The 64,653-nt window shown below is 32.4% G+C and overlaps 2 protein-coding genes and 1 long non-coding RNA gene across 3 annotated transcripts; all 3 read left to right on the top strand.

Annotated features, from left to right (window-relative positions):
• The first annotated feature begins 3,964 nt into the window (after window positions 1-3,964).
• Window positions 3,965-17,447, top strand: LOC134267493 (prion-like-(Q/N-rich) domain-bearing protein 25). The gene is made up of 9 exons (XM_062749691.1): window positions 3,965-4,682; window positions 6,172-6,250; window positions 7,327-7,415; window positions 10,451-10,660; window positions 11,584-11,715; window positions 11,995-12,132; window positions 12,585-12,716; window positions 15,904-15,963; window positions 17,413-17,447. The coding sequence occupies exons 1-9, from the start codon at window positions 4,664-4,666 to the stop codon at window positions 17,445-17,447; spliced, it is 894 nt and encodes a 297-aa protein (XP_062605675.1). The 5' UTR covers window positions 3,965-4,663.
• Window positions 17,448-20,707: 3,260 nt separating this feature from the next.
• Window positions 20,708-21,717, top strand: LOC134267509 (uncharacterized). The gene is made up of 3 exons (XR_009992170.1): window positions 20,708-20,830; window positions 21,046-21,136; window positions 21,432-21,717. It is a non-coding gene; the product is annotated as an uncharacterized LOC134267509 (long non-coding RNA).
• Window positions 21,718-38,487: 16,770 nt separating this feature from the next.
• LOC134267508 (uncharacterized) lies at window positions 38,488-59,549 on the top strand. The gene is made up of 8 exons (XM_062749707.1): window positions 38,488-38,606; window positions 40,168-40,231; window positions 40,718-40,815; window positions 54,620-54,823; window positions 57,169-57,303; window positions 58,671-58,806; window positions 59,158-59,209; window positions 59,308-59,549. Exons 1-8 carry the CDS (start codon window positions 38,588-38,590, stop codon window positions 59,473-59,475), a joined length of 876 nt encoding a protein of 291 aa, XP_062605691.1. The 5' UTR covers window positions 38,488-38,587; the 3' UTR covers window positions 59,476-59,549.
• The last annotated feature ends 5,104 nt before the right edge of the window (window positions 59,550-64,653 follow it).

Genomic DNA, 64,653 nt, shown 5'->3' with positions numbered 1-64,653 from the left:
GAAAATTAATGTCAGCAGCGAATTTTGGTGAAATAAATTTTACTTCCGACTCTATTGCAGTTGATTGAAAGTCAAGGGGAGAGACGTTCTCATCGAAGGGAAACTTGAACATATTCGGAGAACACGACAAAACAAATTGCCGCGAAACGAAACAATAAGCATTCCCTTTATTGTCGTAAGTTACTTCGTCCTCATCTGTGGCACATCGAACGTTAAGTAATTCACCCCCTTGATTCACAAGTCTTACATCTGGAGTCCAAACTTCACTTGCCTTCAAGTTGATTTTCGAAATTCCAAATTTCTCCTTATTCCAAACTTTGAGTTCGTCTTTCCACAGAATTCCAAAAGACCCTACTATATAAAGGAGTCCATGTATATCGTCAAAGCTGACAAGCCGGTGTAGAAGCAAATGTACCACAACTTCAACTGGATTTGTCTGGTTCTGAACCGGACGGATGGTCGGTAAATTCCTGTTTTCATCTAGCAGGTACTTAGTAAGAATAGTGACATTTTCAAATGATTGACAAAAACATCTTGAGAAAAGCAAAATTGTTCCAAAGATAAGTATTACTTGTATTTTGACAAACATGACAGTATTTCTCCAAGACTGCAAAACTGATTTGAATTTTATTGCGCAATTTCATGAAATAAGAATAAACATTATAGAGATAACGAACCGTATTCTATTTCAAAAGTCCATAAAACAATACAAAATAGGAGCAAAGCAAACACGGACCTCCACAACATTAGGAACATTGCAAAATCAATATCAATAAGATAATTGACATGAACTATTTGCTCTTGCATTAGCGGCCTATTTCTTTTGTTAATAGAGTATTGCAATTAAACAACTGATGAATTTGTAGTGACATAGTGGATATTTACCTCTTTTTTCAAATAGCAGTGGTTAATATGTATTAACAGAATACTTGTAGGGATGATGGATTATTGTTTTAAGTGTAAACAGAGAATGCATTCAGTTATGAAAAAGAGGATTGAGTAAGAGAGAATACATCACTCCTTGTAATTACAACGATCACAAAGGACAATTATTTGTCTTGCCTTGTGCTCCTTGTCTTTATCGGAAAATAAGGGGAAAATATATGAAGTTTTAGTAAATTCGTAAAACACTCAATTAACAAAGAATATTTCCCGAAAACTTTTTAAACTTTTGCAGCTTCATTAAATACATGTACGTTCACATGATACTGAAGAAGTGCTGTCTTATCCATACAATATAGAAAGTAAAAAGTGGAATCTAAATAGGTCTGTAGCACTTTTCACAAAAAAACCCCCAAAAAATACTGTTATATAGAATTAAAAACTAAACTTATATTTTGAACTTGATTGATAAGAATGTGTTTTTTTTTTCTGAAAAAGAAAATGAATTTTGCCCCTTAGACCTAATGGTGCTGGAAACTTTTGGTAGAAGGAATTAAGAAGAAAAGAAATAGTAAATGTAATATACGTTGATATAAAGTACGTCACAGCCTGTCTCAGTCAGAACGAAAAATGAATATAACAATCAGCATTATTCAAGCTTAATAAATAAATCCATTTATACAATACTTGTCAGGAGCAGAGCACACACACCTCTTTAATCATTAGAGGCAAATTTAAAAAAAAATTAAAGATAAAAAAATCATATAATATTATAGTGCAATAAATGGTGATAACATCCATTGCAAAAACAATGCGTTAAATTTTCTAACAGAATTATTAACTCCGTGTTTTGGTAAAGACAAAAAAAAATAACATTCTGATTCTTCTGCAGATGATTGACATGTAATTATTAACGATCTTTTCAAAACCGAACAATGTTTGGAGAACAAGGCGTCTAGCTATAGAATAAATACAATAAACATTTCCATGATCGTCGTATCTTGCTTCATCCTCAGTGATGTTACATCGAACGCTGAGAAGATTTCTATCTTGCTTCACAAGCTTTTTATCAGGCGGCTAGTTCTAGGTCGATTTTTGATATCACAAAGTACGTATTTGTCCACTTCTTTCTTTACAATATTGAAATAATCTAAAATACGAAGATGATGTTTGTCAACAAAACGATGAAGCCAAATGCAATTTAGCGTTTATTGAATTTGTCTTGGGGTTTTGTATTTAAGACGATAGGATTGTACATGAAGGTAACAAATCTCACAATATAATGCCATTCTGAAACGATGGTAAAAAGCATTTCGTTGAAGAATAGCTATAACTAAATCCATACTAAACATGGTCTGCTAAATATATATTAGGTATAATGCAATCAAAACTTAGGATCTGTGCTACAAAGGAACAGTTATAGGTTAACCCAAATTGAACGTCACTGCTACCAAGAAATAGTTTAACTAAAACTAAGCATTCCTGCTATTCTATAACTTTTCATCATAAAAATTTAGAATTTTTGATGTCAATGTACAGAACAATACTCAATGATCCAACAAATGAAACATAATAAAATGTTTCCTGGTGCATCAATGGTGAATATCTAAGATAAAAAAATTACTCTGAGCAAACATTTCAAAATTGCCATTTTCGTATTGCTTTGTCTGCGTGCATGATATGCATAAATAAATTACAAAACTTTCAAAATTACTACCAACTTCAAAGTATTAATTTTAAGGGAAAGCTTAGCAAATCAATAACGGGGAGTAATTTTGGAATCATCTCCATAACATTGCATCATCCGTTGTACTTCAAGTACATAGGAGTAGACTTATTTAGAAAATGTCCTGTCTGTAAAGGTTGTCACTTGATAAATACTTATATCTTGTAATCAATTAACTTATACTATACATGTACTATAGTATATGGTTTTGATTTTCTCTTAAATATGATTAAAACAAAAGGATTTGAAGAACAAAATAGAATGACCAATAATAGAAACATAGGCCACATTCCTCACATGGGCACTTTACCTAGGAAAAAAACAGCAATCAGGGAAGTAAGAAGTCCATATCCTTCATTGAAAGTTTTTAATTATAATAAAACATACATGTAAATGTAAACCCCATCACCCCTGGTTATGATATGAACAAACATGAATCTATATTATCTGAGGATATTTATTTTAATATTTATATCAATATAAATATGACTAATTATTACAGCATTGCTGTGTTTATGATGAAGGTTATGAATATTTTTTCCTTTGCATTCCAACGTAAATCTGTGCTCGTCCATTTTGGCCCCACACTACCCCCGGAGTCATGATTTTGTATCTACAATGTACATTGCACGAGGATATTCCCCATATTTTTTTATCTTTCTTGGTTTAATGGCTCTTCAAAAAAGATTTTTTAAAGTTGTCAATAAGTGTTCATTAAATCTCAATTATCTCCATGGAAGAGGGCACTGTCTTTCATCTCCAGAAACTTAAATTCGCTTTACCCTAGAATTTGGTTGGAATTGGTCCGGTGGTTCTTTATTACCAGAAGAAGTTGAAATTGTTCAAATTTTTCCTGGCAGACTACAAACAAAATTTGATCAGAAAAGTTCACTTGAGCTGTCAACAGCATACATGTTACAATTTTACAAAAACTCTTTTTTATCTATATAAAGGGCTGTCTTCATAGAAACCATTTTAAAGTATTCAGTTTATGATCCGGACATGTACACACAGGTACATATATATCCCTATAAAAATATTAATCAAATAACCGTTTTATTATCCTTTACAAGATAGATTAACAGTCAGAAGAAGGAAGTAAGTATTTGAAGATCTAGATTAAAAATCATGAGGTTACACATGTACAAATTTATATAAATGCTTTTTTTAAATAAAAACAAAAACTAGCTATAGGCAATATTGACTTGAAAGGTGTAGATCAGTCTTAAAGCAAATGTTCTTTAAAGTTAATGTTTGACTAAATGAAGTGAATAAGGATGTAGTGTACTAGTCAATCTCAATATTGAAGTCACCTGCATTGTGTCAATGTTTGTATATATATATAACACAATTTCATTTTACTTGTTGCACTTTCATATTTCTTTTGAGAGCATTCCTCGTTAATTATGTATGAAAGATCCTTTCATCATTTATTTTTCTGAAAAAAGGATTATAAATAAACACAAGTCTAATTTAGTCTCGTATATTTTTTCAAGCGTGCATTGTTTTCATGCATTTTTTTTCGTTACATGCATGTTGTTTGTGTATACAACGCCTCAACTTCCTTATTTTAAAAATCATTCATACTGTAATGAAATTTGATTTAATTTTTCCTACTTCTACTTGATAGTTTTAGTGTGTTGATTTCTTGCTAACAGCTTTATGTTAAGTTCGCCATTTATAGAAATCAAGTCCTTAATTTGATTTAACAATTTTTTTATACTATGACATGAGATGTTTATTTCTCTTCACATCAGTTACTGATATTTTTTGCAATGTAATATCCTGATGCATCATATTTTAAGTTGATGATACACCTGTACCCTATAATGTAAATAGTTGTTCGTACAAATATATTTTTGACTTCGGATAAACATTTACAACATTTTTGACTCAGGTGGGATTTAATTCACTTTGTTTGTATTTAAATCGGCGAACTGCGTCAGAAAGAAACGGGTCAGAAAAAGTTATTATCTGAAAATCTCCATTATATTATACCGGTAGTCACTTTAAGGAAAGACTCTGAAAAGTTAATATAAATGTTTTACGAGAACAATGACTGGAAGATTGCGAGGTAAGATGAATATCTTGTTCTTTTTATTCTCTCTCTCTCTCTCTTTCTCTCTGTGTGAGTGTGTGTGGGAGAGAGAGAGAGAGGGAGGGTCCTAATGCACGAAATACAAATGAAGTTTGTTATATCAAATAAACAAGAGGACTATTGCCCTCATCGCTCAACTGAGCTCACTGGCAGAAAAAAACACATATCATTTCAGTATTGAAAAGTTTAAATTAAGGGTCGAGAGCTTAAATTCGAAACTACTTAAGGATGCTTCCATATCAATAACAATAAAGGCTAAGCTTTTCTTGAGAAGAATATTCATAAAGATTTTTTCCCCTGAATATTCTTCTATGTTCTTTGTTCGATACAACTACCTTGTCATCAAATACAATTTATCATTGAGTCAAATGCTGACTGACGTTTTTCATACTATTTGTCCGTCTATTATTTACACCCTGTAATGACGACGGACTTTTTCCATTATTTCTCGATCATGACGATCGAGGAACACACGGCGGATCTGACCTGCCAGACGGGGATGCTAATTCGTCCTTTTCACCCGATCCCGCCTCTAATGTTTTGTACGGCCGTGTTTTCTCTGCGCCTATTTTGTATTATTTTATGGACTTTTGAGCTTGAATACTATTCGTTATCTTAATATGTTTCATTGTTTAATTAGATTGTATAGGGTGTTTATGCATTGTATTGGTTTGTCATGGTTTCAGTTAATTAGGCAACTAATGAATAGAACATATACTTGGATCTCGCGACAGACGTTTTATAACTCAGAAATAAAGCTGGTCTTTAGTTTCATGAGCACTACCTTATCGCAGATTCAGGACATTATCACTTCAAAGGTTGATGTACTTTAAGAAAAATCAACCTTGACCATAATAATAACTTTTCTTAAAATAATAAACAATAAGAAAACAAATCTTAAATGTTAATTTATGATGATATCGAACATGCAGACGTGACAAACAGAATATGATTGAAAAAAATATTATTTCATTAGATTGGGGTCAAAAGCCTTGGACCAGAATTATACATTTGTAAATTAGTGTTTTATATAGTTTTGGCTTTGAACTGTTTAGGTCGTATGAGAGTAACTTGCAATTAATGTTGAAAGTTATTTTTTTTTAGGAAAACCTCCAAACTCAATTACAAATAGTTTTATTTTACTTTTTATAAAATTTAGAGGAAATGTTTTATGTTTTGGCTACTTTTTGGTTATACCGAAATGACTTCTGATGAATTGTCCTAATTTTCGATCGAGAATCCATATGTTTTATACACTTTACTGAAACAGTCCAATCCAGCTCAATAAAATATGCTTTTGTTGTCGACCGATGTCATAAAAATGCCTGGAATATTAATATATCTTTCATTTCTTCAAAAGCTATTAAATGTATTTGATCAATATCATTCAAGCAAGTTTACGTCTGTTTAGATTTTGATTATACATATACTAAATTTTGTTCTTCATGTTTATGTTAACATTCAGGTTTTCGTGCGTTTTTACATGCAGTTATACTTCTCCTGTCAATGCATGAAGTACATGTATCTTTAATGAAATTTACAAGGTAAGATTCTGATTGATTAAACCTCATAGAAACCAAATTTGGATTGAAGAACTTAATAGTTGCAGTTTCATAATTTTAAGTTGGTCTTTTTATATGTCAGACATTATACATTTATTCAAAAGGAAGATTCATAAATCCATCGTTTTCTTTTTTTAATGTCAGCATATCCAATATAAGTTTTATACTAAATGTCTCTGTCAAATCAGCATATCTATAAGCTCTTCACCGAACTTCGATAAAGGAATAAAATTTAAAAAGCATTGTCTTCTAATGAAAGAAGTAATTTGATGTTCCATTTAATTACCGGCATTTCAACGTGTTTAAAATATGTTTGCAAAATGACCAAGAAGGGAAGAAACCATTGTTTATCATTTGAATGACAGAAAGCAAAAAAAAAAAAAAAAATCCTCGGAATATAAAAAAATGAGCAGAGTTGGTGAACCTTGAACTTTAAGGATATCTGAGGAAACTAACAGTAAATGACAAGAGAAATAACTTAAGTTTAGCATACCTTATCATCTCAATAAGGATTTGAGTGGGTTTTTTTTCCTAAATGTTAACATGTGGCAATTTTTTTTCTCGATCTATTAGAACATGTCTGCATTAATGAAAAAAATACAAACTAAAACAGAGAGGTTCGTGTACCATGAAAATAAAAATGAAATTCAGCTTTATGTCACCAGTATCCCTGCCATATAATATCTACCTAGAACAACGAACGAAATGGTATTATATTCATAATTTTTATTATATTTGAGCATCTCCTGTTTCGAAAAGAAGACTGAAATTAAAACTGTATATACCTTATAGCAAAGGAACTTTGAAATATCGTTAACTTGCCGGTAGATTTGCAACATTTGATCAATCTTAAAAATATTTTTGTGTAATTTGAGCAAAATTGGTTTATATGTCTTTTTCACAAGATAAAGTGTTTGCTCGAATCTTTTTCTTTAAAGTTTTACTTTAAAATTAATTATCTTTCCCGCCCTCAAACTATGAAGAATGGTTATTTCAATTGTAAACCTATTTTATTTGTTCATTGTATTACCAGTTATTTCATTAATTTTCTTGAGTAGATCAATTTGCCTGGAAGAAGTAAAAGGTTTTATAGAGAATGGAAATTCGTGTAACTTTCAGCTTAGATACGTTTTACGATGGCTAGAAGGTACGTAGTCAATGATTATATAATTCAATTCAAGAAATTACTATTTTAACTTAGTTAGGTAAACACATTTATTCATTTTTAAATTCAAAGATTGATCTCTTTCTTTAGATCCCAATCTTATTCTAAATTGCCTTAATGAGCTGAAAGTCAAGTGAGGTTTTTTGATCACGTTTTGTCTGTAGCCCGTCTGTCCCTGCGTCTAGCTGTCTATAGCTGCCAGTCTGTCTTTTAAACTTTTAACATTTTTGACTTCTTCTAGAGAACAACTGGGACAGTTTCAACCACACTTGCCACAAACGCAATTCAAGTTTCTTTCAAATGAAGTGCCTACTCTTTTTCAAGGGGGGGGGGGGGTAATTAAGATATAGTAAATATTTAGAGGCGTGATTCCTCTTAAGGTCAAGATCTAGTAAATGAAAGGTGCTTACAGATTTATCAAATGTGAGAAATAAATTCCTTTATTGATACTTTACAACTTTAGCTTGGTCAAATAAGGTGTTTCGGGGCATAATTTGTAGGTAAACGAAATTAAAAACTGTATATTAAACTGTCATTCTTTTTTTAATGAAAAATTAAAAACAGTCATGCATATGGGATTTTTTTTCATATTCGACAGAGGAAATGTATCGAAATTGCGTACAGTCTTTCGGAAAACAGTAATTAGTATCTTCGTGGCCTCTTCTTTAAATCAATATCAAATTTAATATAGGTATCCGGTTTACTTTCCATATGATTTCAAATTCAATGTCATGAAAATACCTTTTTTCTGCACAATTGTGCTAAAGCCGTAAAGTACGGGAAAAAGAAAGTTGAAATTGATTATGACGTCATAATGGATCTAGCACCAAAAAATTAATCTAAAGTTATTTACTAGATCTTGAGCTTAAGAACCACTGGGTCGAGTCAGGTAAAATTAAACTAATGTCGAAGCATCCTCTGGTAGTGTAGATTCAAGTTTTTTTTTTCAAATCATGACCCTGGGATGGTTTGGGATCACAGCGAATAATCAACCTTTTACATGGGAATATATATAGGAAAAATCCTTAAAAAATCTCTTTCTCAAGAGCAACAAAGCTTTGATTAGTCATATTTATATGGAATCATCCTCAAGTAGTGTGGATTCAGGTATGTTGAAATCATGACCCCCTGGGGTATATAATTGTATGTATAGGGTGGAGCCTCAATGGACGATCAAATTGTTACATAGGAACATATACACCGTAAGAAACATGTTTTAAAATATTCTCCTCAAGAACAACAAAGCCATAATTAATTATATTTATATGGAATCATCCTCAGGTAGTGAAGATTCAAGTTTTTTTTAAATTATGACCCTAGGGTGAAGTGTTGGGCCACAATGGCCAATCAATGTTTCATATAGGAACATATATGAAAAATCTTTTAAAGTTCTCTTTTAAAGAGCAACAAAGCCGTGACTGGTCACATTTAAATGGAAAATTCCCCTGGTTGTGTAGATTAAAGATTAAGAATTGCTAATATAATGACCCCTAGGGGTAGGGTAGGGCCACAATGGTCGATCAACGTTTTATATATATATATGAAAAATCTTTTTTCTGCAAAACAACGAAAGTATCATTGGTCATATTGATATGGAATTATCTCCAGGTAGTGATGATTCAAGTTTGTTTTAATCCTAATCCCGTGTGTAAGATAGGGCCACAATGGACGGTTAAAGTTTTGCATTGGTATATATAGATTTTTATAAAAAAAAATTCTCATCAACAACAAAGCCATGACCGGTCATATTTCAATTGAAGCATCCTTAAGTAGTATAGATTCAAGTTTGTTAAAATCATACCCCAAAGGGATCAAAATGAAAGCCCAGACATATAGGGAAAAAGCCACGGTAAGTCATAAAATATTTAAACATTCTTAGTAAGTGTAGATAGGTATTTCAAATCATAATCCCGCTCCATTTTTGAAGTAGGTTGGGACCACTAAAGGATTTCACGACTGGATTAATATTTGCTTTTTACCCAGCCACAGTCCCCATTTGAGTGATGCAGCCAATGGAAAACTTTTTAATTATTTTGAAACACACTCATTTTGGACATATTTTTCTTGATTTTGGGCTTATGTTATCTTTTTAGATCTGACTTAAAAAAATGCTAAGAATGATTGAAAACTTGATATTCCAAAATGGGGTATACATGTGCAAAAGGCTGATCTTTAAAATTTATATAGTCAACCTAATAAAATATGTGTTTTGTTAGCCTTTAAATATAATGGTTAATAGTTTCGTAAAAAAAATTGCATAAAGATAATTTATAGTTTGAGAATTATAAAGAAATAATTGTCTTATTTTTCGATTTTATGATGTGATCAATCGATTGACTTGCTTGATAATTTGCAGAAACGCCGAAGGCGTTTATGCATAAAATTATCACGCAAGCCAATCAATTGATCATCGCCATGAAATTGAAAATCTGACAGTTATTCCTTACGTTATATTTACATGCTTTTTATTCCTCTAATCCAAGTGCTACAAGTCCTGCTTCTGTCTAGCTATTTGGCCCTCCCTGCACGTGATTTTTTTTTACCGCGCTTATTGATGAACCAATACATTGATAGGGAAATACTGTACATTAACTATTTGTAATTTTATCTCAGACAAAGACATTGGAAATGCTAATATTTAGCAATAAAGATATTTTGAGATTTGTATTAATTTGATAGACGTGGACAGATTCAATATTAATTGTTACTGTTTTCAGTATAAATTCTAAATTATATATTCTCTCAAATTATTTTTTATTTTTAAGAGTTTAAAATGAAGTTGATGTAATTAAGTGCATTGCTTAATGAAATGTGAAATCAGATTTCTTAATGTTAAATTTTGGCTTTTCAATTTGAGAGATAAGAACTTTGAAACTTTTTTTTTAGGAAAAATAACCTGCAAAGATATATCGTTATGATTGTTTTATTTAATTTTTAAGCTATATAAGTTTTATTTTTATTTTAACAGAAAATTTTGATATTACAGGTATACTTAATGCGTCCCTCTATCGTTTCAGAAAAGGCAGGTCCATCAACGTGTGAATCGCAGATCTATTGTAGTGCTTACTTTTGGTATAAGTCGGATGAAATTGATGATTATTATTGGTTAAAAACTGCACGAATCCTAATTTTTAACGCATTAAATGGAGATACCATAACCAGGACAGGAGATATTGACTGTAGTTCATCTAATAAAATAAAGAGGATTCTTCATATTGATGTGAACGGTATTTTTTTGCTTTTGTTCATGAATTTTAATACACTAGTGTTAACCAGCTTTTACACACGTGACTTTGGAAACATTTTTATATACTCAAACCAAGATATATATTGTGTCGCAGCAATTGAAAGATAAAAATAAACGTTTATAGGCTACAAAAGTCGCGAATATTTGTAATACGTGATTAAAAGGAGACTTAAAGTACCTTAATAAAAACCTTGGAATTAACATTATTTACAAGCATTCTGTTAGCTTTTGCACTCAGTCCAGCAATACTTTTCTCCTACTATCAATAATAATCCGATCCAATAAAATAAAAAAAAAATGATAGAATCAAAACTCACAGAAGCGAAACAAAATAAAGACTTGATATATAACTCATTATGGTATTTAACTTAAATCAATATACAACCAAAAATCAAAATCAACTCATTATATCTAACACCCCCCCCCCCCCGAAAAAAAATGAATATAAAAAACTAGGTCTTGCCTGAGAGAGACTGGAGGAAAACTTCACTAGTGCCATCGGTAGGGGACTGATAAATAGCTAATTATCAGTTGCTACAGCAACATGGGCATCTTAGCTTCCACTCTTGAGTGAGGATATGTCCGTCCGATCAAGATGTTCGTTTATCTGTTACCATATGGTTTTTCACATAGCATGGACACTGCCAATATTATATCTATGTTATTGACGAGAACCCATCTCTTATTAACAACTCCTCCTATACCACTGAATATAATTTAATGATACTTTCTCACTTTCTTTACTACATAACGTTATATCATTGTGAACCTCCTTTTTTTTTTATTTTTGATCTGATTCTTTAAGAGCACAATATGGATTACGCCATTATTATATGGGAGGCGGGGGTATCATTTAGAGAGCTTATAGTGCTCACGGGTGGTCTTATATTTTTCATTAATTAGGTGCTTGCACAGAAAACAGTTGGTGTGGTGAGAATGAAGAGTGTTTAATGGACAGTTATGGAGCTTTCGGCAGGATTGGTACTTGCATCTGCGTAAATGACACCGTTCGAATAAGTGGGATATGTAGGAAAGGTAAACTCACTACATGTAGTAAACAGTAAGAGAGGTTTTTTCTCTATCTTTTCTTTGTATATTATTTTCAGCTTTTCAAAAAAAAAAAAAAGATATTTTAATTTAAATATTTACAAAACTTAAAAAAAATGGAATATATTTTAACATTTATCATTCTAAGATTTCAAAGATCTGCCTTAAAATTCACACTGGTATTGTACTGCTTTTAGTATTCTAAAAAGAGTATTATATGTAATATCATTTATATTCCTACTTCACTATCTAAAGCTTTTACTACAGTTGATGTCAGTATGGGTGAACCGTGTACATCTGATATTCAGTGCAGCAAAGCAGGACATAACAGAGTATGTGACAGAGACACTTCTACGTGTTTATGTGTCAGAGGATTTACAGAGGTTAATGGACACTGCATTCGAAGTAAGAGAAGAAAATTATAAAGCATAAACTATTTGAATATTGTATTTCATCATATTGACTGTACATTATCTTCTTCTTCTCTTCATGGAGTGAACTCCTCAAAAGTTGAGTGTTAATACTCCGATATTAATGTATGTTGATACTGAAATGACTCGAAAGTTGAAACGTAATGTACAATTTAATACCGTATAGCGGGTTTTCTTGGCGGGTGTAAAATTTGGCGCTTTACATAATAAAAGGGTATGCCAATAATTTTGAAGTAATTTATTTTTGCGGACACAGAGTTTCAGCTATTTGCAAATGAACACCAAGAAGATAACTGGCTACAATAAAAACGCCAAAATAAGCTAAAATTAGCAACCCGCTAAAATAACCCGTTATACGGTATCATTACTATTGCTTAACTGTAATATCAGAAAAAGAAGCATAATTTGTATGATTCATTTTAATAGCTGATTTAGAAGTCAATCAAACCTGTTGGTATGATGAACAGTGTAATGGAACTGCAAACTCAAGTGTTTGTAGAAAGAACATGTGTGTCTGTATGGACGAACATTATTTTGCGAATGGATCATGCCAACCATGTGAGTGAAAATTGTATTCTCATATTCTGAGGCTAGAAAAACACTAAATCGCATTAAAGGAATGTTTTTAAGATTTGTGTGAGTTATTGGTGTATGGATCACACAGACTTGTCACGTAGGCATATTTCATGAAGCGCGCTAGCGCTTTGTTTAAAATATGCCTACGTGCAAGTCTGTGGGATGCACACACCAATAATTCACACTAAACTAAAAAACATTCCTTATATTTACATATTACATGTTTGGGAGCAACTAAAATATTCTTAATATTTGAATTTCTCGCTGCCCAAATCGTTGCATTTTACTAACTTCGCTGCAGACTCATTGTGACGTAACGTTAACACACGTTTCTTCGTGTATATTTCTACGCGTGAGTATGCACGAAAATTGTTTTCAATTCAGTTTCACAGTTGGCTTAGTAGAAAAACATAGTGAAAGTAAATATTAGCACATGAATGTTAATTCTTTGTTTCAACGTTTTCTTTTACATACTATAGACGTACTTTTTTCCATGGGGTCATAATTTCGCGGAATCTCAATTTCTGTTTGATCCGCAGGTAGAAAATTACGGGGATAGATTGTCACTATATGGCTTATACATTTATATTTAGTACGCTTGGACAAATTTCCGCGGGAAATTTGTGACCGCAATCATAGCGTAAATTAATACCACGCGGAAAAAAGTACTTCTACAGTATCTAGCCCATAGTCTGTGGCATCTCAATTAGAATCTTTAATATTCATGACATTCCGACGACAGTTGAAGGATCGTGGTTCTATATTTTCAGGACCTTCTAAAATAATTTATCTAAGCCTTCATTTTTAACTATATTTTATCACCTGAAAATAACGTGTCTAAGAGGACTATAGCTATTGGGAGAAGAAAAACATAAACACGATGGAGGATTATGTTTCAGATACTCGGTATCAAGGCCATGTTAAATTTTACATTCTGTACTTGAAAAGTTTGGAAGCAATTGTCGATGTTTGTTTGTAGGAAATACAAGGGGTAGCCTTTAAACCCCAGTCACATTTCAAAAAACGACCAACGGCCGACGGGGTTTGACGCAAAAATGGGAGTCTTCGGGTGACAGTCGTCAGTTCATCGGCCGTTGTCTTGGCCGATTTAAACTATTTTTTTGTCGGCCGACCAATTTTGTGTCCATCGGTCCAAGTTATAATTTTTCATGCGTCGGTGGCCGATTTCTTCAAGTGTAGTTAAGTATAAGTCACATTATCCAACGATGGGGTATACGATGAGAAACCGATGCGTTTTTTGATGAAAATGGCGTGGTGTCCGGCCGGGCACCACTAGTGATCGGACTATGACTGAGTCTTTTTCTGCGAATCGGTGGGGTCATCGGTAGGGGATAATTCGTGGTTAAAATTCAGCGATGTCTCCAACGATGCCTCACATCGCTCCTCATCGGCAACCCATCATTAACACATCTTTCAAGGATCGGCCGATGTATGGCCGAGCATCGTCCAATATCCGTTGAATCTGAGGTCATCGGGGGGTTGAGTGGTGTTCTACAGATAACAACCGATCATCGGTCGATGTTCGACCAAACATTGGCCCGTAGTCGACCGATGTACGAACGATGTTCACCAATGTATGAGCGATGTAATATACATCGGCCGATTATCCTGGAACATCGTTTTATGCTTAGCAATGCATCGCTGAACCTTTATGAGTCCGGCCGGCAACCACGCCATTTTTCTCAAAAAACGCATTGGTTGCCCATCGTATGCACATCGCTGGATAATGTGACTGATACTTTAAGGACTACTGGGCCGATGTGGACCGATGTTTGGGCATCGTTAACACCACGGATTACTACCGATTACCACCGGTTTACGGCTACCGGCCGGGAAATGTGACCTAGGCATAAGTAGGTCGTCCGTCGTTGGACAATAAGGGTGTTGAAAATTACAGCCGACGGTTAAAATCAGAGCTCGATGAAAGGGCGACAATTGGCCGACTTGTGAATTAACCTAGTAAGGATACATAACACAAACAAAATTTTGATTCATGGATTGATTTAAATTTTTTAAACGGAGATAATTTAAATAATTAATCCGAAAGATATAAAGAAATCTTAAGTATTCTTTGCTGCTTAGATATGCACCATTTGTCGCTTTTATGCAATTCAATACAAATTTTACACACATTTTTAACATCGAGTCACAATTTTATAAGATTCTGCCACTTTGCCTTGCGAACTTGACTCACTTCACCTATCTGAATATAGATCTATGAAAAAATATTGCTGATTTCGAGAGAAAAAGATTTTTTGTGTTATTTTTTCCAAGTCATCGGTGTCCCTAGGTAATAATTAATGTGACTGCGCCGTGTCGCCCGATACTAAGTTGGCCGATCCTATTCTTTCAGCCGACAAGACCAGAAACATTTAGTAGCCAGACCATCGGCTTAAATGTGACCTAGGCATTAGCTTTAACTTGAAATATTATATGAAAACAAGACTGGGCCTTTGGTATTTAAGAATATTACTTATATTAAATGCGTCAAAAAGTATACGTGTTTTTAGTTACTATATGATGATTGTATGAAACGTTTCCAGAAACTTGATCTTACCGACATATTTGGGGGTAAATTCCAAATTTTATAGTGATGTACATGTTTATCACATTGAACCTTAAATAACATCCACCCTTACAAAGATTTATTACAAAAAAATTACAATATGTATTTACAAACACTTTCCTTACAATAACCTTAAAGTTAAACATATGTTTTCTTCATATTGAGGTATTGCACTTTTAAGAACGCTCTTGTAAATTAGATATTTTTTTTAATTTGAAGCACTTCAGCAATTTCTTATACGCATTTTCCTTTCGTTTATTTGTCTCAGTGTTATTTAATTATTTTTTTGATTTAATATATCAAACAAAATGTCCTCTGTTTACCGTCATTGCAATTTTGTATGTCGTCCTAGACATATTTAAGCAGTAAAATGACTATAGATAAATAGAAAAAAAGGTACATAATGAGGAGAGAGAGAGAGAGAGAGAGAGAGAGAGAGAGAGAGAGAGAGAGAGAGAGAGAGAGAGAGAGCGTAATGAAGGGTAAGAGAAAATGAAAAAAAAATATGTGAAGGCAAAAATAAAAAACCCAATCGTTTATCCAGTTGTACTCTTTTATAGACTAAAACTCTATAATTTGTAGATAAAAATGAATTGCCAGCTGGTGATAAGGAAACATCAAAGAATCCACTTCCATTGCAAGGTATTTTATTTTTGAATTTTGTAGATATAATTGTGCAAAAAACGCTTCTTTACGTAATTGAAACGGATATGGTTTTGTGAAAAGGTTATTTCATGTATTATATATAAAGCAAAACTTTTAATAATCAGATTAAAAAGGATATAGATGAAGCAGGGATGTTGATTATATTTTCTGCATAGGACAAAAACAACTTACCCAGGTAGCACAAAACGTTTTCATAACATTATATTCAGGTTGTAAGGATGTTATTCCAAAACGTTTTTGACATAACGTTTGAAAAATGTTTTTATAACGTTTTATCTAGGTTATAATGACGTTTTTAGAAAACGTTTCTCAAAAACGTTTTTAAAATGTTTTTCATAACGTTTAATACTGGTTGGGAGGAAGTTTTTAGAAAACATTTTTGCATAACATTTTTATAATGATAATAAGAATCATTTTTTATTGCTGAAAAAGCATTATACAAATGTTTTCACATTCCATTGACATGATTGATTGGGAAAAAATATTCTAAAAATTCATACTATGATATTTCTAAGAATATACACAGAGCGCTGTGTAGGTTGACTCAAATTTTAAGAATATTTATTTTTAAATTGAATGAAATTTATTATAAATTTTAATTACAAATGATACCTAACATTGTCTTAAAATGTTTGGAAAACATTGTTAAAACGTTATAGAAACAATAAACAAACATCTCTATATTTCAATTCGTAAAAAAAAAAATACATATATGGTATTTCCTTTTTTTCTTTTGTTTGTTATTAATTTCTTGGTGATATCTTTTAAAGCCTAATATGGAAAAATAAATTTCAACCATTTTTTATTTAATTTAGTTCTTCTTTTTAATTGTTTTAAATACCACATTGATTTCCTAAAAATAAACATTGTGAACAAATGTATAAAAAGCCGTTTTAAGGTATTTTTTCTAAGATGTGATGTAGTTCAAAGAACTGCTGTGCATTTATTCGCTTATGTTGTTTCCTCCTGGGTAATGCGTTTATCAAGTTAATTGATTGACACAGCGGGATACCGTGGTCAGTGCTGATGAAACCGCTCCTTGCTGCAAATTATTTCCACGTGATCTATATAGGTCAACTTATCAAGATTTTGAAAATCCGGGCAGCATTCTTGAAAGACAAAGAACAGGATTTAGGGAATATTTTACATCATCGTAAGGTATGTTGAATTTAAAGTAGTATTCATTGTGTATAGATGTATAAAGAAAAATTATCATCATGATTATAGTTGCATGTGTTTGTACAAGCCTAAATCATTCCTTGTAAATGATTCTATACATCCTGGATATTTGAGGGCGGTTAATGGTTGTTTTTGAAGTAAACTGATCATGGAAGTTTATCAGGATTGTGCATTTACATATGTATTGTAACTTGTATCTAGTGTGAGTTTTCTTTATTAATGTATACTTTAGTATAATCACCCCAGGCTTAGAGAGAGATTGTCAACTTGAAAGCTTCTAAACATGATATGTAGGATGAGTTTGTATGTGTGTGGGGTGGGGGGGGGGGGGGGGGGCTTAACGATGGAGTTGGTTAGATACTTCTTCGGATATGTAAACTAATTTCTATTTATGTACAGTGTCATGTATATATTTTTCAATTTACAATTCTTTACATGAATATATTTTTTCATTTACAGCAGCTGTTTGCAAATACCAAATATTATTTGGTACCTTTTTAAAGAGTACATGTTATAAGAGGGATTGGGCATAATGAGGTTTTGCTACACACCATCCTTGAAGGATTTACACGAGTATTAATACTTTAAGGTATGTTTGAAGTTTCCTGACAATGATGTATTATTACGGAGATAGATTTATTTAGTATATATTTTATAGAACATACACATTTCCTTGTATTTATCTTATTTATTTAGTTTGTAAATATTCTAAAGTTATTCTCTATATCTTTGTTTTTCAGAAGAAAACAAAGAAGCCCAAGTGCCAAACGAATGATTTTCAAAGAAAGGATATTGTGATTTTTTTTTAATTTCAATTGTGACAAATCTTCTATGTTAAGAAGACTATCATTGACTGTGTGGATGTTAAAAAAGTTCATGGATTACATTTGTGAAATGGTTTAAACTAATTAAAACTGTAGGAAGTACAATAATTATTTTTGTACTTTTTTTTAATTATTTAAAACATGTTAGAAATGTTTTGAAAACGTTTTAAAAAATGTTTTGAAAACGTTTTAAAAAAATGTTTTGAAAACGTTTTTAAAAATGTTTTCAAAACATTGCAGGACAATGTTTTTGAAAAACGTTATGATAACGTTAAAAAAACCATACAAAATAACGTTGTAATAACGTTTTAGAAAATGTTTTTGTAACATTTTGAAAACGTTTTTATAACGTTTTAATAACGTTGCTGTGCTACCTGGGTAAATATAGAAATGAAGGAACACAAATTTTAGAAAGGTTTAAATTTTGTTCATTTTTTTATCTTAAACAGTTCTGTTGACATTATATTCAGTTGTTTCAAAAAGAACCTTTTCAACAAATATTCATATGAATTTCTTTGTAAACTTTTATTCTGTTTAGAATTGTTTAAAAAAAAAATGATAAACTTATGTCAAAAGATATTTTCTGCAAGGCAACAAGTAATAATTAGAACAGAAATTACAAATGATAAAAAAATGGAGATAACGAACAGTACATGTATTCAAGATTAAAAAGCTATAAGACAAGAACAAATAGATGCAGGGCAGAGGCGGACCTCCAAAATATCAAAGGAAACATTAAGTACCTTTGAGAAGTGAGCATTCCCTACAAAACTACCATGAAACTAACAACTAGTATTAAAATGTAGTCAGCATTAAACTCAATGATCCATTGATTTTACTGACAAGGTCATTGTATTACAATGAAATTGTCAGGCATTTTGTATCGACCATAGAACTAATTAAATGATGACTTGAAACGAGGCTTTTGATATTCTTGTTACATAATTTTTTTTTGTCAACATTTGGCTTATTTTAGAAATTTTTCATACGAAGAGCATGCTCTTGTGTATCGAATCATACGAGATATACAAACAACGTATGCAGGTAATGAGGGTATATTGCTGCATAAGTAAGGGAAGTTGACGATAAAAAGTTCAAAGCATTATTTTTATCATATGATAGAGCTTGGTTGTTATATTACCTTTAACGTTTCTTTCAATAAAAATATCCGGGTATGAAACAGATGTGTCAGACATTGTAGTATCTTTCATCTCAAGCCCCCAGTGTATATCGTATCGACATTTGAATGGAGAATATCATTGTTAATTGAAATTACGTCGTCAATATCTATAAAAGTCGAGTCGAAGGCTACAGAAAGAATTTTGTTTTTACAAGCATAATATTTTGCACAGTTTTTGCTTCATATGAATACAAAAAAAAAATATGAACATGTAGGTGTGGTAATAACTAAGAAATTGAAAGCATATATTTGATGAACGTGTTGTCTTACCTTGAAAAAAGGGGGAAACACTTTCTACGGTATGTCTGCTTATATCTGTTATTAGAGTAGGAGCTTTTAAAAGTTACATAATTGTAGTTTGTTTGAAAAATCACATTTTTTCTTATATATTCTAACACCTTAGTCACTTATCCTAAGCTAAACTAAAGTTTGAAAGTTCCTCAAGTCATCTTACCAGATTTCCCCACATTTGAAAATTTAACCATGGAGGAAGCTGTGCGAAGGCGAAATGTGACCGAAAACACGAAAACGTGTTAGACTTCCTTACCTTAATTAATCAATGACTGAATCTACTGGGTTTTTTTTTTAAATTGAAGCACTGCGACACCGAATCGTTGAAATAACCAACTCTTAAAAGGCTAAAAAAAATTATAATGAAATTAAAATAAAAACGATTATTTAACTTACTTCACAAATGTACCAAAATTTACAAAAATCTGTAGTTACCTTTTAAAGGAATTCAAAGGGAAAGTTTTGATACAGGAACCATGGCAATTTTGACAATTGTTGTAGCCTGTTGCATGTAAAAAACGTTTTGTTTAAAGATGGCTTAATCTGATGAATGGGGAGTATTTTATTATTATCTTAACACACAAACGAAGATTTGAACCAGTGTCCTTTTTTCTAAATGTTCTATTTTATCTATGTATTTCATTTTTTACCAAGTTTACTCCTTTGTTTACTTATCCACGTGTCCTAGTGCTAAAAATAGTACCACGCAATGTTTCATAAAAAGGGAAGTTACTCTAAAACAAAGAGGCGATTGACACTTTTGAGCATTTTATTAGAAAGATAATATAGTTAAAACTTTAACTGTAAAAACATTGTCCCTGAATATTTGAATAATATGTACTAAACAAGCATGAAAATGTATCAAAATACAATGCACGCAATAAAGAACAGTTTATTATTCCAAGATGTCAACTAATATTAATACTTTCTGTTTTATAATTTGCTGCTGAAATGCAATAAAATTTAATCATTATGGCTGACGATTTTAGCCATGGTGTAGCTCGTTGAACCATGGCGCACATAAATTTAACCATGGCGGGCCGCCATGGTAATAGCCCTTGTCGAGAACCCTGTCTTAGGACACCATTCCACCAGGGTATATAGTCACTGTTAGATTTCAAACACTCTAAATATAAAAATGTATCAGCAAATATGCATTGAATGCATTGAATATTTAGTCAGAAACTGGAAAAGGAATCCTACATTTAGAACAATTCAACAAAATATTTTTCTCTATTATAGAACGCGGAGATTCCAGCATTGCACAAATTGTTGCTGCTGTAATTGGTGGATTCGTGTTAGGGATTCTGACATGTCTTGCAGCTGTATACGTTGTACATATACGGAGTAGGAGAAGGGAGAAAAATCGGTAAACAACGCAATTCTTGTGATTCCTAAGAGTAGTACATGTATAAGTACAGATTATACGGTGTAGGTTTAGGTACATGTAGCTACTCTCTATTGTTTTCATCTTGATATTAGATATTGGTTTACACCATTCTTTTTATGCTTTTTAAAAAAAATTATATACCTTGATTTTTCCAATTATGTTTTTCTATATTTTCCTCAAAATTATTATTCCAGAAATACTGAAGCAAAATTGGTGAACAACATCAGCTATGGAAAAGAATTGCCAATAAATATTCAAATGGATTCAAAGAACGTGCATCAAGCGGTATAATTTCATTCTATTTCATTCTATTGGGGATAGGGGAGAAATATTGAGATCCATGTAGTGTAAACCTCGAACTTAAATTACATATCTTTTTATGGTACTTTTGCTCAAATGATGTCCACCCATACTTTATATTGTGAGGCATAATTAATTTACCATCTCAGAGTGTATTTTCTTCAAAATACAATATCTCATCAGCGTTTGTATTAGCTTGCATTGCTTATAATTACAGGTAACCTTAGGAAATTTCTTTAAAAAAAATTTCCTGAAAAGGTTTGTTTTTTATTCATTTCAGAAAATTTCTCATGTCAAACCTATTATCAAAGGGGATCCAGAATATTCCAATACACATTCAGTAAAATCAGAAACTAATGATATTTACAATCATCTTAATGAAAAAATAGATGACACTTTCGATGTCTATGACCACGCCGTAACAGGTGCCTCTGTGATGTCAAATGAAGGAGAGTATACACATCTGAGCAGATGATCAGGGCAGTCAACCAATCCTCAGTCTAGATTTGTTCCACATAGTAACTATGCTGTGTCTGAAACCCCTGAAGATTAACATGACTATTTTACCTTCGAAAAAAAGGGAGAATAGGAAAAACTCTACAATTTAATGATATGCTAAAATTATTTTTATTTCAGTTGTAGCTTACTTGAGCTTACATGTAATAGTTATGCTAACTTTTTCTGCACGCATATCGTTAGGTATCATTTTTCCATCTGCTTATACAGTGTATATACACCTGTACTATGTGTGTCTTTCTGTCGGCCTCTCTGTTTACTTTCCTTAACATATCTTTGGTAACATGATTCAATTTAACTTGATTTAAGTATCATGCCTTATTCAAAGGGTAGATATTTACGAACCAGTTCATTAAAATATTACAGACTGAATTAACTTTTCAATTTTGCCATTTCTTGTGAGATATAAACATTGGGACTTCTTTGTTTGTCCGATATACATGTTTGTTACATTGTAAGTTAACTTTTTTCTTGACTGATATGTACATGTAATACTTATAATAGATATTTTATTTATTAAAATGTCATGTAATGTTTTTTTTAGATGGGTTCAGATTATTTTGTTAAATTATGATCATTGAATTATGATGTAGGTATGATGTTTGTGTAAAGAAGAAGTTTTTGACTGTTTAAGTTTTGAAGTACCTGATTGCATTTTATCATGTTTAGTCAAATTGATTTTAAGTTATACTTCCTCATCAGTCTTGATTTTCTTTCAAATCTCGATCAACAGGAAAGGCAAAATTTGCCTAATTTGAAAACTTGCAAAATTTTCATTGAAAAGTTTTATTCTAAGGGATAGGCAAAGCAAGGATTTGTCATAATGGGGTAATATTGATTCGATATTGTTAAAATTATACATTTATTCACTTGGAGAGGATAGAGTACATTTCATGTATAATCCGGTTCCGATTTAATATGAAAATACAGTAATTTATGAAAATTTTCCATCTCCATTGAGGTCATACCCTACCCAAGAGGATCATGAATTGAATAAACTTAAATACATACTGATTGAGAATACTTCCAAACACACTGTATTATATACTATCATGGCTTTCCCTTTCTCAATAAAAACAATATACATTCCCAATATTCTCCTATGTCAAACGTTGCTCGCTCATTGTTGTCCCACCTTAACCCCAGGCGGCATGATTTTAAAATAAAATGCATCTACATTTTCTAAGTATGCTTACATTTACTGTTAACCAACCATTATTAGCGTCATCTTTTATTCGCAATTCATAAATGTCTGAAGATAACGCGCGACAATTAATTTTCGCGATTGAGAAGGTATTCACTATAAATATAAAGAGAAATAAAATGTTTATTTAAGCCAGATATATTCGTTAATCAAATTATGTCGCAAAGCTACATGTAAATGTAGCTGATATTTCTCGCTCGTGAATAAAAGTTGGTTTACAGTTAAAATGATCAATCTTAGTTTTTTATGTTTGAAAAGATTTTATTTAGTTTTCTTTTTCACACTTACCCCAGTTTTCATGATTTGAGCAAATTTGAATCTGCACTATCCGCGGATGCTAACATACATATATGACTAATCATGACGTTGTTTTTCCTAGTATGTTTGTCTTTTGTATTCCTATATAAAACTTTTATCGTCTATAATGGCCCAACCTCACCTAGGGGTAAGGATTTAAATTAATTTGATTTGTTATGAGGATTTGATCAGAGGATGTTTCCTTATTAATATGACAACCCATGACATTAATGTCCTTGAAAAACTAATAGATTTTCTTTATATATTCATATGTAAAAGTGTTGTCGTCCATTATAATGAATCCCTTACCCTGAGGGTATGTGTTGAATAAATATTAACCTACCCTACCTGATTTTTATCTTTCCTGGCTCAATGGTTCATGAGAAAAAAGATTTTAAAAATGCAATTTATTTTTTTTCTTATATGTAATCACCTGGGAGGATTGCGTATCCTTATTGAGTATCCTTCAATTGAAAAAAAAAAATGAATTCCATTCTCCAAATCTTCTCTGTTGCAAGTTTGTTTAAAATTGGTCCATTTTATTAATTAAGATGAAGTCTAAAAATAAAAACAAAATCACAGACAAACAATTTGGCATACAGACAGCAAGACAAATAGAAGCCAAACAAAATTAATTAGAAAAGCTATCTTGAATTTTTGACTAAGGTTAGCTAAAATGTGAATATTATTGAAGCTGAAGGAAATACAAAGTTAATCCGTTGCCTCAAATGACAATCAGATGCATATCGGTATGAAACAATATTATAAGTTCTAGGATAATGTATCGCACTGTGTTTTATAAGTTCACTGTAAGGCACTTGTATTTATGTTTACTTTGTTATACATATGTACTGTAAGGAATAATGCAATGTGTACAACTATAATTATAGAATTGTTTTTACTATGTAACAGCACTCTACGTTAATGCTTGACAAGCGTAATGGATTGTATTTTGATCAGGGGAGTAATTAATTTTCAAAATAAAGTAACCATATAGTTTAAAATACTAGAAGTAACATATAACTGAAGGTTATTATAGTTACATGTAAATGTAACCATAGATAATAGCTTAAGTAAATTGTAGCTTGTAATATTATGATTTGATTTAAAATATAGTCAATGCTTTGTTACACTTTGAAGCTTAAATTTGATTTCTTTTGTCTTTTTGACCTTGATATATCAAAAGTACATGTATATACAATTTTTCATAGAAATGCTTTGATTTACAATGGTGAAGCACTTGAGGGACTATACACATCGTAAAAATATTATACTTATAACTAGTTCAAAGTAATCTTGTGCTAACCACTGTGTTATTTATTTTCAGGGCCGTTACATATAAGGTTTATCGTACAATATTTAGCATAACGTTATATCCTCTGAAAAAACAAATGTAATGTTTTGCTGTTTAATTGAAACACATGTATTAATTGTTAAATGCGTTTTTGAGAGTTCAGAGATAGAATTCTTTTAAATACTGTTGTAAATAATGTGCTAAAATTGCTGACGTTTTTCCCGAGATGAAAAAAGCAAACATAAAAATAATGTCGAATATAAAAAGAGAAGATTAAATTAAAAATATGTTTCTTTTGCAAAAATAGACATTATAACGATAATATTTAATTATTTGATTAATTGTTCTTAAGTACATGTGGAAATGACACTATAGCTATAAAAAAAATCATTTATTATGTAAATGGCTCAGATCATGTAGAACATTAACTCATCTTTATAAATAAGTCATTAAAAAAAATAATCTGTTCCAAGTATCAAAATAATTAAATCGTTTTACATTGCCTTGATACACAATTTTATTATAGATATTTGTAAAACAGCATATGACATCATAGTGCATATTTTGGGTTTTACTCTAAAGAACCAATTTTCAACAATAAATATCTCTGCAACGAATGTACCTTAATATTTCCAATTTTTTTTTTTCTCTGTGATAACTGTTTGAAAGTTGGGGGGAAATTTTTTCTTGATAATTCTGCCGGAATGTAAATTAGACAGGTCGATAGGTCAGCAGCTAAGGAGGCCTAATACACATGCAAATCTAGTGTGCATCTGTCTCTGTATCTGACGCTTAGGAAGCCAAATATGCATGTAAACCTCGTGCAGCTGCCTTTGTGTTAGACGTCAGAGTGCGAGGATTATTGAAAACGGCATGGGAGTCCTCGTGTAATTTAAATCTATTAGTCTACATTCTTAATGTCTGTCTACAATTTTATTTCACAATGAAATGGAAATATAAGGAATCACTGTATAGTTATGAGTGTATGCCAGGGACATCAACGATAGTGGGAAACATGGGATAATTTTAGCATAACGGGCTTCGCCCGTTATGCAAATTATCCCATGTTTCCCAGTATTGTTAATGCCCTGGAATACTCTCAATACTAGACAATGATTCCTTAAAAAAGTTTGTAATAAGAAATTTTAGGAAAATTCCAAACCTTTGGATTATGGCATTTTTAAAAATTTTGTTTTGTGTTGTAATTTAGTTAAAGGCATCAAAATATAGCACAAAATCGGTCATTCCTCGGCTATGTTAAGGAAGGTCAGAGTTCACATTCCTTGTTCATCGTATTGTAAGTTTAATTGTGACGTCATTGAAATTTAACAAGCTACAAAAATTAATTAACGACATAATCATGCGTAAATAACAACTTGAATTTATCTATTATATCGATTATTCATAATAACTTGTAAAATTGCAATACTCGATAGCGATACAGTCGAGTGATAGAATAAAGCCTTTTGTCAAATATGACGTCATCAGCCTTGACATGACGCAGTACAAGTGATCCGGAGGAGTAAATTGACTGGTTTAATAATTACAAGATTGCTTGAATAAATGTGATACCATTACTAATTTTTAGACCTAATCATTAAAACTTAAAGATCATAATTTATTAAATACAATGTGTATAGAATATGAATTTATCTAGTAGCATTGAAGCTGCACAGGGATAAGGAATATAGAGAATATCGCTAAAACGATGAGCGTATTCGTGATATACATCAAAAGTGCAAGGGCATAGAATATTTTGTTATAGCTGAAATTTGGAATATTTATTGCTCATATTGTGTATATTTTGAAAAGTGCAAGGAGCTGATCCTGGTCTGCATAACATTAATTTTATTTATAACAGAATTTAAGCGAAGTGGAAATTTTTAGCTATTATAAGCATTTTCGGCAAAATTTTAAGTACTTCGCAAACAGCACTGACTAGCTCCCAGCACTTTTTAGGTAGAGTTTATAAACCTCTTTTAATGTGTATCAATTATTTTCTTGAAAAACAAGCGTATGTCCTTGCACTATCTACATTTCCTACATTCAGCTTAACAATTCTATTTTTATACAAGTCACGTGACAAACAGCTGATACGTGCAATATTAGTGGTAATAACTACGGCCCAGTCCTATCCACTATTGACAGCTATATTACCTTTTCTACAAGTATTCAGTTGCTTTGTTAATTTTTTTTTAAAAAGAAGCAATACATATTAAAACGGTGCAAAGGTCACATTTTCCATATCGGTCCTTAACATAGCTGAGTCATGCGTAGTTTTATCAATTTTCTAGAAGGATATACAGTATTGCCGTCAATTTTACGATAATTTCTTAGCATCGTATAGAAAAACTTTGTGTAGCAAAAGTGTTCAGTTTCCTCTCTAGTTAACGAAAATATCAGTGGCGTAGCATCGTTTTTGAAAGTGGGGGGGGGGGGGGCAGGCAGAGAAATTTTTTTTACTTAACTGAAAAATTTGACAAGCAAAAAAAAAAAAAAAAAAAAAAAAAAAAAGTTGCCCAATCGTCAAAACCCGATTTCGTGGGGGGGGGGGGGGGGGGGGGGTAGGTAAACTTTTTCTCAGTGTCAACTACTTTTAGTACCACTTCTTATACTACATTTTCGGTACATTACTAAAAGTGGAGGGGCCAACCAGGCTTTCAATTAACATTTCCTATAGTGTAAGTAAGGTTGGGAAAAAAGTGGGAGGGCCTGGCCTGGATACTACGCCCCTGAATATCAATTGTTTGTTGTATTCCAAATCTTTACGAAACGCCAGCAGTTAAATATCAGTAATGCTGAAAAGGCGTCAAAAGGCGTCTCTGGGCGTTAAAGTAGAAAATCTAGGATAAACTAAAAAAAACTCCCTTATTGAATAGTCTTTTAGAGATTAGCCAGGATTACAAGTATGTATATGTAGGAAGCTGAGAGAGTTGATTATACTGTTACACAAGTTAAATGAAACCGAGCGAGTATGTAAAACATTTACCAGATGATCGCGTGAATAAATAAATTCAATACATGTGACCTTATTGTTATTCCTCAAGGTCAAATTTGTAATTTGTAATACGCGAGTTCCGAGATTGTAACTCTCCTGCGATAGAGGCGCAAAAAGTATCCATTTCAGCGTGGAGGAGGGACAGTTTGTTTATGTACATAACGTGCATAAATAAATGAACGATGTTTATGGCTTTTAAAATTTATTTAATGTTATAGAAAGATAAAATGTTAAGCAGTGATGCATCTTATGATTTTTTCAAGCTCAAATGTGTATATTTACATATCTACTGTCAATTATAGGGTACTTGAAAACGAAATAAACGTCGTGGTCTTTATAAAAAGTAAAAGATTTTCTTGATTGTACAAACATTCTCTAAAAAGTTAGTGATTTTTTCAGTTATAATAAGGGAAAAAAATCAATGCGTCATTTAGATTGCTGACATGTAATGACCAGATTCATGTTTACCATATTTATTAGAGGTCCATGTATCCCTTCGGACCTCGTCTGAAAAGTCTCACATCCACTGAATTTTCTTTTTTGTTCCGATTTTTTGCTTTAAAAATGACATCTTTACTATAATTCGGTTATTCTCGAGTTGAACAGTGCATCCTTACAATTATATAGTTACGAAAAACCAGTATATCGATGATGCGATATATCCAATAATAAATATCTGTCCCACCTGTTTGTTTACGCGGCAACCAAACCCCCCTCCTCAACGAAAGAGCGCACCAAGGGAGATAATCTCGAAACTTGCGTATTCAATGAGCAGTATGGTATTGAATACAAATTTCATGTTATGTTGAAATTGTAACAGTTCTTAAGATGTCCTCTTCTCAAAATTTCAATTTTTGTTACAATGGCAACATTTTTTATTGAAATTGAAGTACTTAAATGAGGAACTGTGTATGTGTGTGTTTTTTTCTACATGTGTGTCAATTTTAAATGAAATCAATGAAAACCTGTCAGAGGGAAAACGATTTGAAAATTGCTTATGACAATCATGCAACTGTAATGCCACAAGGCCTCACCATGTTTACGTATAACGGACATTATATAATTGTCAAACTCTCTCTTTCAAATAAAATTAACCGTCATAACTTTAAACTTATTAAGGATATGCCTTGTTTTAATAATATTACTGATTTTTATGTTATTAAAGTGTTATTTGTTAATTTGTTTGTACTTTTGGGAAGTATAAAAGGAGAAAAAAATTGCAATTATGTGTCTTATTCTTTGCCATGGCAACCGTGACGTCATTTTAATCTACGTAATTAAATAGTTTAGTATTTTACCTTTCAGAAATTATATAGGTTGATTTATGTAAAAGTGACTAGGAAATGTTGAAATTTTCATTCTGAAGTTTTTAGTCAATTTAACTATAAAAGAGCAAAATCTCTGGTAGGTCAATGGTTAAAACAAACTTGCTTTGCATACTTTAAATTTGTCAGTTTGAATTTCTCTAATCCTTAAAATATGTGTGATTTAATCTAAATAAAGTTACATGACATATTAAATGAAGGATGTCCCAAGACTCTCATTACTTGTTTTACACTTTTAAACTGATATACATTTTTAAACCACAAAATACATTTATGAAATCAGCAACATAAAATAAAATTGTGTGAGGATCTTTTTGTGAATTTCAACCATACACTGTATTAAGTTTTGTAAAAAATTACTTACTTATCATCAAATTCATTCCGTGGAATAACATATCATTATTCAATTTGTTCAAATGACGTAACTTTGTCTTTACCATTGTTTGAACAAGATTTTACTGCTTTTCCTTATTTTCGTTTACAAGTAAAGTTTATGTTAATACACTATATGTTCACAAATTATCCTTATCTTTTAAAGGGACAAAATTTGCTGTACTAACTATCTCCTTTGCACTCGGTCAGCGTAAAACACAAACTACAAGGTAAAACAATAATAGCTGATATTTATTTTTCATAATTTTGAATTTAAAATTCAATTTGAAAATCAAGAAAACAGATGCGTATTGGGGCTATTTTCCGAACACTTCTAGGTTTAATTTCACTTTGTTAATGTTTGCAGTAACATCTGCCCTAGAAATGTCCTTACTTATGTATTGGAAGGAAACTCCAGTAATAGATCGTTAGATGATTTACAAAGCAGCATAGAGAATTTTGAAGGTATGATAATATAATCAACTTTTTTATACCCTTTCCATCCAAACAATTATATGTACATGTACAAGTATTTTCTCTCCTACTCATTTCAGTTGGTTTTTAAACATTCAACATATCCATGTAAAACTATAAAACTACGTGCTATTTAGTTGAGAATTTAAAGTACCTGATGCTTTTGCTTTTTATTTTTCTATACTCAAACTTTCTCAAAACAGTTTTGGTATAATTGTTGTTCAATCTAATTAAAATGAGACCTTTCATCTCGTTCTGCGTAATTTTATTTTTTCGCTAGTAAAAGGACAAATGGAATTCGGAGAGCGAGATGATAGGTCTAATCTGTGTTAAAGATTGACTGTTGATACCCAATTCTGTGCATTGCCACACTCGTCTTCCTCAAAATTTCATTTCATATAAACATAAATGAATTGACCTTCTTAAATAAAATAGATCTTGTCGTGTAGATCCGATATAGCTTTGGAATTTTCAATTTTAACTCGACGATAGGTTTTTAGCTCGCTCAGCTGAGCTAAAAGGTTCAAGTGATCTTTTCTGATCAATTTTTTTCCTTTGTCTGTCGTTGTCTTTGTTGTTGTTGTCGTAAACTTTTTACATTTTCATCTTTTTCTCAAGAACCACTCGGCCAATTTAACCAAACTTGCCACCAAGTATTTTGGGTGAAGGAAATTCAAGTTTGTTCAAATAGAGAAGGGCTAAACACTCTTCCAATTAGAGATAATTGTAAATTAATGAACAATTATTGGTATTTTTTAAAAATACTCTTCTCCAAAACAACTGGGTCAGGAAAGATTATAAAACTCATGTGGAAACATCTCATAGAGGGCAAATTCAAATTAATTTAAAATCATGACCCCTTGGGGTAGGATGGGGCTACAATGACTGATTACATATGAATATATAGGGAAAATTTTTAGCATTCTTCTTATCCAGAACTACTGGTCCAGGAAATTAAGATTAACCTTATGTGAAAGTATCCTCGGGTAGTGTAGATCCAAGTTTGTTCAAATCATGACCCCTCGTAGTAGAGGGGGACCACAATGGCTGATCAAAGTTTAACATAGTAATGTATAGTAAAAGAAACTTCTTCTCCAGATCCTTTTGGACTATTTATTTACGGCGTCACAAACGTTACAAACGGCTCTTGCGTCTATAAAACACACCAGTTTTGAAGGGCGCTAAATTCAGATTAAAGATCACCTAAATAAACAATTATGAAGAGGAAAAATCAAAGAATGTAAGTATAAGTATTGAATTCATATTTTGGGAAGTCTTCGGTCCTTTAACACACCTGGCCAAAGAGATTCAATCCTGAGCTTTTCAGCAGACTTTGGTCTGGACCTTTATTTCTAAAATTCTGTATCATTTTCTAGATCTAACATTATTAAATTTGCATGGTTTCTACAATGCAATTCAAATATTTACATCAAGTGTAATTTTCATTATAAATCCATTAGAAATCCACGACGTTCAACTATCTATAACACACGCGAAACCTTGTCACAGCGCGTTAGAATACAAAGAAGGAACTACATGTATTTTCAGAATTTAGGAATACCAAGATGTACGAGGGTTGTCCCAAAATTCCGTAGACAAGCGGCGTTTTTCAGTTATTTGACGTCACTGAGAAATGAAATTTTCCTAAATCAAAGAACACATATTTTTTGATAAAAATATATTAAAATATAAAATATTATCCGAGTTAAATTGATTTAGTGGAGATATCTTGTATAAAAAAATCGGGAGGCGACGCAATGTCAAAAACAACAAAATAGAATAATTATAATGAATTTATAATTGTAAAGTATCTACGTTTCAAAATAAATTTTCGGGGAAAAAATATATAACAATGCTTAAAAAATGTTTCTCTATTTTCCCTCAAAATTTCTTGATTATGACGTAATTTTTGGAGGTTTTATGACGTTTTCTGCGACGGTTTGGTGTGTCGATTTGACAAGAAATGGCGACGTCAACGTCAGGGGCGGCGCACCGGGAAGTTATAAAATTCTGCTTAGAGCTTGGATTAACGCCTACGGAGACGCATAAAAAGCTTAAGTTAACAGAAACACACAGAAATGTGTCCCGTGCTTTGGTGTTCAAATGGCACAAGAGATACGCAGGCGGATATGAGGATACCAAGACTGAAAAGAGAGGCCGCCCGAAAGAAATTAGTGAAAAAATTGTTGAAAATCTGAACGATATAATTCGTCAGGACAGACGGCGGACCGTTAGAGAGATTGAGGACATGCTTGGAATCAGTAAATCGTCCGTTCATCGAATACTGTCGGAAAAATTAGGGATGCAGAGAGTGTGTGCACGCTGGGTACCACGGATCCTGAAATATGAAGAAAAACAAAAGAGAATTTCGTGTTCCCGGGAATTCCTACGGCTACACCGATCCGGTCTACAGAATTTTTTGGATAGAATAATAACAACTGATGAAACATGGCTTCATTACTATGATCCCGAGGGAAAGAGAGATTCTAGTGTATGGAAAACATCTGGAACACCACCACCAAAGAAGGCAAAGGTTTCGAAATCTGCTGGTAAACACATGTTCATCATGTTTATGGACAGACACGGCATGATTCTTACACATGCGGTCCCTACAGGTCAGACGGTAAATGCAGCCTACTATTCCAAGGTTGTGCGACGGGATCTTGTGCATGCATTGAGGAAAAAGAGGCCTGGTTTAGCCAAAAACAATGAAAATATTATTTACCACCAGGATAATGCGCCAAGCCACACAGCTGATCATACAAAACTGGAATTCGACTTGCTTGGATTTGACAGAATCAGTCACCCACCATACAGCCCAGACTTGGCACCGATGGATTTTGCGCTGTTCCCTTACCTAAAAGCTGAGCTGAGAGGCCAACGATTCTCGGACCTGGACGAGCTGATGAAGGAAACCTTAATTATCCTCGCTGGACTGGACCAGACATGGTTCAACAATGTGTTTGACAAATGGATTGACAGGCATAGGAAGTGCATTGAACATAAAGGCGAATATTTCGAGAAAGAATAAGAAATCGACAGTGTACTAATTTAATATCTTCTAGCTTAAGAGCTCCAGAAAACAATGCTTTTTTATTCCTTTTGTCTTTTTTTTTTTTAATTTTTTTTTAATATAAAGTAACAGCTTGGTGTGTAAATCAATAAAAATTTAATGCAAATGCATTTGAAATTAAAAAAAAAATCATATTCCACATGACTTTAAGGATTATCTTACAAGACATGAAGAATTTATAATTACGCATAGTAGCTTGAAAGTCTTTTGACGTCGCATATTCTAATTTCGACGTCGCTGACATTGCTCCGCTTTGCCTCATATTATGGTGCTAAATTTTAAATTTCTCAAAGAATAATTGCATTACGACTCTAAAATTTTGGAAATCGATCAATAAAAACATAAGAAAATGTAAAAGTTTAATAAAATTACGCAGAATATTATTAAACTGGTGCGTTTAGTCTACGGAATTTTGGGACAACCCTCGTATATTGTTTTGACTTAATTGTTTTTAAAAAACTACCCTTGTAAAATTAACATAAATTACCGGAAAAATGCATTAAAAAATTATTTGTAATTTTATTTCTCCGTAATATTTATTTGCGTTATTTAACTTTCCAACATCACAAACGGATTTTCGACGTCACGAACGGCTATTACGTTTATCAAGCACGCCAATACCGAAGGGCGCTAAATTCACATTAAAAATGAAGGAAATAAACAATTATGATAAAGAAAAATTAGAGAATGTAAAAATAAGCATTCAATTCATATTTTGGGGTGTCTTCGTTCCAATAACACACCTGGCCGTGCCTACAAATTATCATACCGCGCTAACGCGCGGTATTCAATTTGTCGGCACGGCCAGGTGTGTTTTAGGACGGAAGACGTTATATATACACATATATATTTACATTTAGTGTAATTTTCTTTATGAAATCCTTTAGAAATCCATGACGTTCAAATCTCTGTAACACACGCGAAACCTTGTCACCGCGGGTTGGAATACACAGTAGGAACTATATGCCTTTTTAATACTTTATGAACACCAAAATATACATTATTTGACACAATTTAATTTTAAAAAATAACACTGACGAATTCACGTAAAACTACAAAAAATGTTCAATTAAAATTAGTTTGCCACTTTTTCTCCTCGCAATGTTTTTTTTTAACGTTATTCAAGTTTACGACGTCACAAACGTCACAAACCGTTCTTACGTCTTTAAAGCACAAAAGTTTTTTAAGCGCGCTAAATTCACATCAAAGATTACCGAAATAAAGAATTACGAGGATGAAAAATTAAAGAATGTAAATATAAGCATTAAATTCATATTTTGGGATGTCTTCGGTCCTATAACACACCTGGCCGTGCCGACAAATTATCATACCGCGCTAACGTCGTCGACTTTATCTTTAATTGTCGAGTTGAAGGCCACAGCAAGTATTTTCTTCTTTTCACGCATAAGGTTTTGCACAAATTCAGCTTCATATGAATACAAAAATAGTTCTGAATAATAACCAATAAATGCAAAACATATATTTGAGGAACGTTTCGTCTAACCTTAAATAAGAGGGGAAAACACTTTCTATGAATCGTTTGCTGATATCTGTTATTACATTTGGAGCTTTTAAAAGTTAACATAAAGGTGTTTTGTTTGAAAAATCACATTTATTTTATATATTTTAAGACCTCAGTCACATATCATAAACTTCACTAACATTTGAAAAATTATTCAAGGCTTCTTACTCCACCATTCCGTCAAAAAAATAGTCCCTGTTCGATTTCAAACTCTAAATATATAAGAGATATAAGCAAATATTCATTGAATGCATTGAATATCTAGTCAGAAACTGGAAAAGGAATCCTACCTTTAGAACAATTCAACAAAATATTTTTCTGTATTATAGAACGCGGAGATTCCAGCATTGCACAAATTTTTGCTGCTGTTATTGGTGGATTCGTGTTGGGGATTCTGACATGTCTTGCAGCTGTCAACGTAATACATTTACGGAGTGGGAGAAGGGAGCAAAATCGGTAAACAACGAAATTTTTGTGATTCCTAAGAGTAGTACATGTTAAAGTACATATTATACGGTGTAGGTTTAGATATATATAATAGCTACTTCGTCAAATGTTTTATCATGAAATTAGATTTCGGTTTATATCATTCTTTTATGCTTCAAAAAAATTATATACCTTGATTTATCCAATTACATGTAAGTTTGTTTACATTTTCTTCAAAATTATTATTCCAGAAATACTGAAACAAAATTGGTCAACAACATCTGCTTCGGAAAAGAATTGCCAATAAATATTCAAACGGGATAGGGGAGAAATATTGAGATCCATGTAGTGTAAAACTAGAACTTATTTTACAAATCTGTTTATGAAACTTTCGCTTAAATGACGTTTACCGATACTTTATATTGTTAGGCATAACAAATTTAATATCTCAGAGCAAATTTTCTTCAAAATTTACAATATCTCATCAGCGATTGTTTTAGCTTGCATTGCTTGTAATAACAGGTAACCTTAAGAAATTTCTTAAAATTTCATTCCTGAAAAAAGTTTGTTTTTTATTCATTTCAGAAAATTTCTCACGTGAAACCTATCATCAAAAGGGATCCAGAATATTCCAATGCACATCAAGTAAAATCAGAAACTAACGATATTTACAATCATCTAAATGAAAAATAGGAAAATGACGCTATAGATGTTTATGACCATGCCGTAACAGATGCCTCTAGGATGTCAAATGAAGAAGAGTATACACATCTGAGTAGATGATCAGGGCAGTCAACCCATCCTCAGATCTTCAGACTAGATTTGTTCGCATAGTGACTTATTGCTGTATCAAAAACTCCTGAAAATTTACATGACTTCTTTACCTTTGGAAAAAGTGGAATAGAAAAAAGCTCTTTCAAATATACGTCTTACAATTTTCATGATATGATGTAATTCTTATTTTTAAATCAATTGTAGCTTACTCGAGCTAAATAGTTATGCTAGCTTTTGCTGTACACATATCCTTAGGGGTTCATTTTCCATATGCTTATATACAATGTACATATGTATACATCTGCATGTCCTTCAGTTGATCTCTCTGTTTTTCTTTAATATATCTTCAGTAACAGGGACTCAATTTTGCTTGATTTAAGTGAAATGCCTTAATCAAACGGGACCTATTTTTGAACTAGTTATTTAAAATAATTACTGATTGAAATAACTGTGCCACTTTGGAATTTATTGCGAGGTATAGATATCGCAATATTATTTGTAAGTTCCATATATTTTACATTGTACATTTAATTTTTATATGCCCGGATCGATAGATCAAGGGCATATATTCTTTTTGCTCTGTCTGTCTGTTTGTTTATCTGTTTCTTTGTTTGTTTGTCTTTAAACTTTAACCTTTTCACCATAACTTTTGAACCATGAAAGATAGAGACTTCATTTTTGGTATGCATACTACTAATTAACCTCTTTCAAATGGCACCAAGGTCAATGACCTTGTGACCTTGACTGTGGCCTATATGCTAAAAAAGTTTTTTTTCTGCAAATTTAAATTTTCTCCATAACTTTTGAACCATGAAAGATAGAGACTTCATATTTGGTATGCAGACTTCAATAATCAGGTTCTTCCAAATGACACAATGTCAATGACCTTGTGACCTTGACCGTAATGCTAAAAATAGCTTTATCTGAAATTTGTTGCCACCAGGCGCAAAGTGTTTCACAAACACATCTTGTTGTACATATAATACTGGTAAAAATATTTATTTGTGAGAATTGCGCGTCTGTCCTTTTTCATTAGGGATTCAGAGTGTTTTTTTTTTAAATAATCAAGATGATCATTATGTAAAAGAAGACGTTTTGAGTGTTCTATTTATGGGGTACTTGTTTACATTTTGTCAGTCATATTCAGTCAAAATTTGTTCAGTCAAGTTAATTTTAAGTTCAACTTTCTCATCCAATATTGATTTTTTCATATCCTGATGAACAGTCGTAGGATAGGCAAAAGTGTGCTTGCTAATTTTACACAGGAAATTTTTGAACATTTGTTCTAAAGAATAACCAAAGCAATGATCTTTTATTCTTGAGTATTTTTGATTCAATTTCGTTGAACTTGTAATTCACTTGTCGAGGACAGCAATTAGATAGACCATTTATCTTCAAGGAACATATATTAACACGCGTTCTGAGAGTTTTACATTACATGTAGCAATTTTAATGTCGTACCAGCAATTCTTTCCTTTAATAAATTGAAAATGCAATAATTTGATAAAATGTTGCTCGTCCATTGCAGCCCCACCCTACAGAAGAGGGTTATGAATTGAATAAAGTTGAATTCATACTGATTGAGGCTGCTTCCAAATAAAATGTATTATATACCACCATGGCTTTCCTTTTCTTGAAAAAAAAAATTTTCCCTTTAAACTCACTTGTAAAACGTCCATCGTTGTCCAACCATAGCCCTTGGGGTTAAGATTTTACAAAAAATGAATCTACACTCTCAGACTTATTTGATTAATCCCTGGGGTGCCTAGAGCCACATTTCCTATCAATGCTGTTAACCAATCATCATTCGTGTCATTTGTTATAAGCAATTCGTCAGTATAAAAAGAATCCGTTTCGATTAATTTTCTAGACTGAGGATACCTTCCCTGTCAATTAATATAAAGAAAAATAAATGTTCACAGTCATAATGTTTCGCAAATTTAAGAACGTCGCCACTATATAGCGTAAATTTCTCGTCCGCGAATAATGTTGGCTGACAGTAAACATGACCAATATTAGCTTTTCTATGTTTGGGACGATTTTTTCTGTTATAAAAAAGAGAATGTCAAAACTGCATTTCACAGTCTTGATCAATTATGAATTATGATTTGATTTTCCTAGTTAGATTTTTTTGACAGTCAATAATGGCCTCACCTCACTTAGGGGTCAAGATTTAAACTAATTTGATTTGATCTGAGGATGTTTCTATAATAACATGACAGCTCATGACATTAATGTTATTGAGAAGAAGATTTAACTTTGTACATGTATTCATATGTAAAAGTTTTTGTCCTCCATAACAATCATACCCGTACCCTGTGTTTAATAGATATTGATCTGCCCTTCACCTCTACTATATAATTGTGCTTTTTCTTGTTTATGAATTTAGAATGAATAGTTTGTAATTTTTTTTCTATGATCCTCCTTTACTTAATGTTCAAATGATTTTGAAATTGTTATACATATACTGTACAACTGATTGATTTATATTCGTTAAACCTATGAACTGCATGGTACTTGGTAATAAACAATACAATACAATACTCGGCACTCAGAACTATTGAGCAATGAGGGATCTTTATCGTAACAACGACTGCCTCTGATACGGGGTCTTGGTTTATAAGGTCTCATCCGACGGACCTGCAACTTTCACTTCAAAGTGCCGAGCGCATGGGGAAGGAACGGTAGCTTCCCATTCTTTATCTACCTAGGTCAGTCGCGACCAAAATTCGAACTCACGACCTCCCGATTCCGGATCACCAGATCTACCGACTGAGTTACTGTGAACGGAAGTTTCACAAGAAGAGGGCTAAAGAGAATAATTTTTTAATGGCATGGTATTGCCGGTTTGAATTACGTGTGTCGTGTTAATATTCATTACATTTTTACACTAAGCCATAAAAAAGTAGAAATACGGGATCTGATTTCAGTCCCCTGTTGTATCAATGCCTATTCACTGTAAAGATCATTTCCTTAAAAATTAATCAAAACAATTCATGTACAAAACTGCATCTATAGTCTTCTACAGTAACTGGTGTTATTTGATGCGACAAGGAAGTATTTTAAACTGCGTTGAGAAATTGACATTAAATACACTATTATATATATGCACGACACAACGAAGCATATCTCTATGAAACAACATTATAAGTTCTAGGATAATGTATTGCACTGTGTTTTGTAAGTTTACTGTAAGGCACTTTTATTTATGTTTACTTTGTTATACATATGTCAGGAATGCAATGTGTACTAAATATAATGATATTGTTTTTTAACTACGTAACAGCGCTCTACGTTAATGCTTGACAAGTGTAATGGATTATATTTTGCTCGGAGGAAAAATCAGTTTAAAAAAAGTAACCATGTAACCATGTAGTTCAGTATACAAGAAGTTACATTTACTTTATTTTTATAGTTGCATGTAATATAGATAATACCTTCAGTAAATTGTAGCTTGTAATATGATTTGATTTAAAATATAGTCACTGCTTTGTTTCACTGTGAAACTTAGATTTAATTTGTTTGTCTTTTTGACCTTGATATATAAAAAGTACATGTATATTAATTTGTCATAGAAATGCTTTGATTTACTATGGTGAAGCACTTAAGGGACTATACACATCGTAAACTAATACACCCATAACTTGTTCAAAGTAATCTGGTGTTAACCACGGCGTTATTTATTTTAAGGGCCGTTACATGTGAGATACTGAGTATATCGTATAATATTCAACATAAGGTTATATTCTCTGAAAAAACTAATGTAACTTTTTTGCTGTTTTATCATTAATCGAACACATTTAATTAATACACATAATATATATAATGTATAATTTTCAAGTATTTTGATGATAGCTCAGAGATGGATTTTTTTTCTTTAAATTCTGTTGTAAATTATTTGCTAAAATTGCTAAGTTTTCCTCAAGATCAATCATTTAAAACAAATTTTCTTTGCATACTTTAAATTTGTCATTTTTTATTTCTCGAATCCTTAATATGACTCAATCTAAAAAAAGTTACATGACAATAAATGAATGAAGTCCCAGTACACTTTAAAACTGATATAATTTTTAAGCCATAAATTACATTTATGAAATCAGCAACATACATGTAAAACAAAATTGTTTAAGGTTTGTTAGTGAATTTCAAACATATTAAGTTTTGTAAAAAAAAAAAAAATGCCTTACTAACCTCAAAATCATTCCGTGGAATAACATATATCAGTTTACAATTTTTTCAAATGACATCCCTTTGTCGTTATCATTTTTTGAACAAGATTTCACAGATTATCCATAATTTGATTTACAAATAAAGTTTATGTTACATGTAATATACTATATGTTCACAAAATATACTGTAAACGTGTTACATTTGGCTATGTATTCTTTTTAGCGGCTTTGGCGGAACGCAGCAACCGCTAAATCAAATACAACGATAAATGTCTCGCATAAAACACATACATCAAAATAATATGAAGAAATGCGCTAAATCAAATCTACGCTTACTTATTTAAAAGTCATTTTCCGCCAAATAACGTACACGCTAAATATAATACATTTACAGTATATCTTTGTTATTGCATTTACTTGGATAGAGTTTTAACGTTAATATTGAAACATTTTGTTAACACGTATTTACTCTATACTCTATACATATTTCATGCAATTTGAAGTGTTTGCAGAATACTTTAAACATGGAAAATTTGAAACGATATGTTATTAATTATCCTTATCTTTTAAAGGGATAAAGATTGCAGTGCTTACTGTTTGCCTTGTACTAGGTCAGAGTAAAAAACACATTGCAAGGTAAAACAATTAAAAGCTGATGATGTTTTAAACCCCCGCTTGAAAAGTGGGAGGGTATGTTGTAATTGGTATATCCGTACTTCCGTCCGTCTGTTACGCTTTAGGCTACTCATCTCTTATTCGCCACTCCTCTTATATCTCTGAGTGAAATTTAATGAAACTTTCATAGAATCTTTATTACATATTGCCATTGTGCATCTCTTATTTTACTTTTTGATCCAACATATATTTTGGGTTTCCCGACCACAGCAAAACATAGACTTTGTCATCAGTTATATCTTTATGGGAGGCGGGGGTATCATTTAGTTCATTGCTCACAGTACCCCAAAATTTTCAAATTTTGATTTCAAAAAATTCAAGCATTCTGACGGAGTGAATCAAAATTGCTAGCGCTCAATTGCATTTGCAAATCAAAAGAAAAAATGTGTATTGCTGCTATTTTCCAAACACTTCCAGGTTAAATTTCACTTCTGTTTATGTTTGCAGTAACATCTGCCCTAGAGAAATCCTTACTTATGTATCAGAGGGAAATGCCTGTAATAGATCGTTAGAAGATTTACAAAGCAGCATAGACTATTTGGGAGGTATAATAATATTATCATTTTTTATTTCATTTCCATCCAAACAATTACATGTACATGTACATTGTACTCCCTCTTCCATTCATTTCACTTGGTTTTTGAACATTCAAAATATTCATATGAAACTTTAAAACTATGTATTATTTAGTTGATAATTTAAAGCACTTAGTGCTTTTGCTTTTATTTTTCTATAACCACACTTTCTCAAAAAAAGTTTTGGTATAATTGTCGTTCAATCTTATTAGAATTAGACCTCCCATCTCGTTCTGCAGAATTTTGTTTCCCGCTCGAAAAAGACAAATGAAATTTCAAAGAGCGAGATGAAAGGTCTTATCTGTATTTTAGTTTGATTGTGGATCGCCTATTCCGTTCATCACCACACTCGTCTTCCTCAAAATTTCATTTCATATAAACAATAACCAAATGGCCTAATATAAAAAAGATCATGTCCTGTAGATCCGATTTTGATTTGGAATTTTCGATTTTAACCCCAAGAAAGGTTTTTAGGTTACTCAGCTGAGCCAAAGCCTCAAGTGAGCTTTTTCTGATCATTTTGTCTCTCGTTGTCATTATTTTTTTACATCTTCATAAATTATTCTTCTAAAGAACCACCAGGCCAATCTTAACCACACTTACCACAAAATATTCTTGAGTTAAGGATATTGAAGTTTCCTCATATAGGTAATTTTTCGGGAAATTCAGACTTTTTAAAGAAAATTTAGTTTGATAATTTACCAAAACCGCTGATAAGCGTAAACTATTATTATCTATTGCATAAAGATAAAAGAGTGTCTTGCAGCACCACCACGGCATCACGTGACTTCTATTTATAGCCAAATTTTCCTTAATAAAAAAGCGACCAGAACAACAATACCCCGAGGTTTAATAATTTTTTTGAGTAAATAATATAGTTGGAAAACATCTATTTTGTCTAAAAAGTGCTGCTAGAATCCACAAAATAATTCCACACATTCGCGCGAAACCTTACCCTATGTTTTGAATTTTTTACCTATGAACCGAGATTTTTCGTAAAACCATGCTTAACATGGGATTTTAGCAGCACTTTCCAAGTTTTTTAGGATGCAAACTTTCCATCTGTACAAATTTTATGTTTTGAAATATACAGCTTATTGTTGTTCTGTTGCATTATTTTTGTCACAATTGACAGAGGAAAGGCGGACCGGGATACGTATATAGCTGACTGTCTTCGAAAGAGAATACAGTGTATAAACGATAAATATAAATTAGCATACCTGTTTTATTAACTAAACCCCATTTGAATTTCACAAAATATTCACGCTCTTTGCTTTTAAACTCCATTTTACGTATCTTTGTTCATGCCGTCATAGCCAAATTCTCTTTACACGACATGATCAATTCCCGATCACTTCCCAAGTTACTTGATGTACACATATGACGTCATCGGTAGAAGATTTTAATCAAAATGACAGAATACATCACAACGAAATAAGAACATTTTATTTTTATTAATGTTTACACGTATCTATTCATTTTGTAGAGTTAAATTACATCTCTAAATACCAATATTACAAAAAACTTGTGTTCTAAAATTGACGTCACCTCGCCTACTATGACGTCATAATGTAGCACTGATTTAGTCAAGGTAGAATATTTTGTATGCTTCCTTATCCCCCCTGCGTAATGAAAAATCAATGTCTTCTTTTAAGAATTTTCTTTGCAATCCGGAACACTTGGGTCATGAAAGATGAAACTCACATGGAATCATCCTCAGGCAGTGTAAATTCAATATAGTTCAAATCATGACGCCCGGGGTCAGAGCGAAACCAAAGCGTCTGATTAAAGATTTACATAGGATTACGTAGGGAAAATCTTCTCCAGAACCACTGGGCCAGGAAATATGAAACTCATGTGAAAAAATCCTCACGTAGCGTAGATTCAAGTTTGTTCAAATCATGACCCTGGGGGTAGGGCAAAGCCACAATGGTTGATCAAATGTTTACATTGTAGGAAAAATCTTGAACATTCTTCTTCTCCAGAACTACTGAGTCAGGAAAGATGAACCTCGTGTGAAAGTATCCTCAGGTAGCGTAGATTCAAGTTTGTTCAAATCATGACCTGGGGGTAGGGCGGGACAACATTGGCTGATCAAAGTTTAACATCGGAATATACAGGAAAATTTCTTAAAAGTCTTCCCCAGAAACATTTGGACCAGGAAAGAGGAAGCTCATGTGTAAGCATCTTCAAATAGTGTAGATATGTTATTTTTACAAATCATGATCGCGGGGGTAGGGCGCGGCCACAATGGCTGATCAAAGTTTAACTAAGGAATATATAATATTTTTTTAAATCTTCTTCTCCAGAACCATTGGACCATGATGGGTGAAACTCATGTAGAAGCTATCACATGTAATATAGATTCAAGTTTGTTAAAATCATGACCACCAGGGGACAGGGCGGGGCCACAATGGCTGATCAAATTAAGTTTTACATATGAATATATAGGAACAATCTTTAGAAATCTTTTTCTCCAATTAATCGGATAAGTAAATATAAAAAATAAAGTAGGTCAAGTTTGTTGAAATCATGATTCCTGAGGATAGGGCAGGACCACAACGCCTGATTAGAGTTTTACATAGGAAAACATCTTTTTAAAATCTTCACAAGATTAGCAAAGCTATGTTTGGTGATATATTAAAACATCTTCAGTCCTCAGTCAATAAGATAATGTAATTCAAGATTGTTTATATCATGACCCCTGAGGTAAGGTGTGGCCATGATTGGCAATCACATCTTGGCATAGAAAAATATAGGAAAATATTTCCTTTTTAAGCGGTTAGCTTCGCTAGCCGCTTTATGGCATGTGTCGACACCGGAAACTTCCATAAGGCGCTACCTATCGACAACGGAAACTTCAACAATGCCTCTGCCTAGTACATATGATTTGTTTCTTACACATATAACATATGTTAAATAAAATCAAGACTTTCAAAACAGCATAATCTTTTGGTTTTTAATTTTTTTTCTGATTTTGTTTGTCAATGAAATAAATTTATAATTGTTGCATTAGAAAAGTTTATGTATAGAAGCATTTGTGTCGAGATTAAATTTCCGTGACATCAGCTGATGGAGATCGGGCCCTGTGACGAAATTCGAAGTCAGCATGAAGTTAAGCTAACAACATTATCAACGCGTTAGATTTAAACTTTGGGAAGAAATGTATAGCGAGAAATATATTTGAATCTACTGCTGCAAGAAAACCAGTAGTCATTTCCGATTTATGTGTTAAATTGAAGCCTGAATCGAACAGGGGGTCAAACTGGCGTTGGACACCTTGTGTATTTATATATAGAGGGGGTAGAATGTTTCGATATTTGGCTAATTTAGAGACTTACTGATAAAAATTCAGGTGCCTGTGATTAATTATAAGGCTACTCTCATGAACAATAAATATTTGACCGAATTATGCTACTGGGCACAGGGAGGACGGGTTAATTACTGGGTAAAGGGTTGAAGGTTATTACCAACTGCAAAACATCGGAGAATCTCTCAATCGAGTTTCATTTTTCAATGACAATGACAATAACAATGACAATGACAATGATTTATTCTCATAAATGTACAAACATACATTGTAGAGAGGAGGTAGGAAAATTTACAAACACAATACAAAAAAAAAAATGTAATACATGCATTATAAACAGTACAAAGTATCATGTTCAGGTTCATGTCAATTATTTTCATCTATAATTTGTTTGACAATCAATAAAAATTTACATAATTTTTTCAATGCTGAACAATTTGTTGTTGTAAAAAGTAGTTTAAATTTCTCTATATTTGGTCTACATGTGAAAGAGTTTGAAATATATTTTATTCTAGCCTCTTTAATTTCTTTTTGTGTGCATTCAAAGACATAATGGAATTCATCACCAATCTTATGAAAATCACATAAAGTACAAATTCTTTGTTCTCTTGGAATACCAAACCATCTCCCAGTTTCAATAAGGAGTTTAAAGTTGCTACATCTAAATTTGCATAACAAAATTGAAAATTTTCTAGGTAGATTAACGAGATATCTTTCTGGTTCTAGTATTTCTTTATAAATACGATAATTTAACCCTTTGATGAGTTAAGAACATTACTTTGCCAGTTTTGGATATTTTGGTCAACAAGTATTCTTTTTACTTCATTTTTTACCCATGCCACATTGTACATTTGTTGTGTTGTCCATAAATAAGATAATCCACAATCATCTAAAATATTTTTAACATAGTCAACCCAAGGCAAATTATGCCTTGAAGCTAGAACATACATTTTTGTAGCAAATTTATCCATCGTTTGAGAAAAATGTAGTTTTGCCCAAAAAGAAATCATTCTCACCTTAATATTAATGATAAGTGGGAATCTGCCAAGTTCCCCATACACCATATATACTAGTCAAAATTTCTAACGCCCCAGATGATATTTTTAAAACCATTACCTTTAAACGCTATTATGTTGACTTAACCTTTATGTAAGATGAAGGAAAAATAAATAAACAAAAAATTTTCATTTTATTCCATCAAAATTTATTGCTAAGCTTGATGAAAATTAAGTTCCGGTATAGGTACCCTGCAGTTCAAAATTCTCAACATTCAGTACCGAGTATGTCCCCCATTTGCACGAATGACAGCAAGACATGTGCTTCTCATAGAGTTCACATAATTGTGCAGAAATCTTTGAGGGAGGTTATTCCATGTGTTAACAAGATCCCTCTCCAGTACCGCCAAATTCTGCTGCTGGGGAAACTGTCTTATCCTTCTGTCTAGCTCGTCCCACACATGTTCAATAGGATTGAGATCCGGACTACATGGGGGCCAGTCGAATAAACGGATGTGGCGCCTTGCCCAAGCCAAACGGAGCTGCCTGTGCCTGTCCGACAAAACTAAGCCTACATATGGTCTCCTGGCACGCAATCCACCATCCCTTAGTCTATTGCGCACAGTTTGGTCACTCAGAGGTCTGCCATGCGTTCCCATTGTTTGACGCGCCCTTGTGCGTGCTGTACGGTGTCTGTTCCTAAGATGCGAAACCCTAATTTAATTGTCCTGTTGGCGTGTCGTCACACGACGTTTCGGTCTCCGGGGTAGATCATCTGTACTTCCGGTTTGATTGAATTTCCAGACAAGCCTAAGTATGGTTTTATGGTCTCGCTTGAAAGTTCTAGCAACCTGAAAAAGTTTTAATCAATTTCTTTAGCTTTTTTTTATTAGTTTTTAAATGTTGGAAGAAAAACATTGTACAAAGCGAAAAGAAACACACCTCCCGTGAACTGCTCCCGGCTTGGACCATGTCAACTGCTCTTGTGCGTTCTTGTGCAGACATGCGTCGCATTTTCTCCCAAACTTTAACTGCTTTTTAAAATTATCTTGAGACAGAGAACACGTGGAAAAACCCGTTTTGAAAAACATACCCGAAAACCATTTCGAACTCGTACTTCACGCTTTTCAACAAAAGCAGTCACGGCTGAATAATTTCTAATTGAATTCGATTTTTTTCAATCACAGACATGAAAGGGTACATACAGCAGACGATGTTTTTAAGGACTTTAATATTAACATAACGGTTTCTTCAATTTTCAAAAAATAAAAGTGGGGCGTTAGAAATTTTGACAAGTATAGTTTGGCGTTTTAGTGTTCAAACCTAGTATATATTTACAATATTTTAAGTGAAGTTTTTCGATTAAAGTATTTTTTGTAAATCCCCATATTTCACATCCATATAACAAAACTGGTTGTACAATTCTGTCAAACAAATCTATCTGACAATCCATAGAAAGATTATGTTGTTTACATTTTGATATCACTCCATACATAGCTTTTACAGATTAATGTATTGTTCTTTTATATTTTGATTAAAAGAACCTGATTTTGAAAAATATATTCCCAAGTACTTATAACTATCAACAATCTCTAGACTTAAACCATCATATGTAAAATATAAATCTTTGTTTTATTCTACCTCTTCCAAAAATCATTATTTTTGTTTTGTCAACATTCACTTTTAACCGCCATTTTATACAATATTCATGAAAACAATTCAACATATTTTGTAATGACTCAGGGTTTTCAGCAAATAAAACAGTGTCATCAGCATACAACAGAGCGAAAAGCTTAATATACACATGAACTTCAGTCTCAATCATTTCAGATATTTTCTCTAAACCAGTTATATCATTCATGGTGAGGAATGATACTAAATCATTTAAATAGAGCGAGAACAAAAAAGGGGATAAATTTTCACCCTGTCTTACACCAAGTTGACAGGGGAAAGTATCTGAAAGAACACCATTTACTTTAAGTTTTGCCTTGATACCCTCATACATTTTCTTGATTATTCTAAAACATTTTCCATCTATATTACAATAAAATAGTATTTTATTCCAGAGTCCTATTCTCCATACAGAATCAAAAGCTTTTTCAAAATCAATAAAGGCACAATAAATTCTTTTTTTTATCTTTTTGAATATTTCAATGATTGTATGCAAAGTAAATATGTGATCAGTTGTACCATAATTTTTACGAAATCCAGCTTGGTTTTCCTGTATTATTTTGAATTCTTCTGAATATCTATTAAATCTATTATTTAAAATAGATGTAAATAGCTTTCCAATACAACTAATTAGAGTTATAGGGCGATAATTTTTGGGTTCAGTATCATCACCTTTATTCTTATAGATAGGGATTATTTCACCACACAACCAATCGGAGGGGAAATAACCGCTGTCAAGAATTTTATTGATTGAACTTTTAATGTATTCATTGTATATGTCATCACTTCCACATGATTTGTTTCTTTTAAGACTTTTTATACTTTGCATTATTTCACCACAAGTTATGGATTCATTTATAGACTCATTACACTGTAAATTAGAAAGAATATCTATATCCTCATTTGATAAAACATAGTCAGGTATTTCATTATCTTTTTCCATATTTAAATCTTTAAAAAATTCATATAATTCCTCAGCAGATGCATTTACATTTTTTCTATTTTTTTTGCCAGAGTTTATTATTTTCCAACATTCTTTCGGGTTTGTTGATTTTAGTTTTTTCAATTTTTCTTTCGTTTGATTTTTATGGTTATTTACACACATATTCAACAATTTTTTATATATTTTTTCTTTACTATACATATCGTCTTTGAAATCTTTACATCTATTTCTCTGGTAGCGTTTTTTAGCCTTACGAAATGTTTGTCGTGCGTGGTAACATTCTATTGTAAACCATGGTTGGTGAAAATCTATCTTTGATTTTTTTCGATTATTTTTTATCCCAAATGTTTCCTTTGCACTTGATATAAGAATGTTACAGGTATCACCTACAATTTTGTCAACAAAATCTAGATCGATTTCTTCTTCTTTAATATTCTCAAGAATTCCACATAAATTGTTAATTTCAATATTTCTCTGACCTAATTTTTCAAGAAAAATGTGTTGCAAGTCGTCATTCCAACCTTTAGCTTTATCTTTTTGTTCGTTATTACAGATATTTTCATTATTAGTATTTCGCTTCTCTTGGTTAATTGTCAATGATAGTTCTACATAAATAGGATTATGGCAATCAGAGTAGAGTTTCGAAAAATCATGAACTTCGAAATTTTGAACAACAGTCAAAAATTCAGTATTACCTATGCAATAATCTATTACACTAATACCTTTACATGTAGTTTTACCAATACATCTATCATTTCCCATGCGACCATTCAAAATAAAAAGATCAGTATGTTTACAAAAATCGAGTAAAAGTTTGCCAAAATTATTCTTGATTAAGTCTTTTGATGACCGTTGCGGTGGGATATTAAGTAAGTCTAATACATACAAACTTTCAGGTAAAAAGTCAGAATTAGTGTCACAGTTAGTAATGTAATCTGGGTCTATTCCAGTTCTTGCGTTAAAATCACCAATTAAACAAACATATTTACACTTGTCAGAAAAACGAACATATTCTTCTTCCAATTCTTCAAAAACATCACAAGATACATATTTAGAATTTTCAGGTGGTATGTAAACAGCGCCTAAAAGTAATGTTTCATTTAACACTTTTTTATTAAGGTTGAATTTTAACCATAAACAATATTTACTTGCAGAATCTATTAATTCTAATGAATTGACGAGTGTTTCTCTGACAAAAACAACAATACCACCCGATTTAAAGCGAGGTAACTCGCGACGGTGCTTTCCAAACATTTTAAAACCAGGTATTATTACATGATCTGTGTTATCAGTTTTAGATTCATTTACGCATATGATATCATAATTTGTGAGATATTCGATAAATTCTGTACAGTTAATTTTACTAATTAAACCACAAACATTAAGTGAAACAATTTTAAAAGAGGATATTTCATCACTGGATAGGCGTCCATCCTCCTCAAATCCCTAGTATCCTGGTTGTCCTGAATGAGTGAGTTCCATTGGGGCGGATCCACTGACGGGCTCCACCGTTGGGGCGGGTCCTCTCACGGGTTCCTCTGGGCCGCTATCCTGGAACTACTCGTCATAGTCTGGATCGTATAACTGGCCGTTCACGAAAAGTTTGTCCCTAACCATCCTAACCGTGTCACCTTGTTCGCGGAACTGCTTCATCACCGGGTAGAGGGCCCTTCTGCGATCTTCCACAACAGCTGGAAATTGTTGGTGTATTCCATATAGGCTGCCCTTCAAGCGATATGCACAGTCTAACACCAGGTCTACATCTCTTTGGTATACGAATCTAGCCACTATTGGCCTGGGTCGACCCCGGGTAAAACGTCCAAAGCGATGTACATTCGAAAATTCAATGTGTTCGTCGATCCCAAGTTCAATGGACAGAAATTGTCTAAGTTTCCATTCAGCATCTTCTCTTGGGTATTCTTTTCCAAGTCCAGTGAAGACTAGGTTCATGTTCATCGATCTGCACTGTAGATCAGTAATCTGCCCTTGAAGATGTTCACGGTCCTTTCTCAGATTTTCTAGTCCTCGAGATAGCGTCATAATTGTATTTTCGTGGCGTTTAATGTCTTTTACCGCTCCTGTTGTACTCGTTTTTTCATTTTTCATTGTTTTCATCTGGTCATTTATTTCTCGTATAGCTTTGTCTTGGTCGTGAAATCTTTTTCTAATTTCAACAGATAACCCTTCCATCTTTTTAGAGTCTGTATCAAATTTTGAAGATACAGAAAACGAAATACTCTTCTCGAGTTCTTCATTTTTCTTTTCAATTGTGTCGACTCGTATTCCTAATGCAACCACCCTGCTCTCAACACTGCTCAACTTTCGCTCTATGCGATCTAGCTTATTTAGTTTGAATGAGATTTCATCCAATTTTTTATTTGTAGTTTCTTGTTTTGATTCACTTGACTTCATGAAGGAAGCAAGTATTTTGGAAGCGTTTAATTCCGATTCTTCAAATGCACATTCACCGTTTTCACCGTGATCATCATTATTTTCTCCATATAGCACTCTATCGGCCTGTCCTATCGCCTCACTGAGTGATTCCTGTGGGCCCGACTGAGCACTGTTAACCTCACCTTCACTTCCATTACTCCGAATTTTTCGCTTCTTTGCTTTTTCTCCCATTTTCACTCATTTTCACCACATCACTATTAGATAGTTTGGAAATACATTCCACTTTATACACAAACAAGATATAAACAAAAATTCCAAAGATATAAAGCATCGCCAAGTTAAATCACATAGATTTTTACGGAGCCCTTGAAAAACACGTCCGTCCACCTGAACGGTCACTCACTAAGTCAAAATATTAAGGCATCCCTTTAATTAACTTAACTTATACTAGTACACGAAGAAAGCCTTTATATAAAAATACTGAATTAAGATGTACAGTTATGGATTACATGAACTTCCATAATGAAACGTTTCTTTTCTTCTCCTTTTTTTCTCAATTGAAATTATTTAAAAGATGATAAAAGCTTTGTTTCCAGGGAAAAATTCATTTTCAAAAAGTGGGAACAGATAGAATGAACCCACCTGCTGACCCGCAGTGAGCCTACGATACTGAAGCTCTCTGAAATTACCGTAATTAATTCTCCGCTCGTCCATCCGTTTTTCTCAGACTAGCCAGCTAAAGATCTATGTACACTACTCCAAATCATTTAATCTTAAGAATCTGAATTATCATTTTATTTTTTTTTTTGAGTTGTTTGCTATAAAGCCTTTAGAGTTACCTAATTTCAGAATCAATAGAGCATGAAAGCCAATAAAATTGGCAACATCAACATAATTTTTTTCGTTCTGAACACTTTTGGACGCCAATGGAGACAATTAGGGAATGATATGGAAATAACGAACAGTATTCAATCTCAACGTCCATTTAACAAATATACAAAATAAGAGCACAGCAAACACTGACCCCCGAAACATCAGAGGTGGGATCAGGTGCCATGGAGGAGTGAGCATAGAATTTACGAAATGATGACTTTAAACGAGACTGTTGATATTCTTGTTTCATCAAATTGCTTGTCAATAATTTACCTCGTTTAAGAAATTGTTCATACGTAGAGCATGCTCTTGCGTATCGAATCAATTGAGATATAAATACTCCGTATGCAGGTGATGAAGGTATATTGCTGCATAAGTAAGGGAAGTTGACGATAGAAAAGTTAAAGTCATCACGTTAATCATATAGCTTGGTTGTTAGATTACCATTAGTGTCTTTTTCAAGTTAAATATCCAAGTATGAAGCAGAAGTGTCGGACTCTGTGGTATCTTTTATCTCAAGCTCACCAGGATATATCGTGTCGACGTAGGAATGGAAATTATCATTATTAATTGACAATACGTCGTCGATATATCTAAATGTCGAGTTGAAGGCCACAGCAAGTGTTTTCTTCTTTTCACGTAAAAGATTTTGCATAAATTCTACTTCATATGAATATAAAAATAAGTCTGCTAATAACGGAGCGCAATTTGTACCCATGGGAATTCCAATAGATTGTTGGAATACCTGGTCTCCAAAAAACACATAGATATTGTCAATCAGAAACTCAAGCATCTTCTTGATGTCAACTTCAGAGTTCTTATGTGTACAATCAGAATCGGTTTTAACAAAATAATTTTTCAAATGACCAATGACGAGGTAAGTAAACTTACGAGTTCCATTTTTGTTGAAGAAGCAGCTGTCAATGATATCAAAAAGCCTGGATTTTAATTTGTCGTGGGGAATTGTTGTGTATAAAGTTGAAAAGTCGTAAGTTTTTATGCTGTTGATTTTTGTAAAGTCTTGTGATTTCAAATTGTCCAAAAGTTCTTTAGAATTTTTAAGTATCCACATCTGATTTACACCACTTCTTGAATATATAGTTGTACAGTACTCTTGAAGTTTTTCCTTCATTACTGTCAATATTTTAGTGAGAAGTAACGAAAGAGGCTTGGTTGAACATTTACTGGAACCTGCAATTTTGAAATTGAACTTTCTGTTTTTCAAACTGAAAATCGCAGGTTGATATTTTGAAACAAACATTTGTGACATGATCAGTCTGGGATGTTATTGGTTATACCATTTTATCATCATTCTATGCCTTTTTTGTGATTGTACACTGTACATATTCGATGAAAGCATGCTAACCGCTTTTCAGTACTTTCAGTACTTTGATTCAAGTATGGCGAAATTATACATGACGTATGCTTTATAAATAAAGTGACATTTTCAAGTAATAAAAAAATCAAAGACCCCTCCAACAACAAATTATTTTTCAAATCCCGACTGATTTGTGTTTTTAACTAGTCCTATTTGCTAAGGTGAGCGATTTGGGCCAAGGGTGTCTTATTAAAAACGCTGATTACCGGAACAACTCCCACATTTGACCAAAAAACATATCATTCTTTGAAATATGACTGCTTGTGCCCGGCACATTTAAAAGTGAGTTTTGAACGAACCTGGAGGACCAATGTGGTCAGATATTAACAAATCACATTCAATATGTGAACTTAGAATATCATATTGCAACCTGTTAGAATCATCTTTCAAAGGAATGGAGCGAAGACTGACTCCCATTGAAAAAGTTTGTTAAAGTATGAGAAAATGATATTTTTTTTGTTCTTTTTAGTGTGTGCATGCTTTTTCATAGGCATATATTCCCAATCTTTGTTATATTTTTGTAAATTGTAGAGATTTTACATTAAGTATACTTTAATTTCAGATGAAATTTCAAATACAATTTGGATATAATTGAGATTAAATTATCACTTCATATCTGTCGCACTATAGGCAGTTCGTCCGCCTTATCCCCCATCTTCTTTCATTTTCTCATTACCCATTTGGCGCAGCTGTGACAGCGTCTGCTCTAGAAGCGGAGTAAGGAGTCAATTCTTGCCTCGCGAGTTCGAATCTGAGTGCCGAGTACAATGTATAGAACAAAATTTGCACATTTCAATCAGCAAGTGGTAGTGTCTCCATATGAGTGAAAAATTCTCATGGGGGACGTTAAATAATATACAATCCAGGGTTCTCCATCATTTGAGATTTTACCGTGTTGCAGAGTTTACGCGAAGCACTAATATTTCGCGGTATTCCCGCAATCAAATTCGCAACTGAATCCCAATTCATCATAATTCATAAAGATTACAAGCACACACTTATTTAAAAATCGCCAGTTCGTTACACAAATGGTATGGTCGTACATACTGATGAAAGGGGAAGAACGTTCTGAAAAGCAGAAGAAATTCTGACCAATAATACTTAACATTTTTGAAAGTAGATTTGCCGTGTTTATTTATCAGCTAGGTTTCTTGATCGAGTTACCGTATTACAAAAAAGGAACTTCAGAACAGTAAAATATTTTAAAGAGTTCCTTGAACATGCTGAAATTAAAAAAAAATTCGGGAATTTATTTACATCAATTAAATATGACATCGGTATGATGTTATGTTTGACTTACAGTGCTTACATAATTCTAGAGCCGTGACTCAATAGGAAAGACATATTTAAATATTTTTCATAAATTAAACAAAATATTTTATTGCAACTACCAATTAACCGGAACATTGAATTGTGAAAACAATTTATTTGTCTTTGTTCCGTCATGCGTAAAGTCCGGCGAGGGTCTAGGAGATAATTGATTGATTACTCAAGGTGAAGCCCTAGTAATTATGCGTTATAACTTTTTGAATTGAAAGACGGTAGAATTGTTTGAGTAAAGTGTCAGTTTGAGAGAATTCGTGTGTTAAGATTTTCTAATTATCACAACTCTTACTGTGTCGGAAAATTTTTTACTGTGTCGCATGCATGAAATTTGAATCGTTACTGTGTCGGAGAAAATTTTACTGTGTCGGAAGCAACACAGTAAAACAGCTCATGGAGAACCCTGACAATCAATCAAACAAGGTTCAAAATTAAAGTTTTCTGCATAAACTTCTCAGAATTCCTCTAAAATTGTAAGTAGTTGCCAAATCATAATTAGAGAATTTACTGTTGATATACTGTACAGTCATGTAGGAATGATATGAAGTTCAGAATTTCAATTTTTCATCTTAGATGGGGATCGAAAAAGAAAGCCTTTAACCTAGAGGGCGAAAAACAGAAAAATCGATTTTTAATACAAAAATTTCAATCTATGCGTTCTTTCTCACATTTTAAGTGGAAATCGAATTATCTTTGGAATATGCCAATTAATCTTGATTTATATTTGCAAAAATGTTGGCTTTACAAAATTGATTTGAAATTTTCCAAAATGTTTCGATAAAGAGAATTTATACCCCAAAGTTGTGAATGAAAATATCAAACTGTAACATTATTTTGTTTTTAAAGCATGTCTTAAATTAATTCAATACCATTTTCATTTCTTTCAGGTGAAAATAATGGATGCAATTCCACTTGCACAGCATCTTTTAATTACGACAACAAAGACAGCAGGCAATATGACATTGTTGAAATTAAAGTAACTGTTTTCAACAACATAAGAAATATCTCGCTAACCTTCGATGCCTGCATGAAGGTAGCTAACAACAGTGGTCGAACTTTATCTATAAATTGCAATGAAGTAGAAACTAATGGTAGGTTTTAAAACTTTTATTATGCTGAGTAAAACATTTAACTTATTTTATCGATATATAAATCAAACACTGTCCCTATAATGATTCCAGGCCTAGACTCACAGGTTTCCTACTAGACAACGGAAGAATTTATAAGAATTTTCTCCCTATTACATGTAATAAACAGTCTGAAATGTCACCTTATCTCTGTATATACTGGCCTTGTGCACCACCCCCCTACGTCACCAACCTGCTCGTGTCCTCACCTCAACATAGGTACACCCAAATGTCCTTTTTGATGTAAAAAAAAACCTACTGGAAATTAGGACGAAATACTCATGCAGTAAAATGAACGACCTTTGATTTGATCCTTTGATTCCCCCTCATCAGAATAATTTCTAGAATTCGTCATGGAATACCGACTACAATTAAATCGTGGCCGCACACTTGACAAACAGTCACTACTCTCACAATTGAAAGAAATTCAAATAAATATCTATATGAACAACATTTTCCTGTAAGATTAACGAATCTAACAAATCAGCTTTCGGCACAACACTGACGACGTCAAATACGTAGCTCGAAACGTATTTAAATGTTTTCAGGAAACTGTATCCCTAATAAAATTCAATTAAGCATTGATTCGGCACTGTTTTTAAATTTCTTTCAGTTTTTAAGCTATAAATCTCGAAGACCATTTTCTCATAACAATTTTAAAAGTAAAAGAAATGTCCTGCGCAAACTATAGATTTTTTTTACACCCCTTTATAACTGCATTTTCCAACACCATGTAAACACGTATTAGATTTTGGATAAATAGTAATTGAAATTTTCAAATTGTACGCGTATTTCTCGAACAACATTTTTACGTACATTGGGGGAACAAACAATCTCGTTTAAATACATTTTATCATTAAGTAAAATGTTGACTGACGTTTGTTTCTCAAACTAAATTTTACACTTTTATTTAGACATCCACGTAATTTCGACAAATTTTTTAGTTATTTTCGATCATGACTACATTTAGATTCCGATTTTGTAATGTTTAAAGGAGTTTTGAGCTTGGATACTACATTTTTGTTATCTTCATAGATTTTATGATCTTAAAAATTCTGTCGCCATCTTCGTTGGAATATTAGACAATTTTTGTACTGAGTTAGAGGGCCAGATTCGCTTTGTCGGATCAAAGAAACAAACTGTCTGCCTGACGTCGTTAAGCAGAAGGCAGACAGTTCACTGCGGTCCAACATCTTACCGACCTATCCAACATCTCATTCAACGGTCAAACAGCGATTTTTTATGCCCATTCAGCAACACATTAGAAATGTTAGACTTTTATGCGCATAGAATAGTATAGGAACAAGTTTTTGAATGTATAATAATGTTATTTACTTTAAATATGATAACATGGTACGAATTGCAACTAATCAATGATTGGTTTATATTTCAATCTCATATTATAAAAGAATCTAAGATAAAAGGCTTATTGCGTTTAAACACAATTTTTTCTTTATCTCAATCGGATTCAATTGTGTTATGTAGAATTTCCCAAATCTGTTAAAATTAATGACATTTATAGAATCGTTTACTTAATGTTAAAGGAATGAATAGGTTCCTGAATGAATAATAAGTAGTTAGTTCCTAGCATCTAAAACATTTGTATTCTTGGACTAGTAATTTTAGCTGGTTGTAATTGCATTCCATAATTTCAGTCATTCATTCAAATTTTAATATTTATATTTCCAATGTCTTTGTCCGAGATAAAGCTACTAATAATAAAAATATTTTTTCTACATAAAAAAAAATACGTGGAAAAATATAAAGAAACGTATTTGTAGCACGTAAATTTGTGGAATCAAGAGCATTTAAATATAAGGAATATAACTATCAAATGTTTTGTTTCGTGACGATAAAAATCAATTGGCTTCCGTGATTAATCCTTATTGAAACCAAAAAAAAAAAACAAAACAATAGAAAGATATTCCTTCAATACAAACATAACTGACTAGTATGACTATATTTTATTATTACAAGCGAGACATTTTACACCCGAAATAGGCTGCATGTTTTAAAAATAGGAGTATGATAAATATGTCATTTGAGTAACTCAGAAACCTTTAAAAACCCTAAGCAATAATTTTATAAAAACAAATTCATTGGAACAATTTCTCAAAATATATTAAGAGTGGTTTTCTGGAAATGTATTTCTAACAGCATGCAGCATGCAATGGTGTCCGTGGTATACGTCTGAAGTGGCAAAACTTAAATACTGCAATTTTTTTTATCTTGATTTACTATTTTCAATTTTAAAATCATAGACATTTCTTAAATACATCTATACCAAAGCATTTTTATTTTAAATACAGCTTACTTTTACCACCGCTGGTGCAGAAATAGGTCGGATTGTCTACAAAATCAAGATTGCTTACTATATGGGGATCTTGGAGTTTGCTCAGCGACCATTACAAACAACATCTCTACCGTAGACAAACGCAACAAAGGTAGGATTGGATATTTTCCCGTTCCTTTTGTCCGTATATACTTCAATTTTAACGACAGAATTCGTTTTAAATGAAGTTATAAATCTGTTTAAGGGTTGGGGTTGGTTTAAGTAAAGCTGTCCCGTGTGAACGGATCAAAGGATCTGATTTTAATCAGATTGACTTTGATGCATGGAATTGTCAAAAAAAATTGACTTTGTTATCTCGAAATGTTATTTCAAACAAAATAAGTACGAGTGTTGATCCAAAATTAATGTTACTACTTCAATAAAATTGCTGCCAGTCAACGAAAAACAACAACATCATTAATGATGAAAGCTTTATCTATTTTAAATCAGACCTGAAAATTTCAATTCAATAATATTTATACTTTTCAAAATATCGGATTATATACAATGTTCGATTATGGAAGTCGTCGCACCTAAATAACGTCATAGGGCGGATACGCGCCGTCAAACATTTAAACGCTTTCCTTCGTTTCATTTAATTCATTTGAGATTCACACGCGTTAAAAAAATTCAATTTCTTAAAGAAAACCTGGTACCCATCGTACACTCACTCTTTTCATTATTAATTCCTCTGTTAAATTTCTTTGAGCATTAGTATAAGACCAAATTGAAATTTCAGTTATTGCTCTAACCGTCTGTCGTTTTTATGACGTCACACACCACTGAATGTTCTCGTCCGGCCCTCCTATCTTTCGGTCTTTTGGTCTTCTTGTCATCTAATGAGTATTCAATGACCCATCACCAACCCAAACAAAAGCTGAATCCATCTAAACAAGTCTTTCCCTTTTGAGTCTGATGAATCTGTCTCTACTGGCGAAATCTGCGTTTTGAAGCAAAAATGCATTATTTACAGTTACATGTAGTTGTGGCGGTTTTTTTTCCATTTCAACATTTCCTTTTTTCAATGCATCGGAGTAAAACAGCGATATTTTTTTTTATTAAAAATAGCAGTGATGTCATATAATTTTAACTTATGACTAGAAAATGATGAAAATTTTTGTCTTTTGAAATGTAAGGCTATTGACCCTTTAAAAGTTGCTTTTAATTTTTAAAAAAAAATACACTTTAATAATGTGTGACTTTCGGTTGTGACTCGGCGACACGATTATATTCTATGTTTTAAACATCTATAAAATGAATACAGTAAAACATTATGAAATGAGAAATTCAAGATTAGTTAGATTTATATTTGTGCATATTTTTGTATATTATATTTAAGAATATGACATCAAAGATAAAAGATTTGGACACAATAACATTACTTTTTGATCAACCCTCGTAGTAATACGATATGAACTATGCATATTTTTTTTATCCAAGAAGTAGATATGAATCTGAAAATTAATGTTTTCTTTACAGAAAACAGAGCTGATGGATATGAAATTGGACATGTGATTGGTGCAGTTATTGGTGGGTTTGTTACAGGCATTGGAATTTGTGCTGCTGTAATGTTCATTTTAAGAAGAAATCCAAAAAGATTGAAGGATAAATCAAGGTTAGGTTTTTATTGATGTTCAAAGCATCCCAAGATTAAAGAACATATCTAGAAAATCAAATTTTAAGTCCTATTTATTTGTACAATTGTTGTCTAGATTTTTTAAAAAATCACAATGCAAATATTTGAATTAATTTTGTTTATTGGGAGATCATTGAAAAAATGAAGAAAGAAGCATAAATTTTAGGGTTTGATTCATATTTTAATTCATGCCAAACCATGAAAATAAAATATATCATATATTTTGTATATTTATACCATTATTATATTATATTCATTTCAGTGCCCTACATTTTCGTCTCAGATAAGTGAGAACTAAGACCAATCAATCGCCATTGTTCTGTTTTTCAGGGACGTGAAGGTGCAATTTGAAAAAAAATCTAGCTTTGAAATAGGAAGCGGTGTAAGTTTTCTTTGCCATTAATTCATACAACATTCAAAATAATGTGTGAGTTTTACGTGTAATTTTTTCTTAAATACACATTTATTTTTTTATGTTAGCAGAAAGGAGATCAAAAAGAACCCCTTAACGATGAGGACAAGGAATATTCTACCGTCACAAATGTACCTAAAAATAATGAGGACTTGTATAACCATCTTAATGAAGTGAAGGAAGAAAATAACATGGACCTTTATGACCATGCCCACAATAATTCAACTACTTCATGAGGAATTAATACTATATATGTACGCATGCACATGTAAAACTTTCCTATAAATGGAAGGGTATACGCAACATGAGTATCCCTTCCATGATAAAAATGGACAACTAATCTCAGAGGAAAAAATGACCAAAAAGGACTTTTCTATATGATACATTTACATGTAATATACGAAGATCAAAATATCTGCAAGATTTCGTTTTTACATTATATAGGAACATTTTGAATTGTTAAAAAAAATAAGCCAGCATTTACCATGTGTTTACCTAGATGTCGACAGATAATTTTCTTACAGCAGTAGTTTATGTGGTGGACGCCAGATACTTTACTGGTGGTCGCTATTAATAATGATCTCAAAGCCGCCATTTTTTGATGTGGCGTCCCCCAAACATTGTCTTTTCAAATTTACATGTAGTTACACTGTAGCACTTACTGGCTTCTGTAATGATCTGAATGCTATAAAAGATCTTAACAAATATAATTTTTTTTCCATAGAACTGAACAATGATTACTACAGTAATTTAACAGTCCTGAAGTGACCTTATCATAAAAAAGTTATCAATTATTTATCATACCGATTATTTGTACGTATATTTAAAATCAAGCTTTACATTTTTTTTTACAAAGTGCGTTGATGTGGTCGATATTAATGCATTTTGAAATAAAAATTATTTTTTTTGAGTGCGTTAGCTTGGTCTCAAATTTAACGTAATTTTTCAAAGTGCATTGTAACAATGCATATAAATTTTAATTCTATATATTCACGATTTAGAGCAATGATGTCTATGACCTCTCTTAATCTTAAAATTCAATCTACAACTGACTTTATGATCATTGTTTGTTCTAGATGATCTTCCTTTAAGCATTTCATAAATTCACTTCACACAAAAGAATTATAACCAATACAAAAGGAGAAAAGAAAAAGTAGACAAATACTTCTTATTTATTAGTCTCCTACCGGTGAAACCGGGGGACTATAGGTTTCCTCTGCGTCCGTCCGTCCGTCCGTCTGTCTGTCTGTCTGTCTATCTGTCCGACTGTCTGTCCCCGTCAGTCTGTCCCATTTGGTTTTCCGCACTTTTTTTAAACGCTTGCAGATAATGAGCTGAATTTTGGTATGCGAGTGTATCTTAATGAGTTACAGATCAAGTTTGAATTTCGCTTCGCTTTATTGAATTTTGACAGAATTATGGCATTTTGAATATTTTTTCATAATCGTTTGATTTAGGTCGGGTTTCGAACTACGCTAACTTCCGATTGTCGATAAAAATATGAAGCAAGGAAAAGACGATGGCGAAATGAGTCATATTTTCGTCTCAATGTGGGTTTTTAAAATAGATTTAAGGCATTTACAACTTGAAGATCTTTCAGTTTTACCTTGGACATGACTTTTGAATATTATAAAATGATATCCAGAAGAAAAAGGGGAATCCGGTAGGAGACATGCATGCATTGCTTATGCAATACTCTCAGAATGCTTGTTCTTTATAAAATATTTCATGTTGTGTCACATATTATCTCTAAGCTGTAACAATTGAATCGAATATTTCTCCCCACCCCTTCAAACGCTTTAAAAAATTAAATTTTATTTCTAAGTAATGAGATACTCAATTTATTATATCGATACGCTCTAAACAAGGAAACATTTCAAATCCTATTGAAGTTATGTTTACATCACCTCTTGACATTTCATTATAGTAGATGTACAACAATGACAGGAAGTTCTCTTGGTAAGAGTATTCTCTTTCTCTCTCTCTCTCTCTCTCTCTCTCTCTCTCTCTCTCTGTCTTTCTCTCTCTCTTCTCTCTCTCTCTCTCTCTCTCTCTCTCTCTCTCTCTCTCTCTCTCTCTCAACAAAAACACACAAGAAAAGATAATGCATTTTGTAATCTTATTATTGTCTTGTTTGCAATTCAATAACTTAAAGTATGTTATGATATTGTTATCAGGCTTTATTTTAAAGCATTTTTGTGATGTCACATGCCTGTGTTGATAACGTGACGGAGATTTACGATACTAAATTTTTATAGCATTTCTTATTGTTGCACAAAAATCGCTTATTGTTGCTTCATCGGCACATGAGTAAAAACAGAAATATAGTGCAAATTTTGTTACATAGATCAATTTATCATGATCTCTGGTACATATAAAGTGTACACTCTTTATGTACTAGAGATCACGATGAAGTTTTGGGGGCGGGTTTACTTTTTTACTAGTTTAGAAAATATGAAACAAAAATAGAACGTGCTAAAATAAGAATTAAAGGGGTATTTTCCACTCTCTATCGCGATTTATAAAAACATGGATGAACTATACAACATCCCGCAATTTTCAATTTTCCCTTGTTTATCACTTGTGTTAGTCCAATATAAACACGATTCGTAAATTCTAACTCTGTCTACAAATGCGTAAGGGGAGGGTTTCAAACATAATATTTTGTTAGCTGAATATGTTCATATCGGAATAAAGACATTCAAATTTCAAATGTTCAACATCATTTATATGTTATTACACACTCGAGCTTAAAACATGCCTTACACTTGAATTAAACAACAAGTCCCCAGTCATGAAACTAAACTTGAATTCCAACGATTTATAACAATTCAAAGATATATGAAACCTATGAATCGGATGGTATCGGATAAAATTGAAGGTATCCACGACGGGGAATAAAGCTTAATTTCACTATAATAGTGAAATACCACTATCATTGCGGAATTTACGTTTCCCCCCAACCTGTTAAAATAGGTTTGTTCACGGATAAAGGAAGGGGGACTTTTTGAAAATAAAATAATGAGTTCAGTATAGAAGGAATGGCTGAATACTTTGTATGAAAACCGATTGTTTTTAAATAATGAAATGCATAATAATAACAGTTTTCTATCTCATCAAAACTACAGACAATGCAAGGCAGTGAAATGTCCCTAGGAGGGTTGTTCAATCAATAATGTCATGAGCTCGATGAAAAACAACATATATAGATATCATGTGACAATAAAGTTTGACTTTCTCTCATTTTTATGCCCCCGTAAACGAAGTTTTTGGGATATAAAGTTTTTGTCGTGTCCGTCTGTCTGTCTGTCGAGCAGTCTGTCTAACCCTCTGTCTGTTTGTCCGCAAATACTTTAACCCTGCCTATAACTTTTGATTTAGTGGAGCTATGACATTCATATTTTACATATGTATACCTTGTGACAAGACCTTTCATTTTGGTACCACCAACTTTGACCTTTTTACTTTGACCTCGGAGTTTGACCCACTTTAATACAAAAATTTTGAACTTCTACGTCGGCCATAATCTTTTGAACAACAGATACCAGGACATTTATATTTGACATATGTATTCTTTGTGACAAGACCTTTTATTGAATACCAACAATCTTAACCATCTGACCTTTACCTTGGAGATTTTTGTAAATCCTTAACCTTGGCTATAACTTTTAAACAATAAGTACTAGGGCTGTCTTACTTTACATATAAATTCTGATAAAAATTTAGTAATCCACGTAACATGGAAATCCAAAAATTATAAGATTTGGATCGGATGCTTAGAAGGAAAGTATCTCCTTTTGACAACTCACAAACCGTAGAGAGCATTGATTAAGTAGAAAGGACATTCTTTAATGAGATTTGGTATAGTATACAAAAGAGGGGAACCATTTGACAAGTCTTTACAGAGAAAGCTCTTAATGCTTACCCATATTCTTGTTTTATTATTAAAAGTTTAGAATGCATCTTATTGCTTTCATTAAAAACAAAACATGGTACAAAACTATTTTTACATTACTGTAACAGGTGCATGCTATCAGGAGAACCATCATCCACACTGAGAAAAAACTTTTTAAGAGTTTTAACAGTCATCAAAAAAGTAAATTTATTGCCTATACAAATACTACCTTCCAGGTAGTTTTTACTAGTTATAGATTACATTTACTAGACAACATTAAAGTAAATCAAGAAGTTTTAAGGAACTTCCACTATGTGCACTGTATATAAATACACGACACCCGTTCAGTTTGTTGAACACCTACTACTCACTATTTTAGCCAGTAAACAGAATGATTACAATTCTGTATACAATACAAACAATAACGATGAACAATTTACGAGGCAAACTAGTTATATTAATTATGTGCAAATTTATTTTAAAAATGGTTCTAATTTTTGGCCAAATTATTCGATTAAAACCTGGTTTCGGTCAGTTTACGCTTTATAATCCGCGAAGCGTAAACTGACCCAAATCAGGTTATAATCGAATAATTTGGCCAAGAATTAGTCATTCCTATAATTTAATTTTTAAATAAGTAAACAAATGTGGGTGTAAAATTGTGCTGCTTTTTATGAGTTTAAATTTGCCGCTCAATAATACATCCCTATGGTAACGGAAGTGATATGAAACAAGGGGACGTAATAACTGATATACAGACCTAGCAGCCATGATGTTTGTCTTGCATTAGGAAAGATTAAGCTACTGTTTGAAGTGAAAGGTACATTTATAAAATTTAGAATTTTTAATGAATCCCATGGACTGGGAATGAGAGAATTGAATGGATACAGATGATTCAGCTGGTTGTCATGGGGGTGTGTCCCCATACCAAACCATGTTATTAAGAATTTGTCTGCGTTCCATTTTGCAAATCAACCAATGAGAGACTAGAATATCAACAAAATTAAATTATTGAATATAATCTTTTACTGATGCAAAGACTCACTTACGCAACCCCTCAGTCGTATCCTCCCCAAAATTAATATTTTTTTACAAGAAAATTAAATCCAAATCCTTTCATATCCACAAAATAGTTTGGACACTCCTCAAAGATTATTATTTTTTTTCTAAATACCAACCTCTTACTTTAAAAAAGAGTTTTGCTTGTATATGTAATAGCTTAAATTCTCAATCTAGTACCTGCTCACATCTATATAGTTGTTGTCATTCTAACATAGCACATTACGATGCCCAGTTGCTAACTTCATGTACCCCGGTACATGTAGCCTGTAGACATAGACCACTATAGATGTGGGATGGAATATTTCTGAAGCCTGACGCTAGTCCTTTTATTCTACTTTATCGATATATTTCTCTGATTAAGAATTTTGGAAACGTCTTTTCATATAACATGTATAATGGCGGGATGTGACGCATACATGTCATAATAACATATTCCCTGGAGGTATAGAGAAGCGAA

The sequence above is a fragment of the Saccostrea cucullata genome, unplaced genomic scaffold, assembly GCF_032062105.1.
Source record: "Saccostrea cucullata isolate Sc308-1 unplaced genomic scaffold, CSIRO_AGI_Scuc_v1 ctg1643, whole genome shotgun sequence".
Taxonomy (NCBI): Eukaryota; Metazoa; Mollusca; class Bivalvia; order Ostreida; family Ostreidae; genus Saccostrea; species Saccostrea cuccullata.
Note: the sequence above shows the minus strand (reverse complement) of the source record. Positions and strands in the feature narration are given on the sequence as shown.

Bases quoted from the DNA above. Each gene is read 5' to 3' on its own strand.
- LOC134267493 (XM_062749691.1), top strand. The intron at 7,416-10,450 runs GTACGTAGTCAA...CTATCGTTTCAG, and splicing joins CGTTTTACGATGGCTAGAAG to AAAAGGCAGGTCCATCAACG. The intron at 10,661-11,583 runs GTATTTTTTTGC...TTCATTAATTAG, and splicing joins TCTTCATATTGATGTGAACG to GTGCTTGCACAGAAAACAGT.
- LOC134267508 (XM_062749707.1), top strand. The intron at 40,232-40,717 runs GTAAAACAATTA...TTATGTTTGCAG, and splicing joins AGTAAAAAACACATTGCAAG to TAACATCTGCCCTAGAGAAA. The intron at 58,807-59,157 runs GTTAGGTTTTTA...TCTGTTTTTCAG, and splicing joins AGATTGAAGGATAAATCAAG to GGACGTGAAGGTGCAATTTG.